This window comes from Eschrichtius robustus, chromosome 3 (assembly GCF_028021215.1).
Source record: "Eschrichtius robustus isolate mEscRob2 chromosome 3, mEscRob2.pri, whole genome shotgun sequence".
NCBI lineage: Eukaryota > Metazoa > Chordata > Mammalia > Artiodactyla > Eschrichtiidae > Eschrichtius > Eschrichtius robustus.
Window position 1 is genome coordinate 49,217,425 of NC_090826.1, and position 72,089 is coordinate 49,289,513.

The window sequence follows — 72,089 nt, forward strand, 5'->3', positions numbered from 1 at the left end:
TGACTTCCCTGGAACACACAAAGCTTGCTTCTCTCTGCACTCCCTTTGGTCTGCCTGTAGGTGTCACAAGGTGGCACTAGGTTGGGGATGAGGAAGGAGTAGAGAAGAGGGAGTCACTGACAAGCCCAAGAGCTTGCTTTGTCCCAGGTCCTATGCCAGGCCCTCACTTGCATTATCTTTCTATGTTACAACACTCCAATGATGTGGATGTGCTTATCCCCATTATACAGAGGAAGAAACTGAGGCTCAGAGAGGTTTACTACTTGGCTGATGTTCCCACAGCTCATACATGGTAGGTTTATAGATTTGATTTCAAAACCCATGCTTTTTCACAGCGCCACACAGCCATCCTGAGTATTCATTTTATGGGTTTTCTTCTGATACATTTGTGTCTTATCTCCCCCTTGCCCAGCAATCTTGGGAACTGGAGGTGGGCCTTTGTTCCTCTTCCTTGTGTTCTGCCCCCTCCCCTGTTCCAGCCATAGCACACAGGATATGCTCAACAAAAGCCTGTTGATTGAGGTATTGGAATAAAGTCAAAGAAAAAAAGTGAGACAAGAAAAATGGATGCAACCATGTCTGCAGGCAGAGACTGACTTGGCTTATGTATTGAGTCTTAGATTTCAAATGACAGCAAGGATATACAAAGACAAAAACTTATCAAACCTCTGACATAAGTGACAATCAGGGGGAAAACAAAGGCTATGAAAATAGTGGTTAAAATAAAGCAGGTGAACAGGGAGATCAGCTCGGTGCTTTGTGACCACCTAGAGGGGTGGGATAGGGAGGGTGGGAGGGAGACGCAAGAGGGAGGAGACATGGGGATATATGTATACATATAGCTGATTCACTTTGTTATAAAGCAGAAACTAACACACCAAAAAAAATAAATAAATAAAAAATAAAGCAGGCGAAATCTGAAGAAAACTAATTAACTTTCCAATTATGTCAGAAACTTTCCAATTTCCAATTATGTTGTAAATTATAAGTTTTTGCACCATTAGAAAGGAGGCTGAGGGGAAAGGATGACAAACCAGAGGTTTCAATAACGCCAGAGAACACGTAACTTTCATTAATAGGCAGCTCTGGCGGTAATATTATAAAAGGCATTCTGGTTTCCTGAAATTCCCTTGTAATGAATGGCTTCTCAATTCAATAATTTTATTTCAGTTAATCTATCACCTTGAAAGCACATGCTAAGGAAACCTAGTAGAGCGCTCTTTTGGATAATTTAATAAATGTTTTATTTTTTTTCCCAACTAACCCCCTCCCCTCAAGTAATATAACCTTGTTAGGGTGATAGCCTTAAACGACAGACAAGAGGTCCATTTACAGTGTCTGCAATGAGGCTTGTTCCTCTCTTGGCAAGGTGCATGAAAACTTTAAAAAGAGAGTTGTGAAACTGTGTTTCGAGATTGACTGACAATTTTATTAAATCCTGAAGAATTCCACTTAAGAAAAACGAAGTATGAAAACCATGACAATTTTAGCATTAGATGGTTGAAAGTGTCTTGTGGCTTTAAAAGCCTCACAGAACTGAGCTTGGATTCAGGCTCTATCTCCCACTTGCCTTCTGACTTTCAGTTCACGGGACCCCCATTTTCTCATCTGCATAAGATGAGTGGAATAATGCCTACTGCGTATGACTGCTCTCATGCTGCAAAAAATTAATGCACGAAGTGCTTGGTAGATTGTAGGCACTCACTCAATGGTTTTTTCATGAGTAATAATACCTTCAGCTGATAGGATTCATTTTTTCACCAACAAACATTGACTGAGAGCTTCCTGCCAGATAAGACCCTGTGCTAGATGCCAGAGACCTAGTATGAAAAACAGTCTCGAGGTCTGCGGAACTCAGAGTCTGGTGGGAGAACAGCCAGTTCTCTCTCTCTCTCCCTCTTTCTCTCACACCTCTTTGCTCAGCCTGCCCTCTTCCACATAGAGATTCCCACCCCAGCTGAAGGTCCGTAAGTCCTCGGTAAGACTTATTTCCAGTACAGCTACTACAGCCCCCAATTGCTTTGTCTGGTATTACCAGACAAAAAATTGGGTAAATACAGAAGATGCTTACACCCATTATCTCAAGTGAACAACAGCCTACACTTCAGAAGTACGATACTCTGTTGATATCCTCACTTTACAGGTTGGGAGGCTGAGGTGCAAAGAGAGATGCCCAAATCTATCTAACTCCACAAGTCAAATGCTTCCCCGTGATACTCTACACTCACTCCTGCTCCGCTATGGGAACTGGCCAGACAAGGACTGACATCTTAACCGTGAAGATGAGGAAACTGAGATGAGGGAGAGGAACTAACACACCCACTGTTATGCTGTAAGTGACAGGTGGAGACAATATTAGAACTCAGGTGCGTTGTCATTTGCAGAGTCATTCAGTCACTCAGCTCACATGCACTGAACTTAGAGGGACCATTAAATACTGGGTAACCTCTGAATAATAATGATAGCAATAATGATGACACCATCCATCAGTTAAGTTGTACTTACTCTTTCTCAAGCACTGTGGAGAGAATGCTGGATCTCATTCGTCTTGGCCACAATACTATAAGATAGGTCTATTACTTTTCCCATTTTTACACATGGGTAAAGGGCACAGATAGGTAAAGCAATGTGCCCAAGGCAACACAGCAAGTATAGCTAGGATTTAAACCCAGGCAGCTGGATGCCAAAGTTGGCCCTCTTCACTGCTTCACTAAATAGTCTCTCTTACCCAGGTGTTGGCTCATGTGTGTACGTGGATGTGAGTATGTGTGTCTCATGAAAAATGTCTCATGAAAAAAATAAGATCTAGTCCTCTGTGCAGGACGGAATTAACATACAGGCCTGCGGCCGCTGTCTTTAGAAGGACCTGTTTGCAAGATTAGTCCCTGGCTGATGACTGGCAACTTGGCTCTGAAAATGGTCCCTACCTGTTAAGACTGGTCCACTGTACCTAGACTGTTTATGCAAATAATTTGGTTTAGGCTAAATATCTGCTTTCCTTCTTGGAGACTGGAATTTTGTAATTGTTAGGCGGAGAGTACATATGTGACCAGACGCCCAGTAAAGACCTTGGGCACTAAATCTCAAATGAGTTTCCTTGGACCAGAAACATCTTAACAAACATTGCTGAATGTTCACTGCTGGGGGTAGAACACATTCTGTATGACACCTCATGGGAGGGAGAGAAGTTAGAAAGCCTGCACATGGATCCCTCCAGACTCCACTTAAGTTTTTCCCTTACTGATCTAGGTGTGCATCCTTGCTGAACCTCTGCAAGAAGTCTTAGCTGTGAGTATGATTATGTGTTGAGTCCTCTGAGTCCTCCTAGTGAATTAATGAATGTGTGCATGATCTTGGGTACCCGTAAAACACTGTCTCACTTATAGGCTATGAAAAAAATTTCCTCAAATTAACCATTTAGTAAATATTTATTTATTAGACTCCTAAAATTTGTTTCCTTCCAGTTTTATTAAGATATAATTGACATACAACATTGTATTCGTTTTAGGTGTACAACATGATGATTTGATATATGTATATATTGCAAAACTATTACCACGATAAGTTTAGTTAACATCCATCATTTCACATAGTTACAAATTTGTTTTTCTTGTGATAAAAACTTTTTTAGATTTACTCTCTTACCAACTTTCAAATATATGATGCAGTATTCTTACTTATCATCATCATGCTGTACACTATAGCCCAGAACTTATTTATCTTATACCTGGAAGTTTGCATATTTAAGTGATAAAAACTTTTTTAGATTTACTCTCTTACCAACTTTCAAATATATGATGCAGTATTCTTACTTATCATCATCATGCTGTACACTATAGCCCAGAACTTATTTATCTTATACCTGGAAGTTTGCATATTTAACCACCTTCTTTTATTCTTTTTATTTTGACCATATTTCTTGTCTTTGTCCAACCATTCATTCAATAAATACTCATCAAGAACTTACTCTGTGCCAGGGATTGTGCTAGGGAATAAAATTTATATTCTAGTGGAGAAGATACACATGAATCACACAATAGGACAAACATAATAATATTAATAAAATCATACACACCCCCATACACACACACACACATATAATAAATTATGATCCAAGATACAAAGGGAAAGCACAAAGAGCTATATCAAACTATGGCAGGCCTGTCTGACTTAGACGGAAGTATCATAGAAGACTCCCCTGAGGAAATGACATTTCAGCTGAAGTCTGAACAAGTCAAGTTAACTATGTGAAGGGAGGATGGGGAACAGAATAGCAGGATTTGGGGGGATACCTCTCATCTCTCTTCCAAGTTTTAAAACCTGGGGCTATTTAAATAAAAGGAAAAAAAAAATCACTCCACCAACTAGCCATTCTTGTCATGAGGATAGCTGTAAGAGCCATCAGTGGGACCTTATTGATGTGTCAGGAAAGAAGAATCTTCCAGAATGTTCTATAGGCCCTTTGTGGGGCAATCTTGTCCCAGCATTTTGAATGACTTATGAGAATGGCAAACAACAGTGCTCTCCACTGTTGTGTGATTTTAAGTCAGATGTTTCTCTCTAGCATTGCTGACAGAGGATGGTCATGCCTGGGTCATCTCAGCCAGCCCTGGGTCTTCCACAGTGGAAATCAGGGCATGTTGTCATTGAATAATTGCAGCTTGCCTCCTGAAATGCAGATGTGCAGTTGATGGAGAGGATTCAATTTGTGGAGGGGCAAAGAGGGAAAAAAACATAGGGGGAGTCAAAGTAGCTGCAGACTTTCTATTTGTTGTCTCCTGAGTCTTTGGTTACTCAGAGGACTAGAGTAGATTTGTCTATATTTCAAAGGGAACTGAACTCAGATGCCTGGGCATTTGGGAAGGGGAAGGACTGGGATAGGACAGGGGCTAGAGATGGACTGGATTCCATCTAAAACTGGCCTTAGGGGGTCACTGTGGGCTTGGGAGAGAGGGATGAAGAGCTGTGAAGATTCCCTTCTTTTCCTTCTCCACTGTGAATCCTGACATAACATACCTGATCCTATAGTCACGTGAGGTCAGGCTGGGAGGAGGGAAGCTCTGTAGAGCAAAGGGGAAATAAAGCGAGCCTGGGAAAGACTTCCTACGCAGTAGTGCCTGGGACAAAAGAAGAGATGGGCTCCTTCCCCTTCCAGGATATGCAAAAGTCAGGATTTTATAAATCTGCCCCTAATGGGTTTAACTGGTCTTTGCTATTCCATATTATGGGTGGTAAATCCTACTATCTTTCTTTAGAAAAGAGATCAAATTAAGTACCTATTATATAGTAGGCACTCTTCTAGGTGTTAATGGCGTATTATTTAATTCTGAAAACAAACCTAGGTGTTTAGTTCCTATGTTATACATTTAGAAGTGGGTTCATTTATGCATTTTCCCTATGAACATTGAGTGCTGCATGTCTTACATTGCATCAAGTACTTTACAGCTTTATTTCATTTCATCCTTAAAATAAAGAAATCTTCACTATATAAAAGAGAAAACTCACATCCATTCCTCCTGTTCTCAGGTATGCAGCCCCTTCTAAGAGCCAGGCACTGTCCTACACTCTAGTCCGGCAGGTTTGCCCAGGACCACACAGCTTCCATCTCAGAGAAGAGGGTGGGGAAACAGAAAGATTAATGCCAGGAGCACAGAGCAAGATGTAGAGTTGAATAAATAAATGAATGAGTGAGTGAGTTTGGTGAATTAATAAATAAATAGAATGGCTGGTGAATTGAGGAGCCGGATAAAAGTGGAAACAGCAATATATTCTCACAAAGAGAGCTGAATATTTTCAAACTCATTTCTAGCCTAGCCTAACCACACGAAACCCCAAACGTCATTCAGCATGGGCAACCAAAAGGCATCAAACTCGGAAAGGCCAATAAAATGAGGAAAGAAACTCACTTTGCTCAGACTTGTTTGAGCTATGGTTTAACACAGTTTAGGACCACGGTCACAAAACCCTCAGGAAAAATCTTATGTGTTTGAAAGTATCATATTAAATTACATTTCATTACATTTTGCCAGAAGAGCACAGTAATATCTGTGTACGATATTTGTAACAAAATGCAAAAATGTGCCTTGTATTTGCATCCTATTAACCTATTTAAAATCCCAAGCAGAAGAGGATGAATTGGACTCTTCTGCAGTCTAATGCATTAGAATATAAAATGTGGAAATATAAAGTACATTAAACAACTGCAAACAATAATAAGCACTGTAATTCTGAAGCAGTGATTTCAGATTGCAGTAAATTCACATAGTTTTGACTACAATATCACACTGAGGTAAGGAATGCCTGTGTGAGGTACCAAATGGAGCCTTAAGGAAATACAAATTGTGCTGCCTGTACTCCCACCATCCCATTAAGAATCAATTAACCTCATTTTGAAAATAAAATATACATAGCTAAATAATATGAAGAGAAACTTCCTGTTGCTTGCCCCCTTGACACAACAGATGCTCGATGAAAAAGCACTACGGAATTAGATACGTAAGTCATTCATTCTCCAAATATTCATTAAACCCATTATACCTACTATGTACCAGGCACTAGGTTATTCATAAAAAGGAACAAAGGGAATACATACAGGGGAGCAGAAGAAACAGAAAGGTGGCCAAGTGCGTCTTCCAGGGCTGAGGCCCACCCGCATCCTCCCACGTGGTTGACAGACGTGTATTCAGGCAACAGGATAATCCATGCCCTCCTTCTCAAGTCTACCATCTCCACTTTTTGTTAAACTTGAGGGGTCTGGGTTCATTTTCACTAAATGAGCCATCAGATCTCCTTAAAGAGGGTTCAAAGTTTCATGAAGGAGAATCATTTGTGCTCAACCTTGAAGAACAAGTGAAGGAGGGGCGTTCTTTGGCAAATGGATCAATATGTGCAGAAGCGCCAATGAGAAATTAATGTGCTAGAGTGTCGGGTGGGAATAATACATGCATCGCGCTTGATCATAATGATTGCTAACATGATTTTAGATTCTATGCTCAGACTAAACAATTTAGTAGCCCTGTAATTCAGCACAGATATTAAGCAATATTATGACTTAGGGATAGAAGGGCAACTGACATTTGTTGAGTGCTCATTACATGCCAGGAATCATGTCTAGGACTTTAAAATCAGCATCCCAGTCAATCTTTAGAACCCTTCTTTATGGTAGCGATCAGCATCCCTGCTTTCAGATGAGGAAACGAAGTCATAGAGAAATTGAGCAATTTTTCCAATGTTATATAATAAAGAAGCCTACTATGATGAATCCCACCTACACTGCCCAAGCAGCAATTGTCATTATAAATCAAAGACAGCGTCTGGGCATTTAAGATCAGGAAACGAGGCCTACAGAGTCCAAGTGACTTGGCCAATGTCATCCAGTGGTTGGCAAGATCTGGACGTGAACCCAAGTCTCCTGATTCCCATTCTAGTGCTCCACCAACACATCAGGACCTCCAGACTCTCATTTCCCCAGTTATAGCCCGTGCAAACAAGGGAGACAGTGCAGTGATAGATTGTGCCTAAGAGCTGTTTTAATAGCCCTGCTGTTTTGCTGGAGAAACACAGATGCTGCGATTTGCTCCCCCTGAAGCCTGCAGCCTAGTTACCGTTCAGCCAGCCACCAGATGCTGCTGTCCCCGAAAGACACCTGAAAGCAGCCAAGCTTCCGAGGACACACGGGGAGGATCACCTGGGCCAGCAAAGCCCCACGACATTCATCAGTAGCCACCCTGAACCTTTGCTGATACAGACACTCCACCCACTTGGCCAAGGCCCCAAGGAAGATGGATAATTAGTGTTCCTGGATATGAGGACTCCCCACTTTCAATGAGCCTCCCTCCGAACCCAGTTCAAGGCCAGTCCTGCCTCATGGCCCAGTCTGACTCTTTCAAGTATGGAAAGAAAAGAGTGGGGGAAAAAAGGAAGGAATTAACATTTACTACATGACCACTACTGCATCTGGCGTCTAACAATTGGTGTCTCATGACTGTTCATCTTTACCTCGACTCTGTGAAAACGTTATTATGATCCCTGTTTTACAAATGAGCAAGCCAAGGCTAGAGAAAAGTGAAAAAAAGCATCAAAATATAATACAGTTCATCTTGGGTCAAGAAGGGCTTGACCACTGGTCTGAAGGGTTCCATCACTGTTCTCTTTCAAGGAAAATGGCAGCAAAGATGACTTTCGATACTTCGCATGTCATTCGCCTTCAGATAAAATAACTGACTCTACAATCCCTGGGGAGTCACTCCCCAGCCTCTCTCTCTCTCCTACGGCAAAACCGTCTTTTCAAAATGGCTCTCTGCCTCCCAACTCTGTGCTCCCTCTTTGGGGAATGAGGGAAGGAGAGATGGAGGGAGGCAGAGGCTGAGACTTATCCAGAATCCCTGTTCATAAATGAAAACCTGTTCACAGTGAAACAAATTTCCCATCTATGGTATCTCCGCATCTCATTCGACATCTCCCGTCTCTTGATTATCACCGTGGGTTGTAATGTACACTCTATTAAATGGGCAATAAACACAGCAAGGGTTATTGCTGCACGTAATAGCTAACAGAGATCTTGTCTTTTACCCCATTTCAGAGCCTTCCACGCCTTCCTCCTACACCCTTCCCATCTCTGCACGAAAAGAGAAGAGCCAGAAATATGCCTTGATCTACGGCATAACGTCTCATTATTCATTCAACAAACTGAACACGTCATCACAGCCCCCAAAACATGATCTCCCTCCAGTCTCCTCATCTCAGAAACTGCATCTCCATCCATCCAGCTCCTCAAGCCAGAAACCTAGGAAGAATCCCTGGCTCCTCAAGCCTCACTGATCCCATTAAGTCCATCTCAAAATCAAAATCTACCTCCTGAATATTTTTCAAATCCATCTTCACTGTCACCATCCAAACTATCAGCGTTTCTCCCTTGGACAGAGACCTACAACAGGTCTCTCTCTCTCCCACCCCACCATTCTTTTCCTCCCCCTACCACCATCCCCCATCCATTGTCCATTTATCTTTGAAAAAACACAAATCTGATTGTACTGCTTTCCGTCCTTACCATTCAGTGTGGGCCACTGTGGACACTGGGCCAGGTGTTTTTCATTGATTATTCATTAAAGTGTCCCCAGATCTCCTCTTTTTTGCAGGGGGAACATCTCCTGTACCCTCATGTCTTTACCCTTATGCCATGCCCTCCAGTACTCATATCATCCTGTTTGACCTGTCCAAGGTAACTTCCAGGCTGTGTTCCTTTGGCCTGAAACATGGTTAGTCTTTGCTCCGAATCAGATCTGCCCTCTAATGTATGAAAGTGGGTAGATGCCCAGATGATGGGATTTCAGGGATTCCTGTCCTAAGGTATCTCCCTCATTCCAAATTAGATCATGTCCACACCTACACCACCAGTGAATACTTACTGAGTGTTTGTTCTGTGTCAGGTACTCTGCTAAGCCTTTACATATTTTGTCACATTAAGCATCACAAGGTCAAATGGCTGATGATCACAGAGCTGGATTTGAACCAAGAGCCTAGAATATTAACTATTATTCCCTTCCTTTATTACTTGTACCTCCTTAAATGTCCGAGGGTGCTTTCTCCTTGCCCCCCAGCCCCATCCCACCAGCTGCTTTCTAAATTCTATGTTTGGCATCTGCTGTTCTTTTTGCCTGTTGTGCACTTCCACTTTGTTTTCCTTGCAAATCCCATTTATCCTTTAACATTCTTTGCGAATCTCTCCTTGAACCCTTCAGAGTCCTCTGTGTTCTTCTGATTTGTTTATATTCTTCTATCATAACACTGACCACACCTATCATACTTAACTCTTTATCTGATTGTTTCATTCATACCTATAACCACTGGGTATGAAGTAGAGTGTGGGCCCCATCATAAAACTGCTATCTGACCCTAGGCCACTCAATGAACACTCAGAGTTTTATTGTCTGACTCATGGGATTAGCGAGAGATTAAAAGTACGAATACATGTAAAGTGCTTAGAATAGTTCATGGTATATTCATGGTATATGGTAAGTCCTCAATAAATGTGTGTGTGTGTGTGTGTGTGTGTGCACGCGTGCATATATATATATTTTGTTTGTTTTTTCTTTTTTTTTTTCCCCACTAAATAAGGAATGTCTCAGGAATGAGTCTTGGTAACTGTGTTTCATTCAATATATGACAGTAAGGAAGATAAGTAAAACATATTAGTAACTAAGTTATCCTTTAAAAAAAACAGGTTTCAGAATTTACGAGTGCCTGCCATATACTGGAAATTGGTACTGCCCCTTTAGAAAGCAATTCGGTAATATATATCAAGAGTCTGGCAATATTTACATAACTTGATCTAATAACTTTCACTTTTGGAAATTTGTTCAAAAGAAATGATAGAAATGTGCAAAGATTGATTTGCTCATTCATAAAATACACAGAAATGTCTATTAGATGCCATGCACTGTGCTAGGCCCAATAATTATTGAATTTTTAATTATAAGGAAATATTTGGAAACAGCCTAAATACTGATCTACAGGGACTATATACCATGAACTATTATGTAATTATTAAAAAATATTTTTCAGGGAACATTAATGCCATCAAATAATGCTGTTTTTAGAAAATCAGGATACCAAAGAGTCATAAAATACAATCCCAATATTGTGTTACATTTACATGAAACCGAATCCTTGGAGAAAATGCAAGCAGAAAGTTGACAGTGATTTATTTGGATGGCAGAATTATGGGTGATTTTTTTAAAATAAATAAATAAATTTATTTATTTATTTATTTAATTTATATTTGGCTGCGTTGGGTCTTTGTTGCTGCGTGCGGGCTTTCTCTAGCTGCTGTGAGTGAGGGCTTCTCATTGCGGTGGCTTCTCTTGTTGTGGAGCACGGGCTTTAGGTACGCGGGCTTCAGTAGTTGTGGCACGCGGACTCAGTAATTGTGGCTCGCGGGCTCTAGAGTGCAGTCTCAGTAGTTACAGCGCACGGGCTTAGTTGCTCGGCGGCATGTGGGATCTTCCCAGACCAGGGCTCAAACCCATGTCCCCTGCACTGGCAGGCGATTCTTAACCACTGTGCCACCAGGGAAGTCCCGGTGATTTTAATTTTCATCTTGAGTTTTTAAAAATATCTAAAATTTAGATCATGATTATATATTACCCACGTGCAAAGAAAAAAATAACTGGTATGACTGAGAGATATAGAACTTAGAGAAATATATTCTTTCAAAGGGTATGAATCTCCCTTCTATGCCCCACAAGAGGCTCAGGAACAAAAAAGAGTTGTAATAAGATTTGGGGAAAAGAGCATGGGCTTTGGAGTTGCACAGCTGGCTCTATGGCTTTGCCACTTACCAACTATGACGCCTCAGGCAAAATACTTCATCTCTCTGTGTCTCAGGTTTCTCACTAAAAAAAAAAAAAAAATAGATAACCTGGCTCATTGCAGAAGCGTAACAAAAACATGAGCTCCTTTTCTTAAGAACCAGTCTGTTTCCAAGATGCTCTGGGGGATGTCTCTGCAATTCTCCCAAATGCAAACCAAGTGTTGGAAACCTTAGGACTAGAAAATGAGTTAAGTTAAAACAAACCCCACCAACTTAAGTGGGTGGCTTAGGCCCCAGACTCTGGCTCCATCCCCACAAGATGGAAATGAAACCCAGCATTTCACTAAGTGACCTTGACAGTTCTCAACCATGACACCAGGGGAAGAGATCAGTGACCACACCACAGTCCCCAGTGACCTGAAGTACCCTGGGTCCCCTATCCTTCTCTGATCTTCCATCCCCACTGAAGGATACATAGAACAACTGCATTTATAATTAGCATTTTTGTCATTTAAGGTTCACAAGATTTGTAGTCAATTATTGGCTAAAAAACATTTATTATTTGCAATATATTATTAGTTTATTATGGCTCATTGCTCTAAAATACTTTGTTTAATCCTTTGCAGGTCCTTAAACACAAATATGGCAGCTATTAGCAACCTCTTCAGTCAGGCATAAAATTGTACCCAGAGGCCTCATAAACAATAGAGTGCTTTGCAAAGATTAAATCAGTGTACACAGCTGTGAAGGAGGCCATTAGGAAATGCATTATCATTTGGTTTTACTGTTACTTTGTGTGCCACCGTGCTTGCGTCAGTCCATCAGCTAGCCCTGCCCTCTGCCCCATTAAGTGGAAGGGCCACCACATCTTACCAGGTAAGAGGCAACCACCAGGAGCCATAGGGCCCCAGCCTCTCCGTGTGAGGTTAAGGGGACCTGGGACCTGTCGGACAGAGTCAGCCCAGAAAAAGCACAGCATTCCAGGTCTCCTTTCCTTCAAGGAGGGAGGCTGTCCTTATTCCCAAGCTTCCTGAAAGATGCTCATTTCAAATAAAATAATTGTTTTCCTGTTTGCCTTTGATTATTAAAAATGTCTGCTGCCTCCAGAAAAAGAAGGGGGAAAAAAAGGGAAACTATTATTTATGGAGCCCCTGTTACGCTGTAGGCCCTCTCAGATGGCTATTTATTCATTCAACAGGACACACTTTGTAGACGGTTCTGAAGCCACGTGGAAGAGTAAGCCGGGGGCTCAGCATCAGGTCAGGGAGGCAAACAAACAACTCGGGTACATCCAATGCTATGTGATGAGAGTAAGGCTTCCTAGTGAAAGGATTAGCTAAGCCAAGTTAAGAAAGACAAAGGGAAAACAGGCAGCAAGAGATAAGGGGAGCTGTGGGGATGGGAGAGAGGATATTCCAGGCTGTGAGATCACCATACGCAAAGGCAAAGAAGTATGAAACAAGAGCGTATCTTATTTCATGAAGTCCTCTCAACAACCTTGCTAGGTGGATAGCATCCCTTTAACAGAAGAAAAGCCTCTTTCTGCCCTAATCCTTCTACCCATGACTGTCCTGTCCTTTAGTGGCCCACATAACACAATGGCAAGAATACTCTGGATTCATGCCCAGTTAAGTCTGAATTCAGCTTTGGTTATTACCCATTTGGGTGATCTTAGACAAGTCACTTCTCTGAGCCTCAGTTTCCTATCTGCAAAATGGGGGTAATAATACCCACTTCATAAGATTACCATGAAACTTCTATAAAATAATACATCAAAAGCACCCAGTGTATTATTTGTCACATAGCAGAGACTCAAAAAATTGTTGGTTTCCTTCCTTCTTTCTTCTGTTGCTTTCCTTCCTTCTATACTTAGGTTATCAGTTCAAAATTTGTCTCTCCTAGGAAGCCTTTCAAGATTCACCAATTTAGAAACTACCTAAGGGAAGGGACATATTCTGTATTGATATTTTCCAGAAAAACTTTGCACACAGAAAGCTATGGAGAAAGATCAGTCAAATTGAATGAACTTGGCTTTGTAGTCTGCTCACCTAAGAGCCTCTCCAGTGTACCTTCAAGCTCTTTTGTCCCGACAGGTGAACACCCTGGGCCCTGGGACACCCTTCCCTTTTGCCTTCTCTTAGAAGGCTGTGGAAGGAAACAGGCAGGAACAGCAGGGCTTGACCTTTTTGGATGTGTTTCCTCCTGACTTGCTATATTGGAAGAAGCAGGAATTCGACCAGGTTTGAACTCCCAGGAAGCTCTGTAGCCCCATGAGCTGGTAGCTCCAGCCACAATTACTCTCTAGCTGTTCCCTGAACACACCATCTCTTTCCAATCTTACACAACACGCCATGTGCCATGCCGTCTTCCAGGAACGGTCCTGCCCTCTCCTGCCACTCTAAAACTCCAAGTCATCCTTTAAGGCCCAAGCATCACTTTTCTAAATTCTCTCAGGGAGGGTTACTCACTCTACCTACGACCCCACAGACCAGCATTCATACTTTCATCTTATATCTAAAACCCTGAAATAGTTGATTCCCAGATCTGTTTCCTTTCGTGTCCTGTGACGTGCTGAAGGACAAGAGTCCTACCTTTCTCATCTCTGTATTCCCAGTATATAGGATAAAGGATGGCACATCGTAAATCTCTGGTGAATGAATGAGTGAATCCTAACATCCAGGAGTAATCCTGCGAGAGACTCAGACACACTGAAACCAGCCTGGCGTTTGGCAGGGGCTGCAGTGTGAATGGCGACTGCCTCAAGAAGAAATCATTACAGAATTCTCTAACCCCTTCCTTTCTGAAGGTTGGGCCTGGAGAAGCAGAGTCCCTGCTATGATGATTCAATGCGGGCTTTCCCCCTCAATTCAGCCCACCAGATCACTCATCCAATCTCCCCTCATGAGCTGGTTATTTTCTGTTTGGCCCCTGCCCCATCCATTCTTCACCCATCTCTGCCCTGCTTTGTGACCCAGGATTCCTGTGGACAGCTTCACGGGAGCTCCTTTGACTCACGGCTCTTTGCTGGGTTCTGCCAATGGGAAGCTCTGCGGGGAGGTCAAGGGGCAGTAAGGAAAAGAGGCTGGGGTATTTCTTCCCCTCTCCTGCTCTGCTTTACAGCCTCATCCGCAGCAGCTGTGCCCACCCAGGAACACTTTGAGAACTGGTCTTGACAACATTCACCATCTGATGGTTAGAACCGTGAAGTGTCTAATTTTGTGCAGCACATTGGGGCTGGTTTGGGGGTTGGCAGAGATGGATGGATAGACAGGAGGAAGGGAAAAGGGAAAGAACAATGGGGGAAAGGTGGGCTGATGGATTTTTCAGTCTTGCATCCAATTTCTGGTGGTCATACCGATCTGATCCTCTATCTGTTTTGGCAGACACCACAGTCAAGTGGAAAGAGAGTGAGTTCTGCAGAGAACAGAGAGGTTGGCATTTAAGCCATACTCAGTCAGGCTGTTGTTCAACTTGGGCAAGCGACCACCTCTTTAAGCCTCAGTTTTTGATATCTATATAATGGGATAATATGCCTCCTTACACAGTAAAGAGAATGTCATGATGTTAAAGTTTGTGAGAGAGTTGACCACAGTATCCCAGACACAGCAAGAGCCAGATCAAAGGCAGTTTTCTCTTCTCTGGCTCCTGAGTGATGAATAGATTGATTGAGTGAATGAATGAACAAACAAATCCTCTTTCAACAAACCTTTTGTTCTATCTTAGGTTGAGGTAAAATCTGCCCTCCTTTAACTTTTACCCATTGGACTTAGACTTGCCTTCTGGAGCCAAACAGAATAAATCAACTCGCTCTTCTAAATGAAAACCCTTCAAATATTCCTGTTTAATAAATTGAATAAATAGACTCCACTTTAATAAATTCTCCCTAGGCCTGCAGCCCTTTGCAAGGCAGGCAATATAAATGAAGAAGATGTCTGCACCTGAAGTGCTTTGCAGACCACATGACTGCTACCCTACCAGAGATGGAGGGGAAGTAAGGGAGGCTCATTTAAAATGAACCAGCGATGGTAGTCACACACACAAGCTTTGGCTTTTCTAAAGAGAGCCTAGATATCGTACACCTTGATTTTAAAAAGGACATCATGCATATTTAAAAATCAATCCGTCCTCTCCCCCTTGTGTATTTCTTCTTTGTTTGTTTATTTCAAATACACAGAATACCTACTCTGCGTCATGTACTCTGCTAAGCTCTTCCAATGCTTCTCTCATTATCTCATTGGGTCCTTACTCTAAGGGAGATATAATGTCAGCATCCCTATTGTACAAATGAGGGAACTTTGGCTCTAAGTCAGCAATTGTATCCAGGGCACACAGAGCTACAAGGAAGGGAGCTGAAACTCAAAGCCAGGTAGGTTTATCCAGTGAGTTCTGCTACCTAATGGTATCTATGGAAGAATGGGGCAGTATAAGGAGAAGGCAACACACACACACACACACACACTCACACACACTGCATTGCATCAGGTCTTGAAGGGTGTTTTCAGGCAAAAAGGAAGCAGCCTGAACCAACATGTGGAGATGTTTAAGAATCAGTCTGATTTGGGGGATGGTTAGTAGTAGATCTATCTGAAGCACAGAGTACTTAGCTAAGGCTGGCAGGAGATCGGGCCAGATAGGTAGGCTGGGACCTAAGTGTGAAGCACAAGAATGTGACACAGATTTAAGGAGCCTGGGCTTCATACAGCTGCGATAAGGTGGCTCAGGGAACAACCATCACTATTCCTCTGAGGTTTAGGACCGATTTTATTGACTTCCATGCTCAGTGGCCTGGCTACTCACCCACCATTACACTTCTGTCACTATTGGAGCTCAGAGATCATTTTTTAGGTTCACCCAGGACTGGCTAAAAACAGGCATTCAGCTTTTAAATCACTAGAAGGGGAAAAAAAGTAGGAAGGTGAGCTAGCCCATATAAAAAAAGACAGGAAACAAAGGAAGCCCCAAGAAAGTATAAAGAAGAGAAAGCATAAAACAAAAAGACAGGAATAGGACCAAACCTATCAGTTATGACAGTAAATATAAATGGTTTAAATCTCCCCTAATAAAAGATAAAGTCTTTCACATCGGGTTAAAAGCAAACTCCAACCATATGCTGCTTACAAGAGATGAACAGTAAAATAAAAACAAGAAAGAAAAGGGGGGAAAAGCTGGGCAAATATTTATCAAGCATAGAACGCGAACAAACAGAAAGCAGCAACTGGCAACATTTCAAAGTAGAATTCAGGGCAAAAAGCATTATATGAGACAAAGAAGGTTATTTTATATTGATAAATGGCTCATTTTACAATAAAGCAATAAGAGGCGTGCTGTTACATAATGGCAAAATATATAAAGCAAAAACTCTTAGAAATATGAGATAGTGATAGAAATAACCTTCTTGAAATTGACTTTAACAACAAGAAAGACAAAACTAGAATACCATTTTTATTAAATTATGTATCCATCTCTAAAAATTGCTAAAAACTAACTTAATTGAGTACTTACAATGTTCCAGGCGCTGTTCTAAATATCCACATATACTATTATCTCATTTAATCCTCTCAATAACCCTGTGAGTTAGAAAATTATTATCCCTGTATTAAAGATAAGAAAACTGAAGCACAAGGTTAACTAATTTACCCACGATTATAACACAACTGCATTGTCATAAGAGATTAAGTCTCGTTCTAAACTGAAGCAGGTATTCCCAGAGACTGCCCTTTCAGCTAGTATGTTAATCTGAAAGAAAAAATGCATGTCTTTTGAAAGCAAACTAGGACATTGATCATTCAAAGTAAGAGTATGCCAGGATACAAAGAAAACCTCAACAAAATCAGAATGGACAGAAAGTATAGTCTAAATACTCTGACATAATAATGTAGATTAGTAATGTAGTAAATCGAGACATTATAACACCAAAACCTGACCAAGATAGAACATGTGTGTATGTACATGTATACACAAACACACACATGTAGGTTAATCATAGGAATGTGATACCAAAATTCCACATCAAACATTTGCAAACCTACTTCACCCACTTATTAAAGAAGTATCATGACCAAATGTGACTTCTTCCTGGACTACAGGGATAAACACATTAATATAATGCCTCTTACCAGTAATTCAAAGGAAAAAAACACATGGTCATCTTGATAGATCACTTGTTCCTATTGAGTTGTAGCCTTATAACATGGTGAGCAGGGCTGGAGGTGTTCAGAGGCCAGACAGAAGGGGCTGTTATACCACATGAGTTACCAAAAACAACCACTCAAACACAAGCAACAGTGCAGAAGTGATCAGGAGTGGCTAAGCCAGACTAGTTGCCAAACAATCTAAGGTTGAAGGAACCTTCTCAGTTGGTTCTCGACTGTCCCAAATCAAGGTCAAGGCCTTGCTCTGGATCTGAAGCTCTATGTGGTCATCACAGGCAGGGTGGTGCTGGTGGGTGTGTCTGTGTGTATGTAGGTAGTGGGGGCAACTACATGATCTGGTTTTGTGAAGGGGGTGCCCATGAGGTTAGACACTTAACAGGGCCTGGAAATCCCAGGAGCGTCCGTTCCAAGACACGATCCTCACACCTGAAGGAAGAGAAGGCCACATCAAGATTGGAGGTTATGCCTGAAGATATTCCTAGAAAGTTAGATGTTACCTCCAGGGACTCTTTGAATTTTCTACAAAAGGGGCTTCGGTTTCTACAATACTGTAAATTTAAGCTGCTATTCTCCTGAAACTGAGCTTGCTTCTTGTGCAGCTAAAACTTGAGACAGGACAATAGAGATGGTCAGAGGAATTTATGTTTCTCTCAAATACCAGCCCTGGAGGACCGTGCCACCAGGAGTGCCCTCACGAGGGACAGGACACAGGCTGTAAGAAGCAGGGTTGAGACCCAGGTTAACTGACTTCCCAGGCAAATACAGTCATGTTTTTAATGTTGATTTTTTAATTTAATTAAAAATAATATATCCTTTGTGGACAGTTTTGGAAAATCCCAACAATGACCAGAATTCACATCTGGTAACATTTTGGCTTTTTTCCTTCCAGTAATTTATTTTCTCTGTGTACAGAGATGTGTATGCATGCATATGTACATAATTATAAAAGCAAAACGGAAAATATCATTCATGTTTTATATCCTACTTCATGCTCTATTTCATCATCATTTGTGTGGAAGGGGGAGATTTTAGGGAAGAATTGAGCATGGAAGGTGAGATGCAGACAGCAAAGCTGATGCTGGATTTAGCTAGAACGTCCCTGTTGACGAGGTGAGGGCACACAGGTGGGGCAGACTACACCGCTGGACACAACTCAGAGAGCTTCTCTGAAGAGAAGGGGAGAAGCAGGGTGGAGGGCAAGGGGATTAAGGCAGAAACATGTAACACAACCAGGACCCACAGTCTGCACCTCAGCTCAACCACTTACAAACCACAGGACCGAACAAGAACATGAGGTATGGACTCATCAGTGCCCGGGGGTGTAGCACCTTTCTACCAGCACATCACATTGGATCTGTACTATCAAATCTGGTAAAGGAACTGAGGCTTCAAGATGTGATGGTCACGTTGTACAAAGGGGCAGAGCTGGCGTTGAAGCTCAAGATCACCTAACTCCAGACAATGTAGGTGTTTTGAAATAAGAAAATTAAACCATGTATTATAAAATACAATTCGATAGCTTACATAATTAGGTCTTAATAAAGACAGAAGAAGACATACATCATAGCTGAAATTCTTTGTTTTTAACCATTAGGCGCCCTAGGTGCTTGTATGGAGCCTGGTGGCTTGGCCTGGTCCCCATCAGTCTAATGCGACTGTGTGTTCAGTGTGATACACTCCCACACAAGGATGCCTCCTGCCCCTCTGTATCTCACACAATCTTGCTTCCCAACATCATTTTTTTTTCCCATTTGACTGAGTGGCCTGACCCAGAACAGCTATGCGTGATTTGAAATGTAAGCATTCCTCTTTCAACTCTGATAAGAATCTTTCCCCTTTAATAATGCTCCCAGTGGTTCCTCGCCCATTCCTTTTCATTTCTGCTAGGTGCTTTCAAGTTTGGTTTTCTTTCTACCCCATGCAAACTCCCCAAGGCTTAGCTTCAGAGACTGGCCTCTCTCCAGACCCAATCAATTCCAACATTCAGTTAAGCTAATTAAGTTCAGGTTGCCATCAATATATTTCTTAATTATGGTTTACACATAGGTAAAACCTAGAATTGTTCATCAACAGCCCTTAGCCTCAGCTGAAAGCTACCATCTACCGTTATGAATTCCCATGGGTCAGATCGAGGTTCTGACAATAGTTAGAAAGACCACATGTGTATTTGCATAGGATTTGCATATATCTACACAGGTTAGTCTCTTCACAGATTTCCAATTAAAATGTTATTATTTCAGGCTTGAAGTTGTTGTTTCCTGATTTTCCTAGTCTCTCGTACCATTAGCAACACCTGTTCACTTTGACATTGACTTTTGCCTGAGGACAACAGGATAGGGAAGAGATGGGGCAGCTGCCATGATCTACGGCGCGTAGTGAAAGCCCCAACTACCGGTGCACACCTCTGAGGTGGGCTGACCCTAGCAACCGGGAAGTTTTGTCTGGTGGAAAGAAGACCCCAGGCAAGTCTTGGAATAGCTGCTGAGCAGAAGAGGACTGTGATTGTTCTGGATGGCTGGGCTGGTCTCCGCCTCTCCTTCCCTACTACCTGCCCTCTGCCCTTGCTTCTGGCTCATTTCTTTCCTCTCAATGAGTCTTTTTTCCCTGCAAACCATGGATACCAGAAGAGCCTTTCTGAAACACAAGATCAGGTCATCTCGTTCTTCAGTTTGGAATGTTCTGCCAATGCTGGAGGTGTGAAAGCTACAATCCTAGCATGATATGTGAATTCCTTCATCATAGCTCTTCCTTCCCGCTGTAGCTCTTGACTCCACTTTGCATCCTGGGCTCCAGACAAGGCGAACCACATGCAGTTTTTTAAACCTACCAGATGCCTTCATCCCTGCAGGTCTTTGCAGGTATGGCTCCCTCTGGCCATCAGAATGTATTTTGCCCTGACATCCCACAAATGGCTAACTCCTATGCTGTCTCCTACCTTGAAGCATCCTTCCTAATTGCCTCCTCCTACCTCTATGTTCCAAATACTTTCATATGTATTTCCATAGCGCCCCATGTTTCCCTCTTCCCTCCGCTGGTAAAAATCATGAGGGATCCAAGGATTTCTGTGAGATCCAAAGAGGACCAACTCTTCACCAGCCCCTGTATCACCACTGGCAGGAAAAAAGATGGCTCACCCATGGACCCCACCTCTCTCCCTGCCCCATCACTCATCATCTCACCACTGCCATCTTGCTTGAGGCCATCAGAAATAATCTCTCTCTCTCTCACACACTCTCACACACACACACACACACACACACACGCCATCCCTCAAGCAGGTTCTAATCATCATGGGGTTTTATAGGCAATGATGTAACCGCAACCTCTCTTTATTTTTCTCCATTGCATTTATTTTATTTATTATCATCTGACACACTGATGCATTTTTTACCTATTTATTTCTTTTAATCAGTCTATCTCCCTCCTCCAGAATGTAAGCTCCGTGACAGCAGGGAATGTTGTCTGTTTTATTCATAGTAGTATCCCCAGCACCTAGAAAAGTGAATGACACGTAGTATGTGCTCAATAAATATTTGTTGAATGGACAGACTACCAGCAGGAACTTCTGCATGGCTGGTTGGGATGACAGATGTGGCAGAAGCTTTCCAAAGGGCTATTAGATAGCAGTACATATGCAAGTGTTTGGGGCTACCTGGAGAAAAGCCACTTTGAATAACAAATGAGAAAAGAGAGGTAAAAATCCAGGTGGCTGGCAGGAGGGCGTGGTTACTTGAGCTGCTGATTTATTGTATAGGTTTATTAAGGTAGATATTTGGAAAGTAGATTTTCAGAAGTTCTAGCTGCATACTGTGATGGGAATCTCTCTTTGCTCGAGAAAACCTTGAGTAAAAATCCACATTGATTTTCACTGAATGTGACACATAATAATGAAGAACTTAAAAAGGAAAAAGAAAGGCCATCTGTATATCCCAACAGTGAAGATTCAGGCAAGACATAGAATTGAGGCTCAATACATGTAGTGAATGAATGGATGAATGAATGAAATGAACCACAACCAACCGGTAGAAACTTAAGGGTGTGGATTTTGTCTCAATATGAAAAACTTCTTAAAATCCCCTAATGTCCAGAACTAGAATGAACTGTTCCCTTTTTATTTTTTCAATCAGCAACAGGAAAATCATCTCATCAAAAATGTTGGAGGAGAAATGTCTATAGTAGAAATGGCATTAGACCAGATCAGTGGTTTCCAAAATGTTATGAAGTCTAGAAGATTCTAGGGGTTGTGCTTCAAAGGTTATTTCCTGGGATGGGGGAGGGCCTAGAATGCAGGCTTCTCAGACCTCAATGTCTGTTTTAACCAGAGCAGCTATTTTTTAATTGTATTACATATTCATTCATTCATTCATTCAACATACATGTTAATACTAAATGCCTACTATGTGCCAAATACTGCACTGGTTCTCTGCAAGTCTTTTTTTTCTTTTTTTTTTTTTTAAATTGAAGTATAGTTGATTTATAATGTTTCAGGTGTATAGCAAAGTGATTCATATATATATATATATATATATATATATATATATGTATATATATATATATATGTATATATATATATATATATATATGTATATATGTATATTCTTTTTCAGATTCTTTTCCATTATAGGTTATTACAAGATATTGAATATAGTTCCCTGTGCTCTGCAACTCTGTTTATGAAAATAGTTTTCAGCTTAAAAAAATTTCAAATGATACTGGAACCCTAAGACTCCAACTCTAAGACTGATGCTTCCACAAGCTGAGTAAAAATTATTACCCAGTATACTACTGTAGGGTGTCTACAAGGTCCCATGAGTGGGCCTATGCCCCTTTATCTGGGAAAAAAAAGGGAGTGTGAAGTCACCATGGTCCAAGCAAGAGCCCATCGTGGGAAGGAGGAGAGGCTTGCATTCGTCAAGTCCCTCTGAGCGATGCACTGTTTGAATGCTTATTTATTCTAATCTTCATGACAACCCTGAGGAGGAGATTTTACAGATGATGAAGGGTCCCAGACATTTATTCAAGATCATAAACGTGATACACTTGGATCTGAACCCAAGTCTCTGCAGCCGGTGCCCTTCTCTTTTCACCACACTGGGGAACAGTCAGGGGGTTGCAAGCTGGTGGCCTGGTTGCCTTTTGGTCCCTAACATACAGACTACACTTGGTGTGCAAGTGAATGCAATGAGCTCCACTAGAAGATGAGAGCAGAAGATTGATGTGTTGGGTTACCTGGAGAAGGTCTGGCCAGGGCGGCCATGATGCTGAGACCAGGAATTCCAACAATAAGACCCTGAAGGCGGCCGTTTATGTGCATTCTTCACGCGGGATAGTTATGCTCAAGCCTTGGATACAAATCTCCAGAGACATGAAGAAATGAAAGGAAAGCCGATGACGTGTCGACTCACTGTAAAATGTAACGATCACTACATTTTTCTGTACTTTTTCTTTCTTAAACTCAGACGAATAAATGTCACGGCCTCGACAAAACAGAGGAGCAGGGGATTTCAGAGTGAATGAGCCTGAGGCGAGGAATAACAGGAGGCTGGATTTTAATTACTTCCTCATGAAATGGAAAGAAGGCTGTGAGGCATCTGTGAATGCACAGTACCCTTAGCCGGGCCTGGGGGCGGGAGAGGGGGTGGTGGCGGTGACTGAAAGGGGACAGAAAGGGGTGAAGTGAGGCAGGAGCAAAAAGCAACCAGTGCTATAAACGCAAAACTTGAAGCTTGGCATTTTACAAATATGCTCTTATTTCATCCACATTCGTTCATTTATTCATTAAGCAGATACTTACTGAGTGCCCACCATATTGCCGTATCTTCCCGGGGACACATGAATGAACAAGGCTGACAACGTCCCTGTCCTCACGGAGCTTATATTCTAGCTGAGGGTCATTTAATAAACAAATAAACAACTACTGTAATGGATGACAGCCATAGATGCTGTAAGTGAGTTTATGAAACGTGATGGGGGTACTAGTTAGGAAAGGTACTAGGCTCTGAGAACGTGACAAGGGTGCAGAGACTGAAATGGAGTAAAGGAGGGCCGGACAAATAGGTGGAGGGGAAGTGAGGGAGGAAGAGAGAAAAGGTGTGCACACCTGAGGGGACATGTGTCAGGAAGATTAAGGAAAAAAGGAGAAAAGTGGTAGGTGGAGGCCAGACCACATGGGCCTTGTAGGGCCTTTTACAGTGTGTTGGGTTCTCTCCTGGGCATAATATGGCGACCACAAGGAAATCTGAGAAGGGGATGATGCCATCTGACTTCAGTCTTGAAGTTATCTCTCTGCTGTGTAGGGAGCTGACAGGAGGTGGGCAAGGACATACGGATGGAGACTCCGGAGGTACGGCAATAATCTCATGAAGGTGGATGAGAATGTCAGATGTACAGTAAGAATCAGGAGAGTGAGCAGGATTTGCTGTTGGATTGATGTGCGGTGTGGAAGGAAGAGAAGCATTAGGAATGACTACAAGGACCTGGGCCTGAACGGGGGCTGGGCTGGAGGCATCCACAGAGGGCTGGTATCCACAGCCATGGGCCCGCATGAGATCCCCTAGACAGGAAGTGTAGGCAGAGAAGAGCAAAAGCCGAGGGTTGCCTCACGAGAATCGAGGAGATGAGTAAGATTACGCCCACTTTATCGATTAAAGAAGGTGACCTCAGATAAGCATGATGCTTCTGTTCAGCCATGAAAATTGTTCCTCCGGAAGCACCTTGCACCTCAAGACGCTTACCATGGCATGCTGCAATCCTTCCACAAATCTGCCCCCGCCCCATGAGACAAAGAGCTACTCAAGGGCAACCAGCATGCTGTATACAGTGTTTTATTTCCAGCACCTCACCCCTGTCAACGAAGTAGCTACTGTACATACAAAAAGTTTATGACCAACATCTATAAAAGTGATTATTATACCTCTCACAGAATGGTCTCAGTGGGGATGTGTTCATCTGAGGACTGGGTCTATGAGGGGCTTTGGATGATACACTCAGGGTGTAAAGCTAATAATCAGCACTTAGAACAGAGCCTGCACAAAGAAGATGCTCTGTAAATGCACTTTCACTGACTGAATGAAAGCTGCTGTGTTCACGTGACCCATGCAGATATTTGATGGGAGCCCCACTCAGCTAAAACAAAAGCATCTCTAAAGGTGTTCACTGGTGTCACTGATGTTGTCTCAGAAGTTAGAGGGCGTAAGGAAGGGCCTTGTCTAAGCCAAAGAAAGAAGTTGGTAAGAGTATAGAAGGCATAGGGCTTCTCTGGTGGCACAGTGGTTGAGAATCCGCCTGCCAATGCAGGGGACACGGGTTTGATCCCTGGTCCGGGAAGACCCCACGTGCTGTGGAACAACTAAGCCTGTGTGCCACAACTACTGAAGCCTGCGCTCCTAGAGCCCGTGCTCTGCAACAAGAGAAGCCACCGCAATGAGAAGCCCGCGCACTGCGACGAAAAGTAGCCCCCGCTCGCCGCAACTAGAGAAAGCCGCGCACAGCAACAGAGAACCAAAGCAGCCAAAAGTAAATTTTAAAAAAAAGTACAGAAGGCATGAGAAACCTGAGAGTAAAGCAACTATGTGACACTGTAATTGGAAATAATTTAAGAAAAGCAAGAAAGGCAAGTAGGTATTATCAGACAAAGAAAAATTCACTTCCAAAAGTGCTGAGAAAAAAATCTTAGGTTTAATACTTAATATGGCTAAAGAGGGTTAACCATAAAAGTGAAACACTGACCATAGCATCGTGAGGAGTCTCAAGAAAGTAACATCTGGATTAACTCAATAACACTGACATCTGGAGAAGGGTTCTGAAGGCAATGGAAATATATGAGGAATAACAGAATAAGTATGTGATGATGGTGACAATGATGATAGTTAACACTTATATAGGGCTTTCTGTGTGCCAGGCACAGTTGTAAGCACTTTACATATAATAACTCATTTTATCCTCATAACAATCCTTTGATACAGGTACTATTATGACCTCCATTTTATAGATGATGAATCTGAGTTTAAAAGTTAAGCAATCTGTTAATGGTCACACAGCTAGAAAGTGGAAGCAAGTGAAAAATATAAGATGGATGTAGGTGGGAATCATCCGTTCACCCAACTACCATTTACTCAGTACTAGCTGTGTACCAGGCACTATGCTAAAGGTTGGACTTGGGCTTTATAGAGAAAGGTTTAAGGTGTGATAAAAGTCATTAATCAAGATAAAAGTATTTTAGAAGTATTGCAATTTTGTCAACGTGGAGCCACAGAAGTTCACGTAGGAAAAGATCTTAGACGTTACCTGGTCCAAGGTTCTTATTTTACCAATGGGGAAACTGAAGCCCAGAGAGGGGAGGTGACTTACCTCACTGGCACAGCTGATTAGTGACAGAACAAGATCATTCAACTCTCTAATCATGCAGGATGTTTCATTTGTTCTCAGTTTGGAAAGATAACGAGTTATCAAGAGGGAACTCTTTTCCACAGTAGTTGTACCGTTTCATATTCCTACCAGCAGTGTACGTGAGTCCCATTTGTTCTTTATTCTTGCCAACACTTAGTACGATTAGTCTGTCTACTCTCTTTACTCTTAGTCTAGTGGGTTATAATGGTATCTTATTGTGCTTTTAACTTGTAGCTCCCTATTAATGATTTTTAGCATCTCTTCACGTGTTTGTCATCTTTATCTTTTCTTTGGTGGAGTTTATGGGATTATCATGTTTTTGAGTGGCAAGAATTTCTTTACTTATTCCAGATACAAGGTCTTTGTCAGATAAACCTTTTACAGATATTATCTATTTATTTATGTATTTATGTATTTATATTTTCCCTTTTATTTTATGATATTTTTCAGCTTTTTAAATTTTATATTGGAGCACAGTTGATTTACAACCCCCAGAGGCAGATGGCTGTGTTAGTTTCAGGTGTAGAGCAAAGTGATTCAGTTATACATACGCATATATCTATTCTTTTTCAGATTCTTTTCCATTACAGGTTATTACAGAGTATTGAGTTCCCTGTGCTATACAGTAGGTCCTTGTTGATAATCTATTTTATATATAGTAGTGTGTATATGTTAATCCTAAACTCCTAATTTATCCCTCCCTCCCACCTTTCCCCTTTGGTAACCATAAGTTTGCTTTTCTTCTAGTCTGTGACTTGCCTTTTCCATCTCTTTTCCAAGTGCCCTGAGTGGAGCAGTTTTCTTGCATTTCCTTCCATATTGCTAGAAACTAGAACACAACAATCTTACATATTGAAAATATTCAGTAAATTTCAGTTCAATGAATGAAACAAGCTCTAACTTTAAATACTTCAAGCCAAGCACGTGAAAGGTGACTTTGTTTCCTCAATTTTCCAATCTGTAAAATCAAGATAACTAACTAATTCAGTGGATTGTTGTCAGAGTTAAGTGAGTGAATGTGAATAGATTTCTTTGACCGATGCTAGGAATAGTGCATGAGTTTAATAAGTATTAGCACTATTTTATTCTGTTATCTGAGGGAGGAGAAGTGGGTCCAAAGGGTTGAAATCATAGGGAGGCAGATTGTCTCAGTTTAGTGAATTATTTTCCATTGCTGTCCAATAAATGGAATGAAATAAATGGCCACATGAGCTTCTGGGCTGCCCATCAATGGGAGCATTTAAGCAGAGAGAAAATAACCATTTGGTCAAGTTCTAGAAGAGATTATTGGTACCTTGAGAAAAATCCTGGACTTCAGTGTCTCTCCTGTTCCTAAAAAATGTTTGATTTCTGGTAAGAAATGATGGTAATAATAATAATATATTGTTATTATTAATAGTAATAATGGTAATAATAACATGTGTATATATCTTATAGCACATATAACACATTATAACACGTAAGATAGTGTTTATAATATATGGTATATCATACATAATATATATTATATGTAATATAATAAATTATTATTATTAAGGATATACTGTTGTGCTGAGACTTAAAAAGTATTATTTAAATCTTGCAACAATCACCTCAGGTATCATCTCTATTCAATAGATGAGAAGAATAGGCTCAGACGTGGTAAATAACCTGCCCAATAACAAACAGCTTGGAGGAGCAGATCTCTGAGCACAGGTGTGTTTGCGTTAAGTCCATGCTTGCAACCCGGATACTCTGTGGCCAGCCTCCTTCTGCTTAGTCGTAGCCAAGTGCTGCTGAAACAAACGAGTCCCCAACACCTGTGCCCCAGCCCCACTGCAGCATGTCTCTGAGCCAGTGGGCATAAGTATTTAGGTCTTGGTCCACAGCTGCAGGATTCCTCTTCTGTTGGCTCAGCAGGTCACCCAGTGAAGTGGCCAAAGACCAGGACCAGGGCAGCCATGCCGCAGGTTAGCCACCTGGATTGCTTTCCACCAGGCACAACCAGCTTCCTGGGGGAATGACGTTCACCAACTCCAGTTGGAACAGGCCTTTCCTGGGCTTTTTCTTCTGGCACATGGGGTGTTTATTTGTTTTGGAAGTCCTCACTAGTGGCAGCTTTCTCACAAGGCAGTAGGGAATATCCCCATTTGGTGCTTGTCCGTCCAGCCTACAATATTTATGCTGTCATTGTAAAGCTGTGGGACCCTGGATCTTAATCACCCAAAGATACTTCTGTGGCTTTTCAAAACCAGGCCCGGTCTTCTGAAAACAAGTGCCTACTTAACCACCATCCTGATTACCCGCACCTGTTGGCAAGATAACTATGAGGATATTTACCGGGTGGAGCCAAACAGACGTTACTTAGCAACCAGCGGGATAGGCTGGGGTGCACCCTTGCGTTCTGAGTGCAATTCTTTAGGCATCTTGGATACTGTGGAGAATAAAAGCATGCCACGCCATGAGGAAGCCTTGAGGCTCTGGAGTCGGACACTCCTCTGTGTAACCCTGACTCTCTGACTCCTATGACCTTGGGCAAATTGCCTAAAGTTTCTGAGCCTCAGTTTCCTGACCTAGAAAATGAAGAACAATAACAGTACCTACTTCATGCTAATGCTCTGAACATAATGGATGAATGTAATGCATGAAAATAAAATACAAGTGACAACATTCTGTATTAAGTAGGTATTCAACGAATACTAGTTCCCTTCAAAATACTTTTTTTTTTTTTTCTGTGCTACATTTGACAAAAACACAAATCTAAGCATCTGAAGGATCTAGTTACTTCTACCCTTTACTTGACTACACAGTATACTGCTGTGTCCTTAAGGAAGTCTTTTATTAACTTCTCTTTGAAATATTTTCCTTGTTTGAATTATGGGGACCACAATAAGTGTTGTTCTGGAGCCCACTTGAAATTAGGGATATGAAAAAGCTCTGAATATCAGAATATGAATGCAAGAGGTAAACTAAATATATTGCTGGTGTTATATTTAGTTGAAGGGACATTAGCATACTAGGATGCTAATTAGAGACCTTTATTTAATAGTAGTTTTTACCTTCATCTAGGTATGGCCCTGGTATTCATATTGGTGAAATGGATATTTGCAATCACGTTGAAGTTTATCTACCCACCCTCCCTTATTTATTTTCACTTTAATCTCTATGTTGGTTTCAGGAAATGTTTCCCATTCCTAATACCAACAGAGCTCATTGTCAGGGCAGGTAAAAGTGTTCCAGGGGTTGTAGTTGTACTAGTTAGCTTGGAGAAACCAAGAGCAGAATGACCCAAAGGATGAATGTGAATTATACAGCATTATGCAAAGTTTTGGAGCAAAGCAGACATGGCTTGAAGGCCCCCTGGTCTACTGCCTCCTAGCTCTGAGGACTCGAATAAATCATTTACCTCAATAAGCTTCAGTTTTCACATCTGCAAAGTGGGTGTTTTACAGCTTATCTTGCAAGGTTGTTGAAAGGATGAGAGCAGTGAATATAAAGTACCTATTAAGTTGGTTGGCAAATAGAATATTCTTAATAAATAATACGTATTAAATACAATATTAAAATGGCAATAATAACTATAGTTGAGAAGGAAAGTAGAGCCCAAGCAGAGGAACGGTTCCACATGTTTGGTCTAAGCAGCAAATTTGAACAATTAAGAGGAAATAAATGTGGGAGTCAAGAGGCAGGGAGATGAGAAATATGTCAGCAGGTGAACTGGTGGAGATAAATAATTTGGAGCCCAGGCCAGGAAGTAGGTCCAAGTTTTGGAATCCCAGTTAAAAGGCACAGAGCAGGACAGACGTGTCAGCCACTTAGGGAAGCCCTGTCCTCATGTCTTTGCCTTTACAGGCCATCTCTTTCTCCGTCAGGACTCAAATGACAACCCCCTGCAGAAGTGCCTGATGGAAAATAGGTTGTTAGCTAGAGAGGAGGCTGGGGTGCTCTGGGCACAGGGTTCTGAGCAATGACAGGTCTGCATTCCGCACTTGGAATCACAATCCCTGAATGTCAGGGAACGGGAATTCCCTTAAGAATTGCCCGCGTGACTAAGTACCCCTCAGGTTAGTGGAGTGACCAGTTTCCCCGAATTCAGTTTATTCTTAATCAGGTAACACTAAGATGCCTTTTGGCCATTGTCTCCCTGACTTCTTACCTCAGGGAGCCTGATTCGAAGGAGTTGCTCGAAGCAAAGAGAGAGAGAACTTGAAATGAATTCCATCAGTCATTCAATCCTAAGTCTCAGCTTCCTGGCTGGGTTGGCTACTGCAGCCAGCCCCCGAGAATCATTCACCTATCCACATCACAGAGCTTAGGGAACTCATGGAGCAGCTAAGACCAACAGTGCACATAAGTGCCTTACTTTGCAATAGCTGGACTAAGAAAAGTGGTTCGGAGTTCATCTGTACAGATAGTTGTCTTTTTACTGCTACTAAGTCAAGCAGATTATTGAATCCACTATGGGAATGGAAGTTCTCTAAGCTACCAGGAAACTGGGGCAGGTTATTTAAACGTGTTGAGCCATAGTTTCCCAATCTTTTAAACAGGAATGTAAACAAATAATTCCTAAAGCTCCCTTAGCGTCTAAATACGCACACACACACACACACACACACACACACATATATATATATATATATATATATACATACTTCCAAGTGAAATATTTGTCAACCAGACTTGAATGGAGGGACCAGTGACAGATCGTGACACTTCCGTAAGAGCAACCCACATTCAACATACACCTATCACACAACCCAGCAATCCCATTTTTAGGTTATTTGTCTGAGGAAAATGAAAACATATGCCTACACAAAGACATTATACAAATGTTCATAGGAACTTTATGGGTTATAACCGGAAACTAGAAACTGCCCAAGCATCCAACAGTTGAGCGTATGAACTAACGTGGTGAATCCATATAATGGAATACTCATCAACAATAAAAAGGAACAAACCATTGATACACTTGATGGCATGAATGAATGTCAAAGTAACTATGGTGAAAGAAAGAATCCAAAGATTTTATAACACAAGATTCAAATTTTATAAAATTCTAGAAAAGGCAAAGTAACTGGAGGGACAGATATCAAACCTGTGGTTGCCTGGGTATGGGGGTTGTGTGTGTGGGGTGGTGGGAGGTTGAAATGAGGGGAGTTAGATTATAAAGGAGCATAAGGTAAATCTGGGCTTTGACGGAAATGCTGATTATCTTAATTGTGGTAATGGTTTCACAGGTGGATGCATATGTCAAAACTCATCAAATTGTACACTTTAAATATGTATATTTATTATATGCCAATTATACCTCAATAAAACTGTTAACATTTTTTTGGTGGAAGCATGTGATCACATAACAAGATGGTCCTGTGGTCCAGGGCAGTTTTCTGAGCCACAATTCTAATCTGGAGGCTTTGATAACCTGGATGGTGTGGAAGCACGTAAATTCCACAGCACCAGCATGGAATGCCACAGGGAACTGCTAGGCACTCAAGACAGGGTCTGTCACCCCTTCTGGTAAGGCTGCAGATTCTTTGTCTCAGGCACGGGGTTTCTGTGGAAGCAGATTAAGAACTGGAGATGGTGGGGGGTGTAGCTTTCAGAGAAGAGAAAAAGAATAAATTTGTACACAGGCTTTGGGTTGATAAGTGATCCACTAGGGCACCACAGAGGAAAAAGGAAACAGGAAGATCTGAAGTAAAGCTAGGACTTGGAACATAGTGCACATGTGATAAAATCATCATTAATTCTTCTCTGTATTCATCAAATCTGTACTGGGCTCCTACTCTATGGCAGACACTATTCTAGATGCTGGAGATACAGCTGCGAGCAAGAGATAAAATCCCTGCTTTCACAGAGCTCACATTCCAGTGGAATGAGACAGAACATCAATACGTCAAGGAAGACGTATAAAATCAGGAGCGACATTTGCTCGGAAGAAAAAGTGAAGCAGGGCAGGGGGCAGTGGTGGTACCAGGCACTGTTTGAGGTCGGTAGAAACCAGAATGAGCCAGAGCAAGCCAGGTGGGGATTGAGGAAGAAGACTCCCTTCTGGAGAAGAAGGGATAAGGGCTATAATTCATAAGAGACTGAAGGTGAAGCCAGGGCTCAGTAAGTCTTTCCATAATGGAATACTGATAACAATAACATAATGATCGCTTCTGCTTATTGAGTCTTTCCTATGCACCATGATGACTAAATGCTTTCATCCTTATAGCAACCCCACAAGGCAGGTGCTCGTGTTACTCGCATTTCGCCGCTGATGAAACTGAGACTGAGACCATGTAAGGTGCAGAAAATGCACCCACAGGCAATGATCAGCTGAGGAAGGGACTCAGATCCAGCAGATCTGTCTGACCTTCAACCCTGAGCTCATAATCACCTAGTAGCCACGTCAGGGTGCATCGGTTCGTGAAGCCCCAGCAGTGGACTTGGGATGAGTCATTTTTACTTCACAGTTAACTGCCCCGTATCCAGTTCCTTCCTTGCTCGTTTCTGATGAAACGTTGCTCTGTCATGGTTTCATGTTCCACTGCTTTCATGTGAATCATGAAAGTACATACTACATAAAGATAAAATACCTAGAATTACTCTGGAAAAATTGAATTTGACATTTTTGCAAGTCACTCCCTCTGCTTCATGTACCATCAGGCTGGAGAATTTAAAGAAGTCTTGCTGTGGAGCGCAGGGCTGCTGGACTCTTAGGAATGGCCTAAGCTACCATCACTGCTCGCCTGGACCACGCGTCTTCCAGTCCTCTCTTGCTCTTCTCCATTCTTTCTACTGTGTCAGAGTAATCCCTTTAAAATACAAATCAAGTCCCCGTAATTAGTTATCCTCATGCTACCTACTGTGTCAAATACAGTTCAACACTTCAGTGGCTTAAGCCTATAGAAGTTTTTTGTTTTTTTGTTTTTTTAAATAACTTTATTTATTTATTTTTGGCTGTATTGGGTCTTCGTTTCTGTGCAAGGGCTTTCTCTAGTTGTGGCGAGTGGGGGCCACTCTTCATCGCGGTGCGCGGGCCTCTCACTGTCGCGGCCTCTCCCGTTGCGGAGCACAGGCTCCAGACGCGCAGGCTCAGTAGTTGTGGCTCACAGGCCTAGTCGCTCCGCGGCAGGTGGGATCTTCCCAGACCAGGGCTCGAACCCGTGTCCCCTGCATTGGCAGGCGGATTCTCAACCACTGCACCACCAGGGAAGCCCAAGCCTGTAGAAGTTTATTTCTCATTCACAAAGCAATCCCATCCTCACGGAGCTACGAGCCCCATGGTGAGTTAGGGACCCAGGCTCCTTCTACCTTGTGACTCAGAGTTGCCTTCTTCGAGAAGTGGAAACATCAAGAGAGCCCAGAGAAGGCATACCTGCCTCTTCAAACCCCCAGCCTGGATATACATCACTTCCATTCACATTCCTTGTCAGCCAATAATCATGTGCCCACGTCTTGAAAGCAAGGCGGTGGGGCAGAAAAGGCAGTCCCTGTTTAGACAGCTGCCCACAGGGCCAAGCCCATATTATGGAGTGAGGACCACACAGTTTTGGTGGCTTACTAGATGCTCTCACACAGCCCCTCCCGCTTTGGCTTAAGCTCTATATGATGAAATTCAAAAATCTTTAACACAGCCTACTAGGCCTGTGTAAGTTGCCTCCCGACCCACATACCCAGCTTTACATCAGGCTGTCCCCATGGTCTCAACACTCCCGTGACAGTGGTCTCGCTAGGCCTAAAAAATGTCACGCTCTTCAAGGCTCACTGAGCATGATAAACTCTCCCTCCTCTTTTCCTCAGTCCCCATTCTTCACGGGATTTCCTTTCACTCCCTTTCACTTTGGGCTCTCTCCTTGTACCCCCAGACTAGGCTACTTCCTCCTGTCCTAAGCACTCATCACCTCCATCTCCATACCCCTCTATCTGCTCCCTGCCATGCTCTCAGGAAATCTCAACACACTCGCAATGACTTATTCAGTTTCTGAAAGCACAGCTAGAATCAGGCCGTGGATTCAAAGCATCCATCTACAATCAACCGGTGGGGTCTTAATACTTGGCCAGGTTATGTATAACTTTCTTTGCCCCCATCTCCTCATTTGAAATATATGCATAATTATAATGCATCCTTCATTGATTATAGTGAAGATTGAACAAGACGAGGCAGGTAAAATACTTAGTGTAGCCCAAGGTGTACAATAAACCATAACTAGTGGCTGTCATTGTTGTTACCGCCATGAGGGTGAGCTCTGTAACCGTTCATCTTATTCGCTGTTACATTCTCAGAACTTACACAGTGCCTGGCCATACTGGGCATTCCCTAAATAACTGTGAAATAAAGTAATGCTCTCCTTTTCCTTGTGTATGGTGGGTTCCCTTAAAGAAACACATTATCTGTGGTTTGTCACTCTTCCTGCGCTGGCCCATGTTCATCTATGAATGGGACAGAATTGCGGGATAGCCGAGTGTCACGTGAAGTGTACAGCTTTGGAACGAGCCTGTGAGGCCCAACTTGGTTATTTACTAGGGGTCCAACACAGAGGAATTTTCTTCTCATTTCTACACCTCAGTTTCCCTGATTGTACACTGGAGATAATAATCGGGCATGCCTGGTAGAGCTCTTATGAGGGGGGGAACAGTGCCTGACACAGAGGAGGCCCCCCAGAAATCATAGTTGCTATTTAAAACAATTAGTTGTGAGGGTTTCTTTTGACACCAGGAAATGAGCACGGGATTCATTTCACATGCTTTGCCCTTCCTTCTTTCCCTTGGGTGGATTTTAAAGCCATGATATTTGCGGACTCGCTGGGTTGTATGCTCCTTTGAAAAGAGGTAGCTGAGAGCAGGCAAAAACTCCTGGACCATATTTATCTGAGGTCATGAAATAGCACCTGATACAGTCTCCATCTCAGACTTGTCCCAGGCCTTGCCTTCCCTCTCCGCCATTGAGTGTGGGACAGAGGCATGGGGGCAGTAATGGAGGAATTATCACGTCTATTCTGAAAGAAGGCATTTACCTAATTGCAAAAGAACACATCCTGGCCGCAGACAATAAATGGTGTGTGATGCTTCCATGAAGTGAGATGGATGGAGCTCTCCGTTGCTAACCGGCCCGTAACCAGGGTCATTAATCACACGTGGCACACCCATTGCCAGTAATGGACTTCACCCCGGAAAACTCCAACTCACGGTGCCAGTGGGTTAAAGGGAAAGCCTCGCCTGTTATGGAAATATAGATCTCCCATCAGGATTAACCCTGGGCGTTTGCCACCCCTCATTCCCTGAAAGCCCCTTTTAATTGATTTTCTTTCTTATTCTCTCCGACCTGGCGGAGAGCTTACCTGCCAGCCTCTGCCTGGACCCAGAGACTTGGCCTGAACTGTATGAATTGCTAAGAAGCCTCTAGTGCACAAGAAATCTCCCCTCTCTCCTGCCCTTGACAAGAAAAGTAACTAAACCTCAAGAGCAGCTCCTCATTTTTTCTGCCAGACCCCACAGCCCTGCAGACAAATCTGGATGGGAAAATGATCTGACATCATCAGTTACAATTTACCGAGGGCTTGCTCTGGGCTAGGCATGCTGCTTCGTGCCCATTTCCTCACCACAGTTATCCTAACAACAATTCTAAGAGGAATTTGGCTCTCCGTTTTTCTTGGTAAAGAGACTAGGGTTCAGAGAGGTTAAGAGACTTGTCCACGGTTGCAGAGTGAAAAGCAAAGCTGGTGTCCGAATGGGCATGCCAGATTGCAGAGCCTGTGCTGTTTCTGAGATGCCCACCTCGAAGTGCCTGATAGCTATCTTGTCTTTCTTGGACGGCCATCTGAAGTTTCCTCGAAGCCACAACAAAATCCCTGTTTCCCTCTTAACCAGCAGTAGAGAAGCAAAATAGCACTGGATACTCGAGATGATCATGAAAAGCAGACTTTCATTTTAAAAGGCAGTTAAGTTCCACCATATTGACACTCACAAGCTAGATCCAGTAAATATTGCTTAACTTAATAAATAGACTCTGGCCCAGCTCCAGTACTTCAAAATGTTCAGGGTGAAGAGGGTTAGACGTGGTTTAGTCTATTTCCTTTTCAGGGAAGAACCATGAGATTGGGTCATTTGTAATAAATTCCTTAGCTGTGCAGAGTTTCCGCAGAGATACTATTTACTTAATTTGATTAAGAGGGAAGAAGCCATCCCTTTGGGGGTGAGGGAGTGCGAGCGTATATTCTCATAAGCCCTGAATGGTCCTGAACCAGAGGTGGTAGAGTTGCATTTTCAGGTCATCCCAGGCCTGTAATAAAATAGCTGAGGCAACTGGAATGATGTCTTTTGTGCTGGGAGGTCATCTGCAATGGAAAGGGTTTGCTATTGTCATTTCTGCTGTTATGTTTGGTTGCATGAGGTCACCTGATCTGGAAAAAGCATGGGCAAATTCTTCAGCCTGGCCTGCAAGGTTCTTCATGAGCTGTCCCCAGCCTGTCATTCCACTAGGGCTACTGACATTTTAAAAGGACTAATAATTATTTGTTGTGGGGGACCGTTCTATGCATTGTAGGATATTTTGCAACACCGCTGGCTTCTACTCACTAGATGCCAGTGATACCATCCCAGTTGTCACAAACAAAACTAACTCCAGACATTGCCAAATGTCACCTGGGGGCAAAACTGCCCTCAGTTGAGAACCCCCGCACTAGAGTATTGGAATTTGTATTGTTCATTGTGTCCTTCCCAGAGGCTTTAACCGTGCCTGACACATAGTAGGCACTCAACAACAATTCGCCATTGAATGAATGCAGCATAGCACCCAGTCTTATGATCCACTAGGCTCTCTTTCACACAGCCTCCTCTTCCTCACCCATGCCCACTCTTTGTCTTTCCTACCTCTATGTCCTTATTCTTCCACCTAAAATATTTTCCTGCTCCATCTTGACAGATTAAAAACCCATCTTTCCCTCAAGATTCCATTCAAACACCATCCTAACTAAAGCTATTCTTGATCACCCACATGGAATATATCTCACCATCCCATGGCCTCCTTATGATCTGCTGTCTCTTACTTTTATGACTTCTAACACTTTCTGAAAGAGATGATCTAATCCAGTGGTTAAGAGACCAGGCTCTGAATTGAAATTAGAGTTCCATTCATACTGGCAGTGAAACTGTGGAAAAGTGACAATGTCTCAGAGACTATTTTTCCATCTCTAAAATACAGATAACAATACTATCTCAAAGGTCTCTTGCAGGAATTGAATGAGATAACATATTTGATGGGCATGGCCAAGTCCCTGGTACATAGGAATAAGTAGCGGTTATTATTTTTCTCCCTACTAGAATGAGAGTTCCTTAAAAACAGAGACCAACGGACAAAGGATTCATCTCCAAAATATATAAACAGCTCATGCAGCTCAATATTAAAAAAACAAACAACCCAATCAAAAAATGGGCAGAAGACCTAAAAAGATATTTCTCCAAAGAAGACATACAGATGGCCAAGAAGCACATGAAAAGCTACTCATCATCACTAATTATTAGAGAAATGCAAATCAAAACTACAATGAGGTATCACCTCACACCAGTCAGAATGGCCAACATCAAAAAATCTACAAACAGTAAATGCTGGAGAGGGTGTGGAGAAAAGGGAACCCTCTTGCACTGTTGGTGGGAATGTAAACTGATACAGCCACTGTGGAGAACAGTATGGAGGTTCCTTAAAAAACTAAAAATAGAACAACCATATGACCCAGCAATCCCACTACTGGGCATATACCCAGAGAAAACTATAATTCAAAAAGACACATGCACTCCAATGTTCATTGCAGCACTATTTAGAATAGCCAGGTCATGGAAGCAACCTAAATGCCCATCGAGAGACGAATGGATAAAGAAGATGTGGTACATATATACAATGGAATATTAACTCAGCCATAAAAAGGAGCAAAATTGGGTCATTTGTAGAGACGTGGATGGACCTAGAGTCTGTCATACAGAGTGAAGTAAGTCAGAAAGAGAAAAACAAATATCGTATATTAACGCATATATGTGGAATCTAGAAAAATGGTACAGATGAACCAGTTTGCAAGGCAGAAATAGAGACACTGATGTAGAGAACAAACGTTTGGACACCAAGGGGGGAAAGCGGGGGGGGTGGGTGGTAGTGGGATGAACTGGGAAATTGTGATTGACATATATACACTAATATGTATAAAATAGATAACTAATAAGAGCCTGCTGTATAAAAAAATACATAAAATAAAATTCAAAAAAAAAATAAAATAAAATCATGAGGCAGGTTCTGCCACGGTCAAAAAAAAAAAAAAAAAAAAAGACAGAGACCAGTTCTTACTCATCTTTATACCTCCAGTATCTAGGTCAGTGCCTGATAAACAGTGGATACTCAATAACTCTACTGCATATACAAAAGCAGTTGGTGCTTCAAGCTGGGAAATCCTCCAGGACAGTAGATTCATGGACTCTTACTGTGTAAGAGAAGAAAAGAATCTAGTCTGAGCTCCTCATTTTACAAGAGGGAAAAACCAAAGGCCAGGGAGTACAAAAAGCTTGTGCACAGCAGCACAAGGTGATACAGAACCGAAAGCCATGTGCCAAACCCGCTACCACCATCCCCTTGCAGACCATTTTCCTTAGGAGAAGCCCAGCAGAGTCCCTCTCTCTCCTGTTTGCAAAGCGGCAACAGGAGAAACGTGCCTCGATGCGCGGGAAAGCTAATTAGAGCTAATTTATTATCTTTCCTCAGAACTACGATGCCGGCTGGAATCTGCTGGAGGTCTGCGCTGCAGAGAGAAATGTTTTTGATTATATTTACACATCTGATTTGAGAAACACATGGAAACCTAATCACAACTGTAATAGCAGGCTCATTGGCCCTCAGCAGACTTATCTTGTCTGCATGATATGTTTTCCAAGGTACAGCTCAGGCTTCACCTCTTTCATAAAGTTTTCCTAGACAGTGTTCTATATAATTCAAACCCTCTCTGAGGCATCTGAGAGAGTAAATAGTGCTTTGGAGTTGGGCAGAGTAAATGACTTTGGGAAAGGTACTTCTCCCTTCTTAGCCTCTGTTTCCTCCTCTGTAAAATGGGGCAATAGTATCAACCTTGTAAGTTTGACGTGAGGTTGCAGTGCAATACTGTATGTAAATGGCACGCCCAATGCTAGATGCATACAGGAGATGCTCAGTGTTAGCCTATACCTATGTATAGGTCTAGGCGTTTGGCACAGAAAACGCTGACCCTGCCTGTGAGTACTGACACATCTTCAGCCTCGATTCCAGGCTCTGTGCTTGGGTCTGGAAAGAGCTCTGGGTCCAGCATAATGGGAAGATGACTGGAGTACAGCTGAAAGGCCGTCTTGTAGGAGGAAGACGAAGGAAGTAGCATGATAGAATGGAAAGACCATGGGCTTAGGCATTACAAAGACTTGTGTTTGAATCTCAGCTCTGGCACCATCCAACTGCAGGACTTTGGGAAATTCACTTAACCTCTCTGAGCTCAATATTCTCATTGGCAGCACTAGCAAGGGTCTCTACCTCATGCGGCAATTGTGAAAATGAATTTATATCGTGTATATCAAAATGCACAGCACCCAGTCAGATCAAAATCAATGAGTATGCAGCAGAGACTGGTCCAAGACTCTTAGGCACTTAGCACAGACTCAGTAAATGTGGTCAGTGAGTAAATGATCTGGATGGAGCTACTTATAATCTGGGATGTCTGGGGAAAGGAAACAGAACACTGGATTAGGAGACAGAACCATATTAGTTTATATCGCAACTTGGCCAATTCAGCAAATACTCATGTTGCCAAGTCTCAATCTTCTCATCTATAAAAAGGTGATCCTAATGAAGATAAAAGAGTTGATATTGGTGAAAAGGATTTTTAAACTATAAAGTGGAATTGCATGATATTTGGAAAACATTTAGTATAGCACCAGCAAACAGCAAACCATTCAAATAAATGGCTGACAATACCATTAACGAATGTTTACAAAGCACCACTTAAGGGCCAGTCATGGGGATTCCATTGTGAAGGAGACAACCCCTGCCTCCTTGGAGGACCATCAGCAATGCAACCCCTTCTCCTCCTCCTCCTCCTCATCACCGATGGAGGGATTGGAAAGGCTAGGGTACGTAGTACCAATCCAGCTTCCGATGAAACAGCACACATGCAAAATGCATGTTTGTCTGTATGCCAGTCTGTGGCAAACGCCCTCATTTCCCCTTCATTGTAGGATTTATTTTTCATTTTATCGTAGTTTTTCATGTTTTGTCTTTTGTCATTTTTCCCTTTTTTGTTGCCAGGGGACCTGCCTCTAGAAACAATTCCATCTCTCAAACATTCTTCTGATTTCTTGTGTGAAGCGTATACTAACACTTGGTTACAATGTTGTAGAAAATGAGGAACATGTTCTGAGGGGAGGGCCTGAGGGCTCTTCCGAGAGTAGAATAGGTGAGTGTCAATGTGCGAAATTACTGATATCCATTTCGCCTCTTTAATACCCACTGACACCAACTCAGATCTATAGCCCATGTCACCTCGTCTATTAATGCTGTGACAGGCTACCCCTTTGTGGCCCCTGATGAATCTCTCCTCCTGCATTTAGACCCCTACTTTGTCCCCTCCACAGACCTGAATCTGGGCTTGTTCTGCAATTTTAACCAAGAGAATATGGCGGAAGTGACGTAGTACCAGTTCTGAGCCTAAGCTTTATAAGTCTAGATGCTTCATGAATGTATTAAACGTTTAATTCTCACTACATCCCTCTGAAATAGATATAATTATCTAAAAGCTAATTATAGTTTTCTGGGTGTCAGGTACTATTTTAAAGGCTTCAGATGAACTGACTCATTTAATTCTCACATCAGCTTTATGAGGGAAATGGTATTATTATAACCATTTTACAGGTAGGGAAACTGAAGCACAGAGAAGTTAAGTATCCTTCCCAAGATCCCACAGATAGTAAACTTAGAGCCAGGCCACCTGATTCTCACACATTAATCACTATGTTGAACTTCAGAGGGGTTAACTGGCCCAAAGTCACACAGAGACCATGGCAAGGCTGGAATTAATACCGGCTTTATTGACTACAAAGTCTGACCCTTCTGGACTACAAACATCTAAAAGACTGTTCTGGATCTGCCAGCAACTTCACCTAAACCCAAAGGCAACTGCTATAAGAAATAAAAACATACAGCTTTGCAGCCAGTGGTCATCTTATCAGAATTTTACAGAATCCTTCTCGTGTGTGTGTGTGTGTGTGTGTGTGTGTGTGTGTGTGTGACTATATATGAAAGTGAAAGCACTTCTAGATCCCTACTTTACTCCAGACTCAAGATATAAGTTCATTGTTCATTCCACCAACATCAAAGGGTACTGGCTACACAACATTCATTCATCCAGTCTACAGGGTTTGATCGAGTGTTCTCAGGGTTACTGTGCTCGGTACTGGGGCAACAACGGGGTACAGAGAGCAAGCAGACTCCGCTCTCACAAGCCGTACAGCAAGTCCCCGCGGGATCTAGACAGGCTCTGCTGCTTAGAGGCGTGTGACCTGGGCAGGTACCATACACTCTCTGAGCCTTAGTCTCTCATCTGTAAACTGGAGCTTCTCTATCATAATCTACATTATAAGATTCTTATGATTGAAAAATGTAATAAACAAGTGAAATGCTTAGCAGAGTGTCAGATACAGATGGCAATCAGATGCTTTCAAAGTTACTATTATTAATAATAGTTTAATAAAAAAAAATAGAAGTCCAGTATCTACCAGGCACTGTCCTAGGTTCTTCAAATACAACAAGCAATAAGGCCTGTTCCTCACCGTCAAGGGGTCTGCAGTCCTAGTCAGGAGAACAAACGTGCACGTGGACCGCTGGGCTTGGAGTCATAGGTGCTGTCACAGAGGGGTGTGTCCAGTGTTCCTGGAGCACAGAGGACATACAGACCGATTCCTTGTTGGTGGGAATATGGGTAAGGGGATGTTGGAGCAGTTCCACAGAGAAGGGTGCTGGAACTTGGCCTTGGTGTTTGGAAAGGACTTGGATAAGGAGAAATGTGAGAAGGGAAATGTGAAAAGGGAACTTGAGGCAGAGAAAAAAGGCTGAGCTAAAGCACAGTGCTGTGATTGTGCTTGGATGGTTTCCAGTGAGGAAACATTTTCTGGGAGATGGGGTCTGGAGTGGGTCACTGGAAAACAGGAAGCAGGAACTGGTAGGAGATAAGCCAGGAAAGTTATCTGAGGCCAGATCATGGAAGATCTTAAATGTGAGGCTCAGGAAGTGAGCTTTATCATATAAAGAGGCAGAAGAAATTGATTGGAAAAAAAACCTTAATATCAGTGGATTGATTCATCAATAGATAAAGAGGCTTATAAATGTAGATCCATAGATATAATTTATAGATATGTATATATATAGCTATCTCTGACTCCTTCTGTCTTTCTATCTGCCTGTCTATCTTCTGGCTTATTTTTCTTTTCTCAAAAATAAGTAGGGAATGGACCTAGAGTCTGTCATACAGAGTGAAGTAAGTCAGAAAAAGAAAAACAAATGCCGTATGCTAACACATATATATGGAATCTAAAACAAACAAACAAACAAATGGTTATGAAGAACCTCGGGGCAGGACAGGAATAAAGATACAGACATAGAGAATGGACTTGAGGACACAGGGAGGGGGAAGGGGAAGCTGGGACAAAGTGAGAGAGTGGCATGGACTTATATATACTTCCAAATGTAAAACAGATAGCTAGTGGGAAGCAACCGCATAGCACAGGGAGATCAGCTCAGTGCTTTGTGACCACCTAGAGGGGTGGGATAGGGAGGGTGGGAGGGAGATGCAAGAGGGAGGGGATATGGGGATATATGTATATGTATAGCTGATTCACTTTGTTATAAAGCAGAAACTAACACACCATTGTAAAGCAATTATACTCCAATAAAGATGTTAAGAAAAAAAAAATAAGTAGAATGAGAGCAGGGTTTGCTTGCTCTTTGCTCACCATTGTAGCCATAATGCCTAGCACAGTAACATGGAAGGCACCTGATAAAATCTTGTTGAATGGATGAATGAATGGGCTATAACCACTATGTTTGATGTTTGTCAAATGAACAAATGAACTTATATCGTGAATGTGGAGGAAGTTGGGTAGTTTCACAGAGCAGGTGACATTTAATCTTGACATTGTTGATGAGTACAACTTAGCTTCGCAGAAATGGGCCATTTCTGGGAACGTGTGTACAGAGATCAACAGTCACTGCCCAATGTATGGTATAGTGGTGAAGAGCATGGATTCTGAGGCCAGGGTTCAAGTCCTAGCTCTGCCACTTAACAGCTGGGAGCCCTAGGGCATGTTCCTTAACTTTCTGTGTCTCAGTTTCCTCATCTGTAAAATGGAGACAATAAGAGTACTTACCTTACAGGATTATTGTGAAGACATAGGTGATTATTACCACAATGCCTGGCACATAACCAGCTCTACATAAACACTCGCAATTACCAGTAGTATTATTGTTGAACCCTGAATGCAATCAGCAGAACGAACACTCTAGAGTCCTATTACACATAAATCAGTTCTTTCTCCATATATTATAACTGAACAGTCTACATGAGTCTCTTTGACACAAATCTCTTTGGTACAGATGAAGACCAAACAGCTTGGGAGTCATTTCTGAAAAGATGAGTAAAAGAGTATAAACAAAAAGAAATGAGGGAAAAAAGAACATGTTGAATGCCAGGATTCAGAGGGATTGTTGCAAGACATTAATGAGCAAAGAGATCTGGAGAAACTGTGTCAAAGCTTTCTGAGAGAGAGTGAGAACAATACCTGGGGAATGCCAAAAAGAGAGATGATAAAGGAGAGATGACAGCTCCCTGCAGGCCTGGACCAAGTGTGACACAGAATGAGCAACAAGGCCAGAGGAAAGCAGTGTGTCTTGTTAAGATCCTTTGAGAGGCTTTAAATCAGCAGTGGCTTCCTGGCAGGGTGAGGCAGGGCTCCAACCATTACAGGTTACCCAGAAGCCACCAGAGAAAAATGGAGAAGGAAAGCCTTGAAGAATGAGCATGGTCCCCGATGTGATGTGGTTTCCATAGAGACCACTCTCTCCATGGTAGCCAGGAAGGGCAGTGCCTGTCCTCAGAACAGTTAACAAGCTATTAGACCAAACATGAAGATGCCAGCAGGTGAGTAAAATGAAGCTGCTCTACAACAGCTGTCTGTTTGCTAAGATCAAACATGGAAAGAAACGGCCGTAAATCAGCCCGGCCACTGCAGCCATTGTATCAAGTTCAGGGGAGTGAGACAGAATTTCTAAACTGTAAGTCAAGGCCCAGGGACCACATCCCAGAGGTACACGCTCAGAAGAGTGATACTCAAGATTCCCCAGACTGGCCTGACGATCCAAACAAGATCAAAACAAAAGAAAACAAGATGGCAACACCAATGAACAGGAAGACAGTAACAAGAATGTGGGAAAGACGAGCTGAGAAAAGTACAGGAAGGCAGCAAACAGAGGGAGATTTCACATTGTTTTGCCCAACATTCAGTCAGAACTGAAGACAGGCTGCCTTTGCAGCAAGCAGCAGTATCTGCTCAGCGTAGGATGGCAGGACCAGGATTTGAAACTAGATCTTTCTCAGAGCAGGCACTTTGGTTCTAGGGCTGTGCCTCTTCAGGAAAGTGTCCAAAGGAACCCATGGGGAACTACCTCCTTCACGTACGATCTACTCTCTAAACACAGAAAATAATGTAGGGGCTTCCCTGGTGGCGCAGTGGTTGAGAATCTGCCTGCCAATGCAGGGGGCACGGGTTTGAGCCCTGGTCCGGGAAGATCCCACACGCTGCAGAGCAACTGAGCCCATGTGGCACAACTGCTGAGCCTGCGCTCTGGAGCCTGAGAGCCACAACTACTGAGCCCGTGTGCCACAACTACTGAAGCCTGCACGCCTAGAGCCCGTGCTCCCCAGCAAGAGAAGCCACCGCAATGAGAGGCCCGTGCACCGCGGCGAAGAGTGGCCCGCGCTCACTGCGACTGGAGAGGGCCCGCACGCAGCGACGAAGACCCAACGCAGCCAAAAATAAATAATAAAATAAAATAAATAAATTTATATAAAAAAAGAAAGAAAATAATGTAGCAGGATGAGGAATCTGCTGTGTGGTGAGACCTGTCCTCTGAAGGGGTGCAAGGCCCCTTGGGTCCACTCTGCCTTCTATGAGGATGTCTATTTGCACAGGTCGTGGCTCAACACCCAAGGTCCTTATGTCCAGTTCTTGACTCCCTGGAGCCCACCTCTGCTTCCTTTCACAGCTGCGCTATGTTTAAAACATCACACCCCCCTGTCTTGGCACATGCTTTTCCTCAGCCCCAAACGCCCTTTACCTCTTTTTCCATTTCTACTTCTCTTCAAATCTCAGCTTGAGGGCCATCTGATTCACTCACTCACTCATTCATTCACTCACTCATTCATTCATTCAATCAACAAGAGCTAAGTACTCACCAAGTACACAGGATGCCTCTGATTCCGTCCTCATTACTTCCACACACCCTGCACTTACGTCTAACAAAACACATCACACTAGGCCAGGCTTATTTATCGATGTGTCTGTCACGCTCATTAGATTTTAGATTCCTTGAGGGCAGATTGGGTCTTGCTCACTGTCTAGCGTAGTTTCTAGAACTGAGCACGTAGCAGGTGCTCAATAAATATTTATTAAAGGATGAATAAAAGAGTAAATGCATGAATTGCTTTTCTAATTCTCTCCAGGTTGCCGTACTCTGAAGGGAATTCTCCAAGCCATCAAGTTGGCCTGGGATGAAATGTTTTTGTGCACATTACTTAATAAAAAGGGCTCTGGGTCAATTGAAAAATTTAAAGTCAATATGAAATTGATCCTCATCAGCACTTTCTCCTCCAAACATATAGACAAAAGGACATTTCTGAAACATACGTATTAGTGTTGCATTTTCTGCTCCAGACACTCAGTGATCATTGTCACCTCCAAGTCCAGCCCTCATTAATTCATGGGGCATCCAGCATAATCAGCCACAGGCTTCTTGGCAGCATAACTCACAGACCAGCCTAGAATCTGGGGGAGTCACTAAGCTGCAAACAGAGCAATTTCCTTTCATGCTCTTTTCTCTTAGAGGTCACTGAGCACCATTTAAGTTAAGCTGAAAATCTTTGGGTTGAATTTCAAGGGCATCCCAGCAAACTAGTCCTCTTCAACTATGCAGGGAAAGAGGGTGTAGACACCCAAAATAACACATCCCATAGCACCTTCAGGAATTCCCATCCCACCTTTGCTCAGTTTAGCAGCCATATAACTAAAGATGTGCCTAGGAGGGGGAAAAAAGCAGTCAGCAGAGGAGAAAAACAAAACTCTTTTTAAAAAAAAAAAAAAAAAAAAAAACTCTTCTTGCTGGAGGAAACACAATACAATGAGAGCCAGAGGTACCGCGTGTGACGATGCTTGGGCACAGTATCTGGCACATAGATGTCTTCATCACTAGAGGAGATGGTTGTGACTATCCATTTAGACTGGCTTCAGACAGAAGTGGGAAAATGATGCAGGACCCCTTGCTCAAGCAGCAGGGATGCTGATATGGACTGCATGCTTGTGTCTCCCCAGAACTGATATGTTGAAATCCTAATCTCTAATGTGATGGGTTTAGGAGGTGGGGCCTTTGGGAGGTAATTAGGTCATTAGGGTGGAGCGCTCATGAATGGGATTAGTGCCTTTAAAAAAAAGAGACAGGGAATTTCCCTGGTGGTCCAGTGGTAAAGAATCCACCTTCCAATGCAGGGGACTCAGGTTTGATCCCTGGTTGGGGAACTAAGATCCCACATGCCGTGGGGCGCCTAAGCCCGCACGCCACAACTACTGAGCTCGCGCGCCTCAACAAGAGAGCCCGCGTGCCGCAAACTACAGAGTCCACAAGCCTGGAGCCCCCAGGCCACAACTAGAGAGAAAAAAAACACCCGCACGCCACAACTAGAGAGAAGACTGCGCACCGCAACAAAAGATCCCGTGTGCCGCAAGCCGCTCCTAAGACCCAACGCAGCCAAAAAAAAAAAAGAAATAAAAGAAGAGACAGGGGCTTCCCTGGTGGCACAGTGGTTGAGAGTCTGCCTGCCAATGCAGGGGACACGGGTTCGAGCCCTGGTCTGGGAAGATCCCACATGCCGCGGAGCAACTGGGCCCGTGCGCCACAACCACTGAGCCTGCGCGTCTAGAGCCTGTACTCCGCAACAAGAGAGGCCACGATAGTGAGAGGCCCGCGCACCGCGATGAAGAGTGGCCCCCGCTTGCCACAACTAGAGAAAGCCCTCGCACAGAAACGAAGACCCAACACAGCCATAAATCAATCAATCAATCAATCAATCAATCAATCAATCAATCAATCTATTAAAAAAAAAAAAAGAAGAGACAGGACAGCTGGCTTCCTCTCTCTGCTCTCTCTGCCAGGTGAGGATACAAGGAAAGGATGGCTGCCTACAAACCAGGAAATGGGCCCTCAAGACACTGGATCTGCCAGCACACTGATCTTGGGCTTCCCAGCCTGTAGAACTGTGAGGAATAAATAATTGTTGTTTAAGCCACCCGGTCTACGGTGTTTTGGGTACAGCAGCTTGAGCTAAGATACAGGTGAAGTCACGGCTTCCGGGGCTGGCTGACTTTCCTCTCCTTCGATCCTGTAGAATGGTGCAGTTGTCGCAGCCCGAGTGCCCCCTTACCCAGAATCATCTGGTGAGAACCGATAAGGCCTTAGAACGTTTCATTCAGGACGCTTCACCTTTCTCCTGGTTGAGGTGCCGGCTGGACATGAAGTGGGCCCTGACTGCCTGCATGCCAAGCTGAACATGCAAAGAAAAGATCGGGGAGACTTCCCAGGATGAACACCCCCAAATTTCAGGTGAGGGTCACAGTGACAGAGACTCCTTCAGACTAAGGCTCCAGGTGGTCCTGGTGACGGTCCTGTGGGGGCAGGGACAGGGTGGGGAATGAAGGCAGGAGAGGACTATGAAAAGCTGCCATGAGGAAAGGGCTTTATCCCAAGGTGCGCCCCTTTGAGTGCGGTGGGAGATGCCAGGCTCTAGCTTCCATGGTGTTACAGATAATCTGCCCCAAGCTTCTGTAAGCCAGGCTAGATTCTGTCTCTTCTGTTTCCCCAGAGGCCAAAAGGAAAGCAGCTAATAACAGGTGTTGGTCAATGCTGTCAATAACACCACACCGCAATTCCATCCTTACCTCCTTGTTTTCTAGTTATTTGAAGAGAGTGTGTTCGTAGGTCCAACCGCTGAAGCCCCTCATATTTTGACCCCGGGCCCTACTTGGCATATATATATGTATGATGTGTATATATATATATAGTATTGTGCAGCTTCACAGCCCAAGTGCCCCCTTACCTCATATGGTATTTGAAAATAACGGTCACATTTAATGTCACAGCAATACTGTAAAGAATGTGGTTTTATTTGCGTTCTAAAAATGAAGGTCAGAGTGGTTAAGACACATGCCCAAAGCCATACAGCTAGTAAGAAGTAGAGCCAGGACTTGAACCCACCGTCCTAACCTTAAATTTTTAAATCGGTTCAGTTTTCCCATTTTGAGTACCAGTTAGAGTTGACATTTATACTCTCTAGCCCAGCTGTGGGCCCCTTAGTTTGCAGAAATCCTGTCCTTTATGATATCCTCTGGTCTCCAGCCCACTGTTCCCTCTCTGGACTTGACACAGTTCTAGAACACGGCTTGCACACGCCCTTTGGCTCTTCCCTCCCGAGATACTTGCGATCTCCCGTACATGAGTCAGTCCTGATCCAAAGCCATTCTTCTTCCACCTTAAAATTTTTTTTAATGACTTACTTTTTTATATTCATAAAAGTGATGCATACTCAATCATAATATCAGATTTAGAAGAAAAAATATAAACAGGGAAATAAAAGTCCTCCTTATCCTACGACACAGAGAAATTCACTCCTAATATCTTAATGCCTTGTCTTCAGCCTTTTTAGGGGTCTATGCCTATACACCTAGAGATATGTTTGCATCAAAATTGGAATTGTGTTGTACATAAAGTCCTGAAGCTTACCTTCATGTCCATATACCATTAAGAACAATAAAAAATTCTTTAGAATGTTTTATTTAATGACTACATTATTTGAATATGAAAAACTTCGGTGAAGCATTTTCCTCCGTTTTGGAAATGTTGGTTGTTTTCCCTTTTTCAAAACTACAAGTAATGTGGAAATAAACTTGTTTGTTCATACATCTTTGTAATTTCTATTTTTAGGATGGAATACTGAAAGAGGAATTCTGAGGTCAAAAGTTATGAAGTCATTTCAGGCTTTTCCAGATGATTTTTATTAATTAAATCCTCACCAGTAGAATTCCATTTTACACTGGAAGATAATTTTTCCTGGAAGGTCCCCTCAAAGTGGTAGCAAAGGGCAATCTTTCAGATGATCTTGCACTTGTTTGAGTAGGAACTGAGTTTAAGGGAATGTCAAGACAAGACTCTGTGTTCATCTAGGCTGGGAGGGGTTACGGTTAATGCAGGTAGCATTACTTATCTTAACTAATCCACAGGGAGTGTCTGATTTACTCAGTAGTCCCCAAATCAAAAAGCCTCAGCTGGTTCTCTGTGTATCCATCCACGAATCTGCTTTTGACCAGCATGGCTTTTCACAGAGGCATGGGTGATGTGTAGACCCTAGCATCTAACCTACTGTTCAGCATCTAGTAAGGTTTACCTGGGTGTGGGTTCATGTGTGTTCAAGGAATGAATGAAAACATACAAGAACCTCACAATTCCAACTGGCTGATATGTAAGCAAGGTGCACTCTGCCAGCTGAAGTGGATCATTCTCTGGTCTCTATGTAAAGAGCTTCACCCCCAGAATAACCCCATTTCAGCTACACAGGGCATCTGTACACTGCCTCCCAACAAGAAAAACCCAATGCTGGGGACCACCCTTAGGAACAGAGGCTGTTGTGCAGAGGAAAGTGGTATTTCCCAACACAGTTGTTTCTCTTCTCCCGCTGATGCTAATTACAGTTTGCTAAATGTAAACTGGGGAAACATCTCGCCCACCCAAAAGAGTTCCAGAAATGGGCCCGTTGTCTTCACAGTAACCTGGGAGCAGAAAGCTCTGCCTCCTTCTAAGTCTTGTATCTGTTTTTCCTCCCAATACGACACAGACAGGTAAACACAAAGAGGTCCACTCACAGACAAGGTGAGTTTGAAATTGCAAATCATCCCAACCTCAGGGCCTTTCTTTTGGTCGCTTGCTCTGATGCAAAGCTGGGGCATGAAGTGGAGGCATGAGGAAGACACTGCCTGGCTGGCCGGGGCTTTAATTACACGTGTGTGTGGAGCTACGGTGGCACTCTGGCAATGCAAGTTACACAACTAATTATACTGAAACAACAAACTTGAGCTTTCTTGAAGGGGCCCTGCCCATGGGACCACCATATTGTCCTTTTGCCACACAATCATTCCTTTCTTCCATTTTAGCATCACTTGTTGAATTTTCACCCTCTATTAAAATCCTCCTCATTTCAGGACATTATCAAGGGTCACCACCTCAGGGCAGCCCTCCCTGGTTTTACACTCCATATGAATACATTCACCTTTCTTCAGTGTTATCATGACACATTGCTTGGGCCTCTTTTATACTCTTTTCAGTGTCTGCGCCTCTGTTGTCAAACCTGGAAAACAAGACTGATGGGCCTCTAAGGTCTTTTCATGCTTTTTTTTTCAAAACTTTATTTTTTGCATTCTTAGGAATAATAATCAAATGCTTTAAAAATGGTACAGTATAGCGGTGAGACTGTGGCTTTGGCACCAGAAAAACAAAGTTGGAGCATCAACTGAGTTGCTTCTAGCTGAGTGACCTAGGCAGGACTAACCATGTCTTGGGCCCTCAGTTCTCCCATCTGTAAAATGGCAAAAACGCTGATGTGACATCACAAGGCTGCAGAGTAGATTAAATCAGGTTGTGCATGTAAAAGCACTTTATAAATAAATAGGTGTTTGTATTAGCTATTTTAATAAAAAGCCCTGAATGGCTCTCTCCCTACTCTAAGGAAACTACCACCATTTCTGGATTAAACATCTTAAAATCTAACACCTCTGATTCTCAGAATCATGCCCAATAATCTACACTGTCTCTCTGTCTGTAGAACAAAGATTCTACATTAAAAACCAACTTTGGGGACCCTCTCGTGTGTGCCTACTTTGTATTAAGCATTTGCCAAGCTCATGCCACATAAACAGAGTGAAAGAATTAGAGAGGCTTAGTTTAGGGTCAAGTCCCAGGTCTGCAAATGAATATTTGCATGATCGTGTGAAAATCGCTTCGCTTTTTGAATCTTCGTTTCCTTGTCTATATATCAGTGGTGACACTGCCTGCTATAAAGGACTGCTGTGAAAATGACCACGTGACAACACTCAAAGCACACAGACACGACACCCGGCACAGAGCAGGCACTCCACAAAGACCAGTCCCTTTCTCCTTCTTTCCTTTCCCTTTGAGCACCAAGGTTCTAGAATTCCACAATATAAAACATTCATACACATAGATGAGGGGTAGACGATGGGTGGTCTCTAGGAGAGTGATGTCAGAGAAAGATTTTACCAGAAACTTCATTCCAGTATCAAAAACGGGCCCCTGCTTGAGGCTGTCATCCACTGTGCTCACCACCACAATACTTTACAGTGAGCATTTAACTTTTTTTTTTTTTTTTTACAAAAAAAGAAAGATTATTCTCAATGATGCATGTGATAAATATGCAGACTTTAAACCTTTTAGAAATATTAAAGGTTTCACAGCTCAATGTTTGACAGACTTGATTAATCCCTTCCACACAAATATATTCAGGAGGATAGCAGCAGTTGGGTTTTAAAGCTCCAAGAGTGTTCTTTGATAAAGGTAAAGAAAAGGTAAAGAGCTTTTAAAAAGAGAGAGGTTCTTGTGCTGCACGGAATAGACAAAGAATACGAAGACCCAGAAGGCTGCACGGGAGGATGGAGAGCTGGAAGCTGGGGGTGGTGGGGAAAGGAGGTGGGGGAGAACAGTGCTTTAAAAGCTCTCTTCCTTGGAAGAGTTTTCAAATGAAAGGCACACATTCTGCCTGACCACAGGCCATTCGTCCAAGAGTTTTCTTCTCTGCTGAGTTCCAAAATGGATGATGTGGGAGGGGGTGGGGGGGGGCATGGCAGACCAACGGCAGAGCAAGCTTCAGAGGGGAGTAAGATGGAATTTACCATCACCCCCTTTCATAGTCCTGGACCACTTAACAGCAGCCTGCTTGCTCTTTCAGTCACCAAGGCTATTAGCCTATTTCCCGCACCAACCTCTCCAATTCCCAATAGGATTTTGAGCTCCTCGAAAGAACAGGGAATAATTTTTGGCTATTCTTCCCCCTCAGCACCTACTTTAGCTTTTTGTTATAATAAGTGCCTAATAAACATTTGTTAAATGGACAGAGTTGGTGTTTAAGAAATCCTTGACAAAAGGGTCGAATGACAAAAGTGGGGGCAAAAAACCCCTACTTAAGAACAATGCTTTAAAAATTACTATCAGATTCCACATCCTTCTGATTTCCAGTCTACAAAAGAAGACTGAGTTTAGAACCTGACCACTGAGGCTTCCAAGTAAAGCCTCATTCAACAGATACTGACTGAGTACTACGACCACGCTACGCGAGTTGGACACAGTTCCCTGCTCAGCCGCATGGCCTGGTAAAGGAGACTTGTCATCACTGTGGGAGGCGCTCTGATGGAAGGGTATATGGGAAAACATGGGGGACAAAGGAAGCTATACCAAACCCAGCATCTTTGTTCATGGGAGATGTTAAAAAAAAGCCTTGAGAATGAGCGATACACGCTTAGGCTGAAGGTTGAAGGACAACACAAAGGGAGACTGGGGAAAGCATACTTCCCCGTGTATCATGTACAGAGTTTTGACCTGCGAACTTCCATTTAAACTTCAAATGGAACACTTGCTCTGCTAATCAACCTCCCGCACAATATCTCAAAATGTCAGCCCACCCTGCCCCTAGGTTTCCTTTGACACCCAGGTCAATCTCCAACCCCAACCCCTATTTTACTTTTATGGAAGCATTTTCCCAGAACGAAATACCAACATGTTTGCCACAAGATATTATGGGGGGCAAAGGTGTAATTCAATTATGTGACTTAATCAATTCAAATGGCTGATGTACAAGGATCTCGGGATGCCATCCAGCTTTCAACTCAAGGCATATAATTGTTCCATAATTTCTTAATTCTCCCACAAGACAGTTTAAATTAAAGGATGTCAATTTGCAAAGCCAGACCGCATTGTATTCTTAAATTGGGCCTGAAATAGCCACAAGATGAAGGGTAATAAGGCAGAGAGCAGAGCCCAGGGTGCCTGGTGCTGTGCAAAATTGTTTAATACGGTCAGACCCTTTAATCTTCATATCTACTGATGCAGAAAGCAGCATATTTCTGTCACTTATGATAAGAAACATTACTTTTTAAATTCCTTGGTGAGGCCTGCAGATCTTCCAGGCAGCCAAGATAGCAGGAATCTCTATTTCTGTGTCTGTGAACGTTTCTTTTTTTCCCTTAAATTGGTTTTATTTTAATCCATTTAGTCTCCAATCTAAGTCAGAGACAAGTAACCTGAATGGAACCACACAGGAGGAGAACAAAGGCTTCTGCCTTTCAGTTCTCAGATTCTACTGCCTAACGGCTCCTTGAATAATCAGTGATTAAACAAATACTGAACCTGAGGGTATAAACTTTAGGACAGGCAGTTAGTTCCAGAAAGGGAGAGAGTTGGAACAGCATCTGAGAGAAACAAAATCATGCTCCAAAGTGGAGTGTACAGTGGAGGGGAGGGGATGATTTAAACTGTTTTCATGGAAGAGTCAAGTATTTTACTCACACGTGTCCTAGGAAACGCTTGGGTCAATGCGCCCAGGCTGGGTGGGGGTGACGCTGGGGAAATGGAGGCCCCAGGATGTGGATCCAAGAAACTGGATGATGTTTTCCCAAGATTGCCGGGGCCACGAGTCAGGAATAGTCATGGAGAGAAGCCAAGGACATCCCTATAATGAAAGAAGTGTATGTCAATTTTGAAAGCAAACCAGAGTCAGCAGTCACAACGGCGTTTAGAGTTGAGTGGCTCAGGATGAAGCGTCATCTAAAGTGTACGTGGTGCATGTAGGTGGGCTTGGGGCACAGGGATCCGAAGGAATTGTACCAGGCTAAACAAAAGGGCATCTGTCAGTGTCTCTGTGCCAAGTGTTGTGTCAGACTACGTGGAGGGTACAAACAAAGTGTAACATATTCATCGATCTGTATTTTAAAAATTTGGACTAGGTTATACATACACAGGTTAAAATTCAAAAGGTACAAATTCCACATTTCTCACTTCTATGAATCTATCTGTAGGATAAATACCTAGAAGTGGAATTACTGGGTAAAGAAAACATGTATTATAATATTTGATAGATATTGTCAAATTACCATCTACAAAGGCTGTGCAATTTTACATTCTCTTCAGCAATATATGAAACGACAACTTTCCCATGTCCTCCCCAACAGAGCTGGTCACAGGTCTTTATTTGGGGAGACACAAGATATAAGGCATAATAATGACAACAATAATGCTAATATTTAACGAACGATCATAGCATTTTAAGAGCAGTTTTTAGTCTTTATATGGAATAATCCATTTATTTCCAGCAGTTACCCACTGACATAGGTACCATACTGTCATCATTAAATAGATAAGGAAACAAACATAGAGAAAGTAAGTATTTGTTCTTGACCACAGCTATGAAGGGTGGGGCTGGGCTTCTAGCCCTGGCACCTGGCAGTACTTCAACACCCAAACTTTTAACCATTAGCTCTTATGCTAGGAGGTGGGGTGTTTATCTACGGTACCTGTTGTAAGAGGTACACACAAATAGGAAACCGGAGCAGGGGTATGTGTCAAGTGAATCAGGGAGACCAGTTCTTTCCATCTTAATAGAAGTAGACACAGCCTATTAAGTGGGAAAATGTTGGGCTATAGTGGTTGATAAGCAAAATCCTAAGAAGAACACGTTGACACATTATTCTTACTTTTTTCTCCTACCCTTTTCACTAGAAAAATTATTCTATCAATGTTCATGATGTGTAGAAAAGTCAGAGCTACAAAGATGAAAGCGTGGTGTAGTCAAATGAACATGGTACTTTAAGTTACCCATAGACTTAAGAACCCAACCCACAGACTCGGGTTCGAGTTCAAGTTCTACCACTTCTTAGCTGGATGATGGTAAGCAAATTATGTAACTTCTCTGAACCTCATTTTCTTCAAATGAAAACAATGAGTCTATAATCCCAGGAAAATGTTTACGATGACTCAATAATACAAAATATAAACAGTGCCAAACATTCAACAAACATCATTAGTTATAAGCAATTTCTAACTACCTGTTTGATTTTACTCTCCCTCTCTTTACAGACCCTCTGCTTTCAGAAAATTATTCACTTTTCTCAAGCATGATGGAATTTTCCAGTCTGCTTGCATTTCTGCATTCCGTTCTCTCTTGCTGAAATACTTCCCTGTCCCCAAGTCCTACCTATAGGAATTCTACCATTAAGCCATCCAGGTTTATATCAAATGCCACCAACTCCACAGTGTCTCCTGAATAATGACCTCTGCAGTAAACTACCCCTAAGTGGTTTAATCCCTGAGTACTACTGAATTCCTATTTATTGGGCTCTACTACTTTTAAGACATTAATCTTCATAATACTAGTTTAAAAATGCTTTCCTATGTACCAGGCACTGTTCTAAACACTTTCTATATCTCACTTAGTCCTGCCCACAGGTGACAGATAGGTACTGCTATTATCCCCCCTAGACAGTCCTGTCAGTCACTATTAGCATGTCTTATCTGCACAGCTGGACTGAAGGCCCTAAAGGGCAAAGAGGCCATGAGCATAACACTTAAACTTGTAGGCTTTGGAGTCAAAAAACATGGGTTCCAGTCTTGGTCCTGATCCTATCAGCTGTGTGATATTTAGCAAATTACCAAATCTCTCCAGGCATTGATTTGGATTTGTAAAGGGGATGCTGATAATACCAACTTCAAAGAGTCATTATAAGGCTTAATTGAGTTTGCAGATATAAGAATTTGCCAGTCCTGCTCAGAACTATGCGCTCCTGGAAGATGGGGATGATGCCTTATTTATTTATTTATTTATTTATTTTTGGCTGCATTGGGTCTTTGTTGCTGTGCGTGGGCTTTCTCTAGCAGTGGTGAGCAGGGGCTACTCTGTTGCGGTGCGCTTGCTTCTCATCGCGGCGGCTTCTCTTGTTGCGGAGCATGGGCTCTAGGCATGCGGGATTCAGTAGTTGTGGCACGCGTGCTCAGTAGTTGTGGCACACGTGCTCAGCAGTTGTGGCTCCGAGCGCTACAGCGCAGGCTCACTAGTTGTGGCACACGGGCTCAGTTGCTCTGCGGCATGTGGGATCTTCCTGGACCAGGGCTTGAACCCGTGTCCCCGGCATTGGCAAGCGGATTCTTAACCACTGTGCCACCAGGGAAGCCCGCTTTAGTTATTTTTAATCCCCAATACTTAGCACACTACTTGCATAACTGGCTGCTCTGTGTCTATTAAATGAAGAAACAGATGAATTAAAAATGTAAAAAAAAAAAAAAAGATACAAATGAACTTATTTACAAAGCACAAATAGACTCACAGACACAGAAAACAAACTTATGGTTACCAAAGGGAAAGGAGGGGGGATAAATTAGGAGTTTGGGATTAAAATATATACACTACAAAAAAAAAAATATATATATATATACACTACTACATATAAAAGAGATAACCAACAAGGACCTACTATATAGCACAAGGAACAAGATACAAGGTTATTACAAGATATTGAGGATCTTACTATCTTGTAATATCTTGTAATAACCCATAATGGAAAAGAATCTAAAAAAGAATAGATATATATATATAAAGAGTTAGATACATATTTGTTGTACTCCTGAAACTAACACAACACTGTAAATCAACTATATTTTAATAAAAATTAAAAAATTTTTTAATTTAAAGAAGTTAAAAAAATCTTAAGACCAACAAAAAACCCCTGAATGATAAACAAGGGAAAGTTACCAAATTCTTAACTCACTACTATATAATTCACTGAAAAGTCACTCAATCTCCCAATCAAAGCATAGAAAAAAAACTCTGCTAAAAGTAAATGCTTTATAAAAATAGATGAGAAGTTCTGTAAAGGGACCCATCGCATCCCTATCACCTGCATCTTCACTCACCACACTGCCAAGCTATTGATATTTTAGTGATAGACACGGCAAAATGATAGATTCACCAGCAATTCATAAACTCAAGACATTAATAGACACACTGGCTGCTCAGATATAAGTAGAGCATTACGGAAGGAAAATAATAATTAACTCATAAGGAGAGGGGCAAGTCAACATTCTATTAAAAGGGAAAAAAATCCCAAATGAATATAATCTCTTTCCACTACATTATGAGCATTAAAATTAATGGTGTTGGCTTTTCTGTGGTTTGGATCATCATTGTATTTAACAAGCTGAAGTAAACTTCACAGCAAAAAAAAATAAATTAAATGTGCCAGTGTCTCAGGAAACTTCATTTTCTGAGTGAATAGCCAAGTTGATGCACATCACCAGAATGACTGACAATCAGTTTTCCACACTGGTGTTTTCTAAATGGGAAAGGAAACCAACTCTTCATTTAAATTATATTGCAAATCCCTTCTTGCCTGCTGAATGGCAGTCAGCTGCAGCAGGTGGCTTTCACATAGGGCCCCAAATACAACATTGGTTGATTAATGTTAATTTCAAATGTGTGTTTTTGGGGGCATGGGCATGCTACCGTAGTGCACATGATGCTGAGGAAATTTTACAGTGGGTGACTGACTCAAAGGTCAACGGCATATTTGCCATCAGATAAAAATGCACATTCACAAACATACCTAGACGAGTCAATTATTCCCTGATTCACTATTCCCTGGGTCCCTCTGTGCAAAGAAAACTATTTATACTCCCCATCAGATGGATACACAGAATCATGGTAAACAAGCCCCTGATTCCACTATCCTATATTATATTTCCCAGGGCACCTTCCACTGTGGAAGTCATTAGTTTTGGTCTTTTTGTTCCCGATTTATCAAAACAGACATTTTGCTAGTGAGCTCAGTTTTACCCCCGGATGCAGAACAGTTAGGAGACACAATTTTTGACCAACTGAACGAAACAAACAAAACATGCTTTGTAATCTTTTGGTGAGGGTGCCTGGAAATTTCTACTTCTCTACCTTGATGACTGGTAATGTCGATAAATACTAAAATCAGTGCTCGAAATCTTGCGATTCTTTTCCCCTTCCTCGGTTAATAGTTCAAAGAAACAAACCAACACATCCTTGCCCTCTGAATTACTTTCAATACAATGTACTCGAGTCAGATCATTCAAAATTAAGGAAATTGATCAGAACCAACACCTGAAAAAAAATTAACAGCCATCATATTCCATTGGTCAAATCAATAATACTCTTTTAAAAAATAATACACAGTGTGGGCAAGGGTTCTGGGGACGGATTCCCCTGCACTGGAGGTAGCCCTGCTCCTGGGATGCCGCGTCACACGCAGCGTACCCCCAGCACACTGTTGTCACTGACGATCAGGAACTGATCAGGAACGTGTGGCACAGATGGGAGCGTTATTTTGCTCAGGTGGTCTGGCATGGAATCCTAGCTCTTGCACTTGTAACTGTATTATTATTCTAGGTAAATTCCTTTTTTTTTTAATAAGCCTGAGTTTCCTATTTGCAGGGCTGTTGTGAGGATTTGGGGTAAACACCTTGCAGTGCAGTGCCTGTCATAAAGTAGACACTCCATCAATGAGAGCTATTATTACAATAGCCTTTAAACAGAATCCCTTTCTTCACTTACAAGTGTTTCTCACCATACTACCAGGATCATCAGTGAGTACTTGAGATATCAGGATCCATATAACTAATGGACTAATTTACAGATGTGTAAATACCCAGTGTGCCCTGAGACCACATTTTCTGTCGTGTGTAAGTCAATGTATTTCAATAGCTGAAAGCTAATTTCCACGTGGGTCTTTGACCTTTAAAATTACTGAATGCCTTGCTCTCAAGTGACAGGATCTTTTCTGTACCTGACACTGATTTGCAAAATTAGATGCCCGGAAGGCTAAAACATAATTTTTTATGAACAAGACCGTAGCGTAACAAGCCTGGGACTAGCTTATTAAACCTAACCACAGTAAAGTCTTGGTGACCATCGAGGGACCAGGCTTCTGCCGTGGCAGGATCTTTAGGCAGGGGAGCCACAGAGAGGCTTCTGTGAGAAAGTTCCAAAGCTCCTGTGAGGGCATGAGGCACTGTGCACATAGAGTGAAGCAGTGGTTCTCAAATTGCATATTTGAGTCACCTGGGGAACTTTACAAATTACTGATATCAGGCTCCACCTGACCTAGTGAATCAGTCTCTGGGGGTAGAGCCTGTACATTAGAAAAATTTTACAAGCTTTCCAGGTTATTGTAATGGGGAGCCCAGGTTGCAAAAATTCACTGGAGTAAAGAAATGTTCTGACTGGCTGATGGTCTTTAAAATTGGTGGTCTTTCTTTACGTAAGAAGGTTGAAAAGTGTGGAAGCAACAAGAGGAAAAACAGAACACACGAAAGAAGAAGAGATGGAGAGCAGGAAGAATGGTCTGGATCTCGTGGTTAGGGGAGGAGGGGAAAACGGTAACTAAAGCAGGGGGTGGTGCTGCCCTGAGGATCGGGGAGATGGGGGACAGAGCAGGTCTGCTGTCTGGGGGAGGAGAGGCTGGACAGTAGCCATGGACTGACACACCATCTCTCCAGCTCTTGAGAAAGTAACACCATTCTCAGGACCAGGGAGAAGCACCAGCAAGGGGTGAATGGGGAAGGGAGCATACGGGTAAACTGAGGGAAGAGAGTCACTTCTGCTACCAGGTCTATAGCCCCAGCTTTTCACCTCCGACTGCCCCAACCTCTTTCATACTTCCATACTTTTCCATGTTCTGTTCCTTCCACCTGAGATCACTTTTCTCCTCCACCATGCAAATGCCATCAAATATCACCTCCTGCGTGAAGTCTTTCCCGATTTCCTCCAGCACAGTTTACTGTTCATCTATTCAGTCCAGAGCGTTTCTCCCAGAACACTTCATGTGTTCCCCTCAGACACAACTCATCACATTATAATAGTCTGTGGTTTATGTGTATGCCTTGCTTGCTCAATTCTATGTGTTTTTCTGTTTCATCCTTGGTCTCTGCCACAGGACCCAGTACGAATTCAGTATTTTTTTTTTAAAGGAGCCTACAGCACAGTAGTAGACTTATATTGCTGTCATCTGCCCAGCATCCTTTTTATAGCTGGCCCATCCTATGGGATTCTAGAACAACTGTCAATCACGATGACTTACCTGACCACTGGCCTTACAGGTCAGCATGTGACCCAGGCAGGGTAATTGAGTGCTCCCACAAGGACTGCTACATGGATATTGAGGAAGAGGGTTTCTGTTCCAAGACCTAGAAGGATTTTACCTGAGTCTAACAAAATTATCTTGTTTCCAGGAAGTCTGGAGCTCCCTTTGGCAGGAGTGAATATTGCTAAATGTTGACACATTTAGAAACAGAGAGAGGTCGAAATTGATAGATGAAGAGAGAGGATGAACCCTGATGAAGGTATTTTAGCACCTGGATACAGCCAGGCCAGATATACAACCATCACTCAAGTCTTCCCAGTTACATGTGCCAATAAATTCATCATTTTGCCGGTGTTAGAGTTGGATTCCTATCACTTGCAATGGAAGTTATCTGTACCAACTCAATCATATCACATTAATGATATTGAAGACAAAGTCCCCAGTCATACAAAAACATTACATTTGATTCTTTTGTTTAAGAAATCAGTAGAGAATAAGTTCATTTTCAAACAAAGGTGTTCAAACTGTTTGACAGGGTCCAAGGTATGTGTGGAGGACTCTCACGAAACAAATTATGGAGAAATTAGAAAGCACGTGCCAGGGGCTTGGCCTGCTCCTTACTTCTTTAAAGTAACTCTTTATTCTGTTTTATATATTGAGATTCTATAACTCTACTTGAAAAAAAAGGCCCCACTGCTTTAAGAAAGAGTATGAAAACGAATGCATTAAAATATATCCTCAAAAACAGTATAATATTTTAAATAAAATTTTCCCACACATTAAAGATTAGTCCTCAGCTACGTGAAAACTTTGCTTACAGGAGATGATTCATTCTGTAAGGGGCCTGGGGAACTGAAGCTTTGCTATAATTGAACAGATGGCTAGAGACATGAGACAAAGATGGAAGGATCCCACCATCATTCCTGGGATCCAATAGGACATTTTGTCCCAAACCCTCGTATGGCAGGAGGCAATGCCACATGCTTGTTGAATGTGTTGCAAGAAATCCCTAGGTGGCTAGGAATAGAGGGTTCTGCACTGGGCAGTCTTTGGGAAACTGAACTAGAGAGAAACCCTGGAAAGGAGTTAGGAAAAAAAACTTCCAAAGAGCAGCTTTTTAAACTTTGTCACGTGAGTTCAGAGCCTGAGTCACGCTTGACTCCTCTGCCTTCCTCATTTCCCATGCTTAGTCCTGCGTGCCTGCGTCATCTTCTCATAACCCTCAACCTCATTTCCTCCTCTCCACCTTCACCGCCTCCGAGTCTCATCTTTTCTTTCAGGGCAGCTTTAAGGCCCTCCTTCCTCTAGCCTTTGCAGGGTCGCCATGTTGAGCTTCTCAGATAAAAAGGGACCACAGCCCTGGCCTCACTGCTGCAAACCTGCCCATGGATGAGGTCCAACCCTCCCGCCATGGCCTTGCTCGTGTACACCTCCTCTCCCCGCCACCACTTCCTGTCGCACAACACAGACCTGTAGGCGTTTCTGTCCCAGAAGTCAGTGCCTTTGCCTGTATATTCCCTCTTCAGGTATGTGCAGCCAGGGCTCAGAATCACTCTTCTACACCAGTGGTTCTCCATTTTTAAAATTTGCTTTAAAAAAAATTACTTAGGGGGACTTCCCTGGTGGCGCAGTGGTTGAGAATCCGCCTGCCAGTGCAGGGAACACGGGTTCGAGCCCTGGTCCGGGAAGATCCCACATGCCGTGAAGCAACTAAGCCCGTGCGTCACAACTACTGAGCCTGCGCGCCTAGAGCCCGCCCTCCGCAACGAGAAGCCAACGCAATGAGAAGCCCGCGCACCGCAACGAAGAGCAGCGCCCGCTCGCCGCAACTAGAGGAAGCCCGCGCGCAGCAGCGAAGACCCAACGCAGCCAAAAATAAATAAATAAAATAAATGAATTTTTAAAAAAATTACTTGGGGATCTTGTTAAAAGGCAGGTTGTGATTCAGGAGGTCCAGAGTGGGGCCTGAGATTCCGCATTCCTAGCAAGCCCACAAATGCTGCTGACGCTGCTGGCGAAGGGATCACACTTTGAGTAGCAAGATCTGCCAACAATTACAGTGGAGACCTTCCCTAAATAACCTCCCCTCATGCACCGCCCTAATGATTAGGTACATCTGATAGCCTTTGCTTGCAAGCAGATGATGTTGAAATGTCAATTAATACTTATTGAGTACTCACAATGAACCAGGCACTGTTTGAAGTGCTTTTCATTTATTAACTCATTTAATCAGCACAACAACCCTATGAAGTAGGTTACTCTTAGTATTATCACTTTCATTTTTAAGCTAGGAAACTGAAGCACAGAGAGGTTAAGTAACTTACTCAGGATCACACAGCTGGTAAATAATGGACGTTGGCTTAAACTCAGGCCAGTTGTCTCTGAAGCGCACACTTTTGTACCCTTATCCTATGCTACTCTCAAAGATTCTCAGCTGAAAGAGTCCTGCCCCCGCCTCCTCAGCTCTTTCTGCTTTCCTCCATCCCAACACGCACAATAATACATTGCAATAGACTGTTTATTTGCCATTCTCTCCACATCGGGCCCTCCCTGGTTTAATTCTGAATCCCAGGCACCCCAGGCAATTCCTGGCATACAGTAGATGTTAATTACATGCTTTTAAACTATTGACCTGCATAAACATTCATAGAACTTAGCAACTTTTCCACTTCTGACAAAAGTTACTTTATTTCACTGGTTCTCAAACTAGCCAGCATCAGAATCACGTGGAGGGCTTGTTAAAACACTCACTGCCGGACCCCACCCCCAGAGTTTGCGTCAGTAGGTTTAGGGTGGCAGCTGAAAGCCTGCATTTCTAACAAGTTCCCAGGCAACGCTGCTGCTGTCCGTCTGATGACCACACTTTCAAAACCACTGTTTTATTTACTCCTCATAAATTCTTAAGTTTTCTTTCACAAAAGATCCTAAAGCACGCAACAGGAGTTTCAGAAATAGATGATCAAAAAACCCTGCGACCAAAGGGAATGTTTACCTCTCCTATTCAGGAGCATGAAAAACGTATAAAATAAATATCATAGCATTTTACTAACAACACAGCTAGAAACAGGTTTTATTCTCTATTTGAAAAAAAAAAGAAATCAGGTGGATTAGCAAGTGACATTTCAAGCAGAAGTCAAAAGCAAGTGGAGAATTTGGTTTTAGATGATCCTGAGGCAATTAAATCAACTTTGGTGTACTGTGTACTTTGGACTTGGATTCTCTGCCAGACACTCGGGATACAGCGAGAGCCAGGCAGGCTTGGTCCTTGCCCTCGGGAAGTGTGAAGTCTAGCAGGAAAGGCAGCAAGAAACAAGCAAGTGTATAAAGAAATGAAATAATTATACAGACTGAGGAATGTTCTAGTAAGGTAAGCAGTGTGCTAAGAGAGAATACTGGGGGGAGGGTGGTGCTCACTTTCAGTAGGGTGACTGTACAGGCCTCTCTAAGGAAGTGATATCTTATTACTTGAGCCCATAAGAATGAGAAAATCCAGCCTTGTGAATAGCCAGGAAAGAATATTCCAGACAGAGGAAATCACAAAGGTGAACACCCTGGGTATTAGAAGGAGCTCAGTAAAGGCCAGGGTGCCTGGAGCATAGGCATGAGGCGGACCTTGTATCGCACAGGGAGGATTCCGAATTGCATTCTCAGTGTAATAGGAAGAAGCTAGAAGGATTTCAGCAGAAGAAAGTCATGTCTGATTTGCATTTGAAAGAGATCACTCTGGCTGGCCCTGTGGAGAAAGGTTTGTAAGGGGCCACAGCAAAAGCGAAAGGGTCAGTCAGGAGTTAATTTTTCTATGCAACGTGCTACCTGAAACACCTAACAGCTGGTGGAGGGTGGGCGTGGGGAGAGGTTTATCAGCTGCACCAGTATAATGTTTTACATCCTATTCAAATAATCTACTTGCATTGTTGCACTGTTTAAAGGCAACCTGCTAAACTGGTCTAGGCTAATTGTAGCAAGTTGCTGCAATGCACACCTCCAGCTCGCTGAAAAGTCCATGGAAGACTTGCTTTGAGAGCATCCTCAACAGAATGGCTGTGTATAATCCCCAGAAGGGACGATTTAAAGAATACAGTGGGCCCTTGAGAGCTGAAAAAAGCAGATAGTGAAGTGATATTTTCCTTTCTTACAAAATAAGTCCTTTTCAAATTATAATGAAATTCAAGTCTGTGGATGGCCATCAATAACAATAGCCAACACTTACATATGCCCATGCACCAAGCCCTATTGTCCTAAGTGATGACGCATATTTACTTATTCAATTTACCCATAAAGTAGCCACTATGATTCCATTGTTCTTATTTAATAGATGAGGAAGCTGAGGCACAGAAAGGGTAAGTAATTTGCCCAAGGTCACACAGCTGAACTGACCTTAACTATTGAAACTGAGGCTTGACACTGGGCTGTCTGGCTCCAGAGTTGTGGGCTTAACCATCATCATACTATTGCTTCTAGAGAATCTGCAAAATAAGGAGACATAACTTTATTTATTGAAAGGGAGACCCCACATTTTAAATTTTGGTGTATTCCTAGCATAATTCCTGACAGAATAATCTAGCTCTGAAGATGAGCTGAACCTGAATACTGAGCTTCACTGCCCACTATTAAAGAAAAGACACAAAATCAGAGACAGGAACTGAGTTCTACGATAACATCCTCATACCAATGACACACGCAAACACAAAAATGCACACTGATGTTGTTAAAAGACTCCGCGGAATCGCAACAAAATTATATGTAACTTTAGATCCTGTGGAAGAGGTACCAAAACTCAGTTTTTCTAAAATAAGTGAGAGAACATTCCAGAGGAAAGCATGCATGTAGCTGCACCAACTGTTGACCCCCAAACATAGTGGGTGTTGAGCCAACCAAGCCCTGCCTGGCATCAGGGATGAGGCCTAATTCACAATGGTATTGCCAGAGTCAAGGACAGTACCTGGCACACAATCCGTGGGATAAAACTGGCTGAGTGGGATGGGCAGATCCCTTGAAGTCCCTGCCATACAGTTGACTAGCTGTGTGACCTTGGTCATGTCACTTACTCTCCTGGGCCTCAGTTTACCTGTGTGTAGACCGAGGATGATATTCTCTTCCCTGTATCTTTGTTGTGTATATGAGGGAAGGGACAGAATGGAAGTGAAGATCTTAGTGCTTAGCCCAGGATATATAATCAGTAAGTGATAACTGCTGCTGAAAGAATTATTATTGCTACTGCTACTACTACTATCACATGCTTATAGATTTGAAAACTAGCAGTAAGGCCAAACAAGTTACAAAAATAAAACCTTTAACATAAAAGCATGATTGCAGTCTGGTTTTTGAGAAATATTTTATAGGAAATATATTGTCAGTTAAAAGAAAATACTGGACCAAAATGACTTGATAGAGAAATCTGAGAGATATTTTAGTATAGTGGTTAAAGGCATAGACTTTAGACCAAACCCCAGCTTCACCACTTACTAGCTGTGTGACCTTAGGCAAGTTACCTAACATCTCTTGGCCTCACTTCTCTCATCTGTAAGATGGGAGTGTTCATAGTGACCTGCTTCATGGAATTATTGTGAGCATTAAATGAGCTAGTATACATAAAGCATTTAGACACGCCTAACAGGATGTGAGCACTCAGTAAGTGTTAACTACTGTGATTATCATGTTGTCGTTTCCACTGTGTGGGTATTTAACGCAAAATCAGGAAACTAGTGACAACATGAAACGCTGGGCTCCTGGTTTGTGTCTGCCTGTGGCTCACAAGGAAACCGACTCCGAAGAAAAGTGAGACGTTGCCACTCTCATTATATCACAGCACTGGGGCAGTTAGAGATGCTGTCTGGCCATCCTAATAGCTACAGGCTGGCTATTTCATGACTTACAAAAACAACAAGAAAAAGGAACCGTTATTTGATGCCTAAAAGTTACAGAAAATGAAAGAGAAGGTTGGGATGTGTAAAAAGTTATTGTTCCGATCCTTAGGGCAATTAGCGTAATCAGGACAGATACAGCACAGTGCACTGGCGAATCCAGAAACTCCTTTTTCCCTTCCATCAAAGGATAATATATATTTTCACCTTCAGAAAGGTTAGGTAATTATAAATGTATCCTCCTTACTCATAATATTTGAAGCAAGTAATTGTTGCCCATGGGAAAATGTTTAATTATTTCTGATGAACAGTTGTGGCACTGAAACACGAGAACATGACAGGCAGAGTGTGGAAACCACGGCCCAGTTCTTAATTGTGTGGGAATCTTGTCTTTTCATCGTGGAAAAAAAAAAAATCCCATATTGATTTTTCTCTCAATTGATTTCACAAAATTTTCAGTTTAGCAACAGTGAGTCTCTCCAATTATAGCCTCTTCTCGATTCCCTAGGCTAGAGGCTGCCTCATGCCTTAGTGATGGAAACCTCACACTGCCCAGCTAGTGCCCTTTCCTGGACAATACAGCCTCATAACTGTACCCCCTCCTCCCCTAAGCCAATTTTTAAAAATTGAAGTATAGTTGATTTACAAGATTGTGTTAGCTTCAGGTGTACAGTAAAATGATTTGGATATATATACATGTATTCTTTTTCAGATTCTTTTCCATTATAGGTTATTACAAGATAATATAGCTCCCTGTGCTATTCAGTAAATCCTTGTTGTTTGTCTATTTTATACATAGTAGTATTTATCTGTTAATCCCATACACCTAATTTATTCCTCCCGCCTTCCCCTTTGGTAACCATAAGTTTGTTTTCCATGTCTGTGAGTCTTTTTCTGTTTTGTAAATAAATTCATTTGTATCATCTTTTTATATTCCACATATAAGTGATATCATATAATATTTGTCTTTCTCTGTGTGACTTACTTCACTTAGTATGATAATCTCTAGGTCCATCCATTGCTGCAAATGGCAATGTTTCATTTCTTATGGCTGAGTAGTATTCCATTGTGTGTGTGTGTGTGTGTGTGTGTGTGTGTGTGTGTGTGTGCACGCCACATTTTCTTTATCCAGTGTCTGTTCATGGGCACTTAGGTTGCTTCCACATCTTGGCTATTGTAAATAGTGCTGCTCTGAACATTGGGGTGCATGTATCTTTTCAAATTAGAGTTTTTATCTTTTCTGGATATATGCCCAGGAGTGGGATTGCTGGATCATATGGTAACTCTATTTTCAGGTTTTAAAAACACCTCCATATTGTTCTCCATAGTGGCTGCACCAGTTTACATTCCCACCAACAGTGTAGAAGGGTTCCCTTTTCTCCACACCCTCTCCAGCATTTATTATTTATAGACTTTTTTTTAAATTTTATTTGTTTTTATTTATTTATGGCTGTCTTGCGTCTTCGTTTCTGTGCGAGGGCTTTCTCTAGTCGTGGCAAGTAGGGGCCACTCTTCATCGCGGTGCGCGGGCCTCTCACTATCGCGGCCTCTCTTGTTGCGGAGCGCAAGCTCCAGACGCGCAGGCTCAGTAGCTGTGGCTCACGGGCCCAGTTGCTCCACGGCATGTGGGATCTTCCCAGACCAGGGCTTGAACCCGTGTCCCCTGCATTGGCAGGCAGATTCTCAGCCACTGCGCCACCAGGGAAGCCCCTATTTATAGACCTTTTTGATGATGGCTATTCTGACCAGTGTGAGGTGATACCTCATTGTAGTTTTGATTTGCATTTCTCTAATAATTAGCAATGTTGATCATCTTTTCATGTGCCCTAGGCACAATATTTTTAAAGGCGGTAGGGAAATGGCAAGGGAGTGCAGCTTTGGGATTGCACATAGAGATGGAGGAGCCATTTCTCGTTCCTTGTGTGGAGTAAAGGACTGAGTGGAGGAGGGGCTTTGGCGCCCTGTATGGATGCTTCATGTTATGGGTGGGAAACCTGAGACCCAGCTAGGGAAGTGGCTTGCCAGAAGCTACCCAGCAAAAGTAGGTCTTAAACTGAGATCTTCTGACTCCAAATCCAGAAAGAGAAGCAAGTTGAACTGGGAAGATTCAGTGCAGTTGACGTGACAATCTGAGGTCAGGCCTGGCAGAAAGGAATGGGTTCTGGGGAAACTGGTAGATGAAAGGGGCTGAAGGGGTAACTGTCAGGGGCTACAGACACGCCCCATTAGGCCCTCTTCCCTGCAGCTGGTGCCCACAGCCCCTCCTCTCAGGGTGGCACGGAGTGGCTAAGAGCAAGCGACTCTGGATTCAGACAAACCTGACTTCAGATCTGCCTTTTCCTAACAATGGAATGAAGTAGGCGTCACTATCCCATTTTACACATTTAGGAAACAGGCCCAGACAAGTCAAAAAGCTTTCCCAAGACAAAGTTTGACTGGGACTTTGACCCATGTCTGATTTTCAAGCCTACCACCACCAACGGCTGGGATATTTACATAAAATATTTCTTTACATTTACAAGCTGATTTTAAATCTAAAATTGGTAGTTTTGTACCTTAAATTTTAATCCACTTGCCCATTAGAAACTGCTTAGAGACATGTATGGTGCTAGTCAACTCTTCTTAAACGGAATTTTTATTGAGATAATTGTAGATTCACATGAAGTTGTAAGAAATAATAGTGAGGTCCCATATACGTGATAGTCAACTTTTTGATAAAAGTTTTATGAAAGACTCTGGACCAAGGGGACTTAATAAAAAGAAAAACGTCAGGCAGCAAATATAGTGGTCCAGATTTATAAGACCTTATAAGTCTTCACAAGTCTTAAATTTGTAAGTAGTTCATATTTCTTTTTTAAGTTTGGAGGCATTAAAGCTCTGTTGCCTGGGTTCAAATCCAGCACCACCACTTCTCAGCTTTATGATCCCCAGTGAGTTATTGGGTCTCGCTGCTTCCACACTCGTGGAAAAATGGGTGATCATAGTCACCTTGCTTATAGGATTGTTGTGGGATTAAATGGGTTAATGCACATAAAGTGTTTAGAATATATATTCAGCTGATCGTTGATATTCTTGGCATGTATCTACATTTTTTTTTTTTTTTTTTTGCCTGTGTGCTAACTCAGGAAACAAAAACGCAATAATTTTCCACTATTCCTTGTCCTTTGGGGGTAGGGTGGGGGAGGGGAATGGTTTGTTTCAGAGACTCAGAATAAGGGTGCAGTTTTTTTGTTTAAACCTATACAACATTTACTTAATGATTTTATTCATCCATATCAATTGTAAACATTTTCTTTCATACGTGGAAAATTCAACTTTTTTTGTTTTTAATACCAGATTTCCCTGCTTATGGGAAGATATTCAAAGACACCAGCAGTTTCTTGCAAATGTGTGAATTTTATTCCTTTCTTTTTTTGAAGTCTTGAATAGAGAGCACATGATTTTTAAAAAATCCTCATGAAATAGAAGCTATTTCCTAATTCCATCTATGTGCATAATTTATGTGTTCCAAATTAACAGGGATGGGGATTGCTTCTGGATCCTGGAGGCAAAATAAAAAGCGATTTGATCCCATTGTTAGATATGGAAGTCCTTAGAAAATTCTCTCATTTTGTCCTGTTCAAGAAATATCTCTCTAAAGAACACAAGCAGTACTTGTACCTATATAATAGACTGGTAAATAATTACGTTTAACAGAATAAAGGTCAAAGCCGTTGAAGGCGTCTTAGGTGTTATTGGGCTCAACTCCCCCCACTCCAACCCGTTCCCTACCCCAAAACCACACACATGCACAGACTACCACCACCACGTCCACCACCCCCATCATCACTGCCACCACGTCCACCACCCCCATCATCATTACCACCACCTCCACCACCCCCATCATCATTGCCACCACCTCCATCATTACTACCACCTCCTCCATCATTACCACCACTTCCATCATTACCAGCACCTCCATCATTACCACCACCTCCACCACCCCCATCATCATTGCCACCACCTCCATCATTACTACCACCTCCTCCATCATTACCACCACTTCCATCATTACCACCACTTCCATCATTACCACCACTTCCATCATTACCACCACCTCCACCACCCCCATCATCATTGCCACCACCTCCATCATTACCACTCCCATCATCATTGCCACCACCTCCATCATTACCACCACCTCCATCATTACCACCACCTCCACCACCCCCATCATCATTACCACCACCTCCATCATTACCACCACCTCCATCATTACCACCACCTCCACCACCCCCATCATCATTACCACCACCTCCATCATTACCACCATCTCCACCACCCCCATCATCATTGCCACCACCTCCATCATTACTACCACCTCCTCCATCATTACCACCACTTCCATCATTACCAACACCTCCATCATTATCACCATCTCCACCACCACCATCATCATTGCCACCACCTCTACCATTACCACCAGCTCTACCACCTCCAGCATTACCACCACCTCCAGCATTACCACCAGCACCAAAGTCCATAAAACGGCAATTATGTGCTGATTTTCACAAAGTCACCCACAGAGTGAATGGCAGGCAAAAAAGTTTTTTCAGAACTCTCATGATACTTTCATCCAACCTTTATTTAAACTCTTGCACAACGCACAACATTTGTTTCACAGTCCTGCTCCCTAACTGGACTAGAAGTATATTTACCTCTGAATGATCTGTGCCCGGCACTGGGTTTCTCCCTCAGCGGGTGCTCAGGAAGTATATCCCCAATGGAACTGAATGCAGAGCTCCAATCTTCTGATACCAGCTTTCTATCCCAGACTACCCTGCCAGCTTCCAAAAGTCCTGTTTTTCAAGGGTGGTTTTATAAAAGCCGGTGTTGAGCTAGAATTAGAGATAAATACTACAAGTGCCATGGGGCACAGGCTCACGGCAGAGCTATTAGGGAAAACTGCAGGCACTGAGTTAGTGGGATGGGGGCAGTCTCCCATAGAGGCTGTGCACTGTGGGATGTTGGGTGGACCTGAGAAGACATCAGTTCCCTGCTGCCTCTTTATCTGGGAGCAGGGAGACACTCCCTGGCCACTTATGGAAAGCTTGAGCTTTGCTATCAGGGTATCAGCCTCACAAGAATGAGGAACACCCTGTTCTAGGATGCCAGCCAGTGCCCGGGGAGTTTGCACAGCAGACAAGGCGAAGCAAGCTTAGCAGGACGGTAGGGGCCACTCTTGAGGACACACTGGCTTGTCTCTCCTCAATGGAGAAATTGAAGTCAATCCATCCTTCATAAGGTTTCACACCATTGTCCATCTGGCCAACCTGGGTCAGCATTTAAGTCTCTGGCCCTGCTCCATGGGGAGGGATAGTAGTATCACTGTTTATGACGGGTCTCTGTAATGATGTTCCTTTCTTCAGAGGCCTTCCCTGACTTCCCGGGTCAGTCTGTTTTAAGCTTCCTATTGGAATAGCAACTGGTATATCTCAGTGCATTTGTAATCACTTGGTCAATTCCCCTCTTCCTTGCTAGATCACTAGTTCTACAGGGGGAGGGACTATATTTTCCAATTCATTGCCATAGTCCTTGAACCTAGCACAAACTAGGTTCATTTTAAAAGTATTTATTAAGCACCTACTGTGTACACACTGGTACACAGTAGGTGCTTAATAAACACTTTTAAAATCAATCAATCAATCAATCAATCACTTTAAAAATAAATGAACAGGGCTTCCCTGGTGGTGCAGTGGTTGAGAATCTGTCTGCCAATGCAGGGGACATGGGTTCGAGCCCTGGTCCCGGAAGATTCCACACGCTGTGGAGCCACTAAGCCCGTGCGCCACAACTACTGAGCCTGCGCTCTAGAGCCCGAGAGCTGCAACTACTGAAGCC